General features: G+C 37.0%; 1 non-coding gene across 1 annotated transcript; it reads right to left on the bottom strand.

Moving 5' to 3' along the window:
• Positions 1-35322: 35322 nt before the first annotated feature.
• LOC141709715 (small nucleolar RNA R71) lies at positions 35323-35429 on the bottom strand. Its single transcript, XR_012570279.1, has one exon. It is a non-coding gene; the product is annotated as a small nucleolar RNA R71 (small nucleolar RNA).
• Between the last annotated feature and the right edge of the window lie 36660 nt (positions 35430-72089).

Here is a 72089-nt window from a genome sequence, read left to right as displayed (position 1 = left end):
CTATAAATCCTATCCGTCGAGTGCTACATAATTTCACTAAGTAAAATCTACCAAGGTGTTTTGTTGATGAAATCATCAAGTACATAACATATACACAACAATCTCCCCCAATTTATGTCTACTGCAATTATATCCATAAATTAAGAGATACTTGATGATAACAAAACACCCTAAAAATATAACTTTAAAAGAAAGTAGATATTACTGAAAAGTGCTTCAATTAACAAAATGTACAAAGTTTTTGCTCACAGTCATTTTTAAGATGCTCCTCTAGCCTGAGCAGATTTATCTAGTTCCTTGAAGGTCTGGATCTCTTTCCAAGCTTTCTGTTGTTTTCTTCAATCTGATTTTGGAGTTGCCTGTAGAATTCCAGTTCATCAGATTCTGAGAGATTTAGCTTTCCTTGCATTTCCAAAAGAGTCTCATTGCTGGAGATGCTCAATTGGTCTTCTAATCTGAAAAATCTTCTCACACCTTTATCATCCATGAACTCCATCAGCCAGTAGGGCCTTAGATGCACTTTTCTCCCTGTGTAAGGGATAATTAGAGTCTTTGGAAGTGCATCTTTAGCTCTAACACTCCTTAGTTCTTCAATCTTCTTCAGTACCAATCTTCTTGCAGTAATGTTGAACCCAAAGTTCTTCTTGAAGGATGAATAAACTTTAATCAGTACAGCTTGGCTTTCTTGAAGGATTCTGTGAAGTGGCCACTGAAATGAAGTCAAGTGCCAAATAGCTACTCGATGGATGATCAATAAAGCTACCTGATGGATGATCAACAAGGCAACCCGACGGATGATAATCATGTACCCGATAGATGATCAATTCAAACATCCATTGACAGTGACAACACAGTCACATGTGTCGAGTGTTTGCAAAAGGAATGTGTTGATGGAGGAATTTGGGAGCAACAAAGTTTGAGGTTTGTGGCCGGAAACAAGATCCGTGATGGCGGTTCTTTATCGGAAACGTGAACAGTAACCGGTGGATCTGATGAACAGTATTCGTCGGAAAAGATGAACAGTGTTTGGTGGTAGTGATTATTAAGGGCCAAGATTGATTAGGGTTAGTGGTGGCTCCTTTGCGCTCTCGCTTCTGACCCTCTACAATTTTCCTACGTACCCCTATTTATAGGGGATCAAGCCCATGTAGTTTTTGGAGAACAAGAAACCTAATGCGCTTAGATTTCTTATCTCGAGGCCCAGTAAGAAACCCACTGGAAACCATCTTCTACTAGTTTTAGGAATGTCCGCCGATGAGGCCCAACCACAAAGGCCGATGACTACCACGGATAAGTCATCTCCCTGGCCAAGGATAACCCTCGGCTACCAGCTATTTCTCTAGTCCGCGGATGCAGGTATATTCGTCATTCACCCCAAATATTGGACGCATCCTTGTCCCCTGATAAGGAGCCCCTACTAGATTGCAGGACAAGTGATCCCAAGCTTTTGGGTGCAAAGTGCAGGATACTCCAAAGTCTTCCAACGAGGATACCCGTTGACTACAGAGACAGAGCTCCCAAAGCAGACACCGGATTTCACCCCACATCCCCAATAAGGACACCCATTGGCTATAGGAGGAGGCCTTCAGTCCAGGCATACCCCTAAAGGTCTCTGACCACGGACACCGCCTTTCCTGTGGATGTGCTACAGGAAGGAATTCTTCAATAGAGTACCTGCATCAAATAGGTTAGTAATAATTATCTCCATCTTTCTTGAATCTTCCACATAGCCCATCCAAGTAATCATGTTGAAGTCTTCCTAAAACATTTTATCAACTCAGGGCACGCCCTAAGTTTTGCCTCTTGGAAGGACCCAGTCTAGGAATCCCCTACCATTTCTACAGTAATAGGGCGCGCCTTCTCTTCCTTTTAAGGGCACGCCTTCCCACACATGGACGACCTCAATTTTCCATCAACCACTTTCTCAATAAGGCACGTCTTCATCACATAGGGAGCGCCTTCCATCCTTTTATGGAAAGATAATCTTATATGTTCCTTAATTTTAGGCATTTCTTCCTTAATTATAACTATTTTTATCAATCTCAATCTGCATATTGTTTATACCAATTTTTGGGCATAACAGAATGCGGCAGCCTATTCAACTGGGTTTTTGAGAACAAAGAAGCATTGCCATTTTTATGCTATTATGAAGATATTCAAAGATGCTGGAATAAATTAATGAAGCAGCATAATATTAGACTTGATAGATCTTGTTTTATTATCTAGTCTTATTACTGTGTAATCTTGGTGATATATAAACCAAGAGTAGCAAGTAGAACAACAACAAGACTAAACAATACATTTCTCATAGAAACAATTGTAAGCTGTATCCCTTAGCATTTCTCTGTAAGTTTAGTTGTTCTTATTTATAAGCAGCTTTGAGCTATTCAAGCTTCACAGGGTTCTCACGATATATATATATATATCTGGCGAATACATTCAAATCCACCAGAAAGTTTTAAATACTTGTGTTTTTATTACTTTGTGTTTTGATTCATCTTAAGTTATCATTCCGCACTTTGCAAATCAAAACACTCACATATATATTTTGAGTTAGAACATTTTATAATTTAGAAAAAGTTTCAAGAATTCCATTCAACCCCCCTTCTGTAATTCTTGTTATATTGTTAGGGACTAACAGATTTCTCGACAAGTCTAATTGACTTCTCGACAAGGCATTTTGAGACTTCTCGATGAGTCTTTTTCCAGACTTCTCAAAGGGCTTCTCAACAAGCCTCATTATGACTTCTCGACAAGTCTTGTAGAGATCTCGACATATTTAATTCATAGAGTTCTCTACAAGTATCCACTTTTAGACTTCTCGATAACTTAGAACTAGAATAATTTAATTTTAATAAATTATTCTAAGTAAAATACTTTTGATATAAAATCATTCTAATTTTATTTTTATTTAATCAAATAAAAATTGGAAAATTCAGTCCATTCAGAATAAACTAGGTATTTATTTTTACATCTCGATGAGTCAATGTCTAGTTCTCGATAAGAGTCAGGAAAGTTATATATCGATATATATCTATTCTCTCACGAGACTTCTTAATAAGCAAATCTTAAATGTTTATTCCTACTTCTCGACAAGTCATTTACCTTTTTCTATTAATACCCAGACATCTCGACATAACCACTTTTTACGCTTTCGAGATCTCAATTGACCTAGTTTTTGCAAATCTTAACTGCTCTCTCTCATTTCGAACTCTTTCTCTTTCAAATTTCTTACCCACTCAAATTCAAACAATATCAGAGTAAGCCAACAGTGTTAGAGCTATTATCCACAAGGATGGCACAAACTACTTGGCTTTTACAGATGTTGACCAATCTCCTGACAGCTTCAAATGTTCTCAAGTTTCTAGCTGAATCCTATCTGGAAGAAGCTTTGACTGCCAATCCTATACTCTACCTGGATGTGCTTAATGACTTTTGAAACTCAGCCGTAATGGAGACATTTGTTCATGAGAACTAGGAAGCTTCTTTGGTGGTCAAGTGCCCAATTTAAGGCAAACAGGTGGAGTTTGATTGCTCAATTCAAGGGAAATAGGTGGACTTTGATGCAAGTGATGTCATCAAAGCACTGGGTATTCCTACAGAAGGCTTAGTGGATGCACCAACAGTACATGATTTAGCAAGTTCATGAACTTCATAAACTATAGTAAAACGATTAACCTGGCCAAACTGAACAAAAAGCACCTAAGGAGGGAATGTTCATTTCTTTTTTACTCCATTATGAAGGAATTCACATGCAGGAAGACATGATATGATAATATATCTAGTGTAGTACAGAAGCTGGTGTTCTTCATGGCATACAACAAGCCACTCAATGTTAGGGCATTGATCCTGGAAGAACTTAGCACCAGACTCACTATGCCATTGGTAAGTAGAGGTAAGGAAATCTTCTTTCCTAGATTTATTATGTCTACTTTAATTCACAAAGTAACAGACATACATATGCTTAAAGGTATTGACAGAATCAAAATAGGCAATTGTAAACAAGTGTCTAAAATATTATTTGGTTCACTAATTATAAAAAATAAGGTGGAGGTAGCACTAAATATTACTGACTTCATGTTAGAAAGATTTAGGACCTACCCCTACCCTATGCCTGACATGAGGTCAAGTGCAGTAACTAATATAATTATGGCTCCTGTGCCTGTGAAAGTACTGTAATAACCCCAAAATTTTGGACTTTTTGTAACCCTTATGAATAGTGATTTTGCTGATTATGCTGAATAAGAAAATTTTTCATGCCACACTTTGTAGAGGTTCTTTTATTGTTATTCTGAGATCTTATTAGTACTCTATATGGTATATAAGTGTATGTAAAGATCGTCAGAATCCAAATTCGAACATTTTGATTTTTCCCGAAAATCCACCAGATACCGAAAGAATTGAGTATAAGGTAACATGATTAAAAGGATTTAAATTCAAGGATTATAAGAGAGGATCATAAAAGGAATATAATATATTGAGAAAGGTTTAGGGGAACCCAAGTAATAAGATCCCGGATATGATCCCTCAAACGATTAGCAAGAACAAACGATAAACGAGTCGTAAAACAATTAAACGACAAGTAATGCAAGAGAGATTAGTTCAAGGATTATGGATGATAATCAAGCAATTAAGCAAGGATTAGCATAAGAAGATGCTTCCACCACCAAGTGATGACAAGTGGCAAAAGATGAAGTCACTAGGATGATGTCATGCTTAGTCATACTCCACTCACTTTAATCAACCAACAAATCATCCAAATATCCCATTCACTTCATTTTTCCACCACAAATACATTCAACAAATAACAAATCGTCCCAAGAACATTGTTCTCGGCTTCTTCACTATTTTCAAGAAGAAAAATTCGAAAAATCAAGATCCAAGCTTTGTTAATTTGCAAGGTTATTACCCAAGGTCCCTTATGATTAGATAAGCATATCCTAGGAGTTTAGACTTCTATTTCTTCATGAATTTCTTCCAATAAATCAAGGAAAAAGATGATGAATAGTGTTTTCAAGATTTCTAACTTTATTTTCTTTGATTTCCTTTAAGATCCAAGCATTCCTAAGCTATCTCAAGGCTTCTTGAGGCTTCCTAGCTACTCTATTCAATCCAAGGAACGTATAACCCCTCCAAACCCTAACTTTACTTTGAGTATTAGGTTTGGTTTTGTTTGTTATAGTTCATGAGAGCATGATTCTTGTATGTTTAGAGTTTGGTTGGAATTATAATGATTTTGGGTTATAAATCTTGGTTGTTGGTTGATGAATCTTAAGTATAGTTAGTAGCTCTTGTTTGAGATTGAATAAGTTGGAAAACTCATGAGGTTATGGACTGAGTTAGTAAGGTTTGGATGAATTTTGGTGGTATTGGTGGTTATGGGTTGATTTGTGGTTGATTTGTGGTTGATTTGAGTAGTTTAAACTTTGATAATCGCGTAAACATAGTCGTCGTAATGCCCAATTTACCTTAGACTGTTTTGTGCTTAACTTTTGCACCGGAAAACTCACTGACATGAACTGACCATTTCTATGATTAGATAGTTCATGTTACGAGCTTCATTTTGATATGTGGTTCGCTTGAATCCGATGTACGGTTTAGGAGAAACGACCGTTTTAAGTAACGGCATTTCGCGAATGGACCATTACCCCTCGCCTTACTTTGAAACCTTGGTTAAGGCCCCTAAAAGACTAATTGGATTACGAAACAATTATGTAATGTGGATTAGGAACTTGGTAAAGTACTCGCGAAGGAATCGCCTTAAAACTAGTAATGGTTAATTTATTAAAAATGGTGGAGCCGAGCGTACTCGAGCGACTTAAATGAATCGTTAAGCGCAAAAGCGAGCGTTAGAGTCTAGTTGGTTAAAGTGTAGATTCTTAAGTGACTTTGGTTTAATTCCAACTTATATGTTGTTTATAGGTTATCAGGCTCATCCCAGGCCTTTTACCACCCCCAGTCGCTCAGGCAAGTTTTCTACCCGTTATACTGTTATTGTGATGTATATATGTATATGCATTATCTTGTGATAAGTGCATGATTATTATTAGCAAAATCTTGCGATATATTGGAGCATGCTGATATGGTATATATGCATGCCTGTTTCGTAATCTTGATATCTAATTGTTGATTCAAATGCTTATAAGTTGCATAATACTTATTCTAGAGATAAGCAGTAGTTGCGTATACCCTTAGTATAGGGGACCCAAAGGTGAACATTTTCTAAACCGGGAGTCGATGTTCCCGAGTATATTATATATTTATATATATATATACAGATATAGTTTTCAAAACTATTAATCGAATAAGGTTATTGGATAGCTTTATTTTATTTAATGAATATTATTTTGAATATTCATTCGAGGACTTATGACTCCGCTTTATTTTATTTAATGAATATTATTTTGAATATTCATTCGAGGACTTATGACTCCGCTTATTTTACTTAATGAATATTATTTTGAATATTCATTCGAGGACTTATGACTCCGCTTCTTTTATTAAATAATATTCTTTATTTTATTAAAGAATAATGTTTCGATAATCAAACTTACTTTCGATTATTCAAATAAAGATCGTACGTATAAGTATATTTTTGGTTATGTATTATTCATTTCAAGTATGAGTTTTAAAACTTCTACTTCAATTATTTTCATAAAGATTATCCTTATGGGAATATTATTTAAATAATATTATTCAGATATTTTCATATATATCGGGACTGATTTATTTTATTAAATCAGCATTACTCCAAACATTCTTAAAAATGTTTTCGAGTCTTCAAAATGATTTTAAAAGTCAGAGCGGATCCCAAAACTCGTTTTCAAATTTAAGATCTTCCTTTCGAAAAGGATTTAAATACTCGCTTAAAAATCTGAGGGATCCGGCTCCGTGATGTATTTTTATATTCGCAACAAGGTTGCTATTTTGATAAAAAGGGTTTTTGATTACTTACCCAACACTCGGGAAGTAAAATTCTTGGAATGTGTTTAATCCATTAACAGGCATCGCCTGGGAAATATCGGTGAGCTTTCCTTTCCAACTAGATACGACTTCTTGGTGGAGCCGTATCAACAAGTTTCTACTTAGGGAAAGGGGGGACGAGCTTTACGTTTCAGAGTCATAGATTTCATCTGAACTAGGAGTGGCGTAAGTGGTCGAGTGGCGCCGGCCCAGCCTTATTATATTGGCCCAAATGGCCTGGAAGTTCCGCTAAGACGGTCCATTACTTAGGAGTCCAGATTTCGGTTAACAAGTAAATCCGACTGTTCTCCTCTACATGTAGAAAATGGTGGGGTTGCACTAATGCGACTGATCATCGTAAGTGGTCTTCCTGGCGCGGCAAACTCCCGTAATGAGTTCATCATCCAGTTTGGATATTTCTGCAACACTACCCGGAGCATTCGATCGAAAGGCTACGGATGGGTGATTGCTGAAGCATTGACAGGGTTAAACAGTTATGATGATGTTTCCCTCAAATGAAGTATCTCGTAACTTTATTTCTTTTAAACAACATTTCAAAGATTGAATCTATTCAAGTCTTATCTTGTAGTCTCATCTATGTGATGAACTTTTGAAACTAATTATAACTTGAACGGTGGTAGTTCAAGTAGTATTCGGAAAAGATATAAGTATATTGGAGTATCTTTTAACTTCATCTTTTAAACTTATATCTAGTAAATGATTATCTTATGCATGTCAAAGATTTTCAGAAAAACGTAGAGACAAGGTTAGATATATGAGATCACCTTGCAACGATATTTTTATACAGTTATAAACTGGAACTCTGTGTATATTATACATGTCAGAGGATTTCAAAGATTGTGAAAAGTATATATGTATATATATACTGAATATTTGGCGACTTGGTCGCGTTAAGATATCAACTTGGTTTATTTCTTCTTGACCAAGACTTTCATGAGTACTATGAGAATGCTCATATACTGTTAATTATTATACATATTATTTCGGTGGGCTTGTTGCTCACCCTTACTTTCTTCTTTCATCACACAACAACAGATAAAAAAGATGAACAGGACCAAGCTTCCAATTCGCAAGCGGTTAGGAAATGTTCCGCAGTTTTCTGGAAGCGTTGATGCCGCCGTAGCTGAGGTAGGAACTACCAATAGGCTAGGTTTTCAACTATTGATGAACCAGACTTATGTATATTATGAATTGTAATAATGGAAAAGAATATGTAAATTATTCAAAAACCCTTTTGAGGTGAAATGGTTTATAATTGTGGAGTAAAATGACTTGTGTTATTTTTGGTATTCATCTCTGAGACTATAACTTGTGGTGTGTGTGTGTGTATTGTGGGGTCATAGTACGCAGCAGTTGGTTGATTGTTAAGGTTAAGTATTATTAAGGGAAATGGAACTCGTGACAACCCGAATCCACGACCCCGGATTTGGGGGTGTTACAGAAATGGTATCAGAGCCAAGCGTTATAAACCTCAGAGATGATGCGTCTTTAAAATGATAAGTTCACTAAGATAATAAGAACTCTTTCCAAGTTCATAGTCGGACTACCTAGCGTAGTACTGACAATTAAAACCCTTATGGGAACCCTTATAAATATCATGATAGTAACATAGTTCGTTCTCGTATAGGTTAGCGGGGCACCGAACCCTGAGGTTCAGGAGCATCAGCATGAGGATGTTTTATTACCTGTTGAAGATCAAATTTTGAGTCCGATAGAGTACCCTAACGAGGGACCGGATGAGATTCATATTGAGAATGTTGCGGTTGAGGATGTTATCCCAGAAGGGATTGTTGTTGAGGAGGATCTCGTGGAGGATCCTGACGAGAATGAAGAGAGGACCGCTGAGGAATTGATGAACGTAGTCAGGGCGACTACCAGAGCTAGAATGGCCTCGAGGGTGGCACTAGAGGATGAAGAGTTACCAAGGGCACCGAGGATAGTGAGGGCAAAAGGAGTGGGACCTTCCACAACATCAATTATACCAGTAGCAGACCCTCTCCCAGAGGTTCTGGTAGACATTCATGAGGTTCCACCAATTCCTGTTCCCTCCCCTGTGCATAGCCCAGCACCTACTGAGGAAATGCCACCTTTATCTCCTGCACCATTGTCACCTGATACCGTGCTTGGTTATCCATTTGGATCTCCTGGGTCTGCACCACCTGCACCTCATGGACTGCTAGATGCTACACTCAGGCTTCTCTTATCGCCAATTATCATATGACTTTGGGTGGCCTTTCTGAGGCCCGTAATGTTAGGATTGATCTGTTGGATCGACTTACTGCACCAAGGATGGAAGACGGGGTACTTCCGGTAGGATTAACTTATAGCATGGACAGGATTGAGGCTACCACCCGAATTACAGCTAGAGGCCATCTTGAGGGCCAGATTGATCCAACTCTACTTGCGACTATCTTAGGCCTTATCACCGCCTTAATGGAGCAGGTTAGGGATGTTGTGCGTGCCCGCATTTCTTGATCCACAATAGTGTGCGGAGTCAGAGCGATCAAATAAGGATTTCATGTAGCACCGCTTTTGGAGGATTAACCTAAGTTATGAATGATTAGTTTTAATGACTAGATGATTATATGTGGTAGTACTTTTGGGATAGAATCGATCAGGCCAAATGATGTAATTCTCTTTCATGTGTTCAGTTGTTGTACCCTCGAACAAATGGTTATGTATATATTCGTTCCTTTCAGTTCAGATCAGTTTGTTTGTGATAAGTTCATATTATTAATTGCATTATTAACACTTAAAAGTGTCATGAAGTTTATAGAACTTGAGAATTCATAATTTACGATCATGTAAGGACTGAACGAGGGAAAGAATTAAGCAAAGTAAGTAAGACAAATATAAAGAGATTCTCAGAATTTTTCCAAGCATTATGCCCCCGCGAAGAATAAGATTTGGGGCAAACCCTGAATGCGATAATCAGGGAGGTCGCAATTAAGATATAAGGAACCCAGAACGTAATGAAGTGGAAATTAGGATTTTAAAATATAAGATGACCCCGATTATGGGGAGCAGGAAGAAATATTTAGACTGAGAAAACAGAATTCGAGCAAGGAAGGGAGCACCAAGACGGTACTCCTATGGGGCAATTCATGGACTTGCATAAACAAAACTAATACTTTTATTCCCAAACACCACCCTGAGGAAACAATGCGGTGGGAAATTCTTTCAGGACCTTTAAGTCGCTAAGCTCTCAGAGTTCCAAGGAACAAGCTGACCCAGTTGAGGCAAGATCCTGGCTAAAGGAAATAGAGGAATGATTTTATATTCTAAATGATTGATGAAGCGCAAAAGACTATTTTTGTCACTTACCTTCCTAAGAGAGAGACCACCCGTTGGTGAAAGTCCAAGAAAGGCACGGAGCCAGAGGTTATAATAAACTGATTAAAGTTCAGACAATTGTTTTCGGGAAAGTACTTCCCAAGGTTATGGAGGTAGCGTAAAAGTTTTAGAGCCAGAACAAAAGCGGACGAGTATGATGAATTATGAATCTAAGTTGTAAAAGTTGTCAAGGTTCATTCTGAGGACACGAATCCAGAATGACGGGATGTTTGAAATCAATGCTTATGTTGTGTTGGTTCATGTAATGGTTGTAATATAAACGAAAATAAAAGGCTAAAAAGGAAAGGAGTATAAAGGGATATAAAGGAAATAGAGTTGAAAAGTGATAAGGGAGTTAGGTATGGGATACCCTAAGAAACCCTTGCAATAAATATAGAGAAGTGTCTCATTATCAGCGCGATGGTGACTGATCATGAAGGCGTAAGCGATATGTATAGTTAATTCCCTTGAAGTTGACAGTATTCGATGAAACTTTGAGATAGATCGATTGATTAATAAGGAAACACGGATGGACTGAGGAGACAAGAAAGTAAGAAATTAGGAAAATTGGATGAAGGAAGTGACCTTCAAGAATGTGAAGTGTAAGACCGGGGGCATGATACCCAGAAAGGGAGACGCCAGGTATGAAAGATATCCCAACATTGAGATGACTGTTGAGATAAACAACAAAAGTAAATAAGGATTTATTAAGAAGAAGTTCACATTGAACACGACCAATATCTTCCAGGACATCCCTGTTGTTATTACCAAATTAGGAAAGAAAAGCGGGTAACCATTGTTATCTTTTGAAGGCCATATGTGCTGACCTCAGTTTGAATAAGGATGCTATTGTGAAATTGGTATAGACTATCTGGGTGGGAATGATTGAATAAGATAATCTATCAAGGATATATGACTTGATGTATCCATGGAAGGATGCAAGTACCTTTTTAAAGGTGGAATTAAGGATATAACTTCGATAACTTAAGATGAACCCTTGGGGAATGCATAAAGGTTGGCATTTCACCCTTAATAGGGACAGTATGAGTTTTGATAGTATGGAATGAAGGATTAAGGCAACAACAATCTTTAAAGATCAGTGGAGAAAGTTTTCAGAACTCTATAGACAATGATTCTAGTATTTGTAGATGGTATCTTGATATGCCCTATACCTAGGGTGTACATGATGAAGGATTTAAGGATAAGCTTAGAGGTTTTACAAGGATAAAGGTAATATTCAAAGTTCTCAAGAATAGAAATTTTGATAAAAAAAAATATGATGCAATAATAATAATGCCAAGTGGGGCACATGTTAAACCATGAGAAAGTATAGATTGAACCCAATGAAGGTCAAGGATGGTGAAAACAAGAAGGACCCAAGATAAGAGACGTCCTAAGTATGATCGAGAGTCAGTCATGACAATGTTAACCTCTAAAGACCGAGGCAATAACTTATGGAAAAATGGTGATATTTTTTTTTCTCACCAGAGCTTAAGGAAGAGCATTTTCACACAAGCAGTGGTTGGAAATGAGGTACAAAATTTAGTTGGAGATCGTTCAAAAGATATTGATTATAAGGAACTATTACTATCAGGAAAGTCCAATGAGGTGGCTGACACTTTAAAGGTAAGAGGATAATTATAGGCGCTCGTGCCAGAGGAATACAGTGATGATGGTTGAAGCCGTGAAGGTTGTATTATGGTTTGGAAGATTGACATTCCTTCTGATGACTGTGCAATACCCATCCATAATAGTAGTTTGGTAAAGATTTAATTGATGTAATCGTCGTGAGCAGGCTATCTATCTTAGAAGGTCCTATCTTGAGAATAATCCAGGACCATGTTTCAAAAAGGACTAAACGAACCTTTGAGTTCAGTCTTCTATTGAAGGCATATGATTAAGAATGGTATTAACCTGCTATCGTTGCTTTGATTGAAACTCTTCTGCAATTTTATCTGCTTCATGTCATGAAAGTACGTCAGGATCTGGAGTGTCCTTCATGAATTATGAAAGGTGATTATGTATAAGCTCGAGCAAGAGCATGGGTCCATAGAATGATAGACAGAATATCAAAAATATTTAGGCATGTGAAATACGATGCTATAATACCTGATGTTGATATATATATACGTATATGTTTTGTTCTCCTATGACAAACCTCTATAGTTCAGAGGTAGATTCCAAGCCAGATAATTTGTGGCAGTATATTTTATATATATACAATTCTCTTCAATTCATTCTTTTCTCTCCTTTTCATTTTGTATAAGCTGAGAAGAGCAAACCTTCCAGAAGGGGAGGTATTGCCGAATGACTATCTATCTGTGTGATAGAAGCCTAGTAGGATACCACATGTTGTTTAATTGCTTGTCAAGTACTAAAGGCTGGCCACCTTCTGTACTAACTATGCGATATAACAAGTGTTCTTGATCATAGTGATCTCTCAATAAATTCTTTTACTTCTATATGAAGGACCAAGCTTTTGAAGATAGAAGCAGCTAGAAAGGAGTAGTACCAGTGCGGTGGTATTCCGATTCTAACGCGTTCGTGATACTAAGGTTGACGCGATTATTAAAAGGTTGTAGAACGCTAACGAGCAAAAGTGTAATCAGTATAAAATTTGGTACGGAAGATAGTAACGATTACGAACAAGAAAAGAAGGAGTATTGAGAAGCAAAAGCTATAGTGCTAGAAGCTATGATGAGAGTCTGTGCAATAGACTTGAAAGAATTTGGAATGATCATTTATCGCGAATTGAATTTTCTTACGACAATAGATCATATGTCATTATCCAGATGCCACCTTATGAGATCCTTGAGGGAAGACAATGTCGATCTCCCTTATGTTAGGATGAAGTTGTAGAGCGCAAGATGCTTGGACCAGCAGTGGTCCAAAGGACCAAGGATATAATAGATCTAATCAGAGGACGGCTAGTAGTAGCCCAAGATGGACATAAGAAGTATGTTGATTTAACGCGAAAGGACAAAAGGACAAAGAATAGGAAGTAGGGGACCTAGTGTTGTTATAGGTACTCCCTTGGAAAGGATGGATGAGGTTCGGAAAGAAAGGAAAGCTAAGCCCACGAATCCACCAGATACCGAAAGAATTGAGTATAAGGTAACATGATTAAAAGGATTTAAATTCAAGGATTATAAGAGAGGATCATAAAAGGAATATAATATATTGAGAAAGGTTTAGGGGAACCCAAGTAATAAAATCCCGGATATGATCCCTCAAACGATTAGCAAGAACAAACGATAAACGAGTCGTAAAACAATTAAACGACAAGTAATGCAAGAGAGATTAGTTCAAGGATTATGGATGATAATCAAGCAATTAAGTAAGGATTAGCATAATAAGATGCTTCCACCACCAAGTGATGATAAGTGGCAAAAGATGAAGTCACTAGGATGATGTCATGCTTAGTCATACTCCACTCACTTTAATCAACCAACAAATCATCCAAATATCCCATTCACTTCATTTTTCCACCACAAATATATTCAACAAATAACAAATCCTACCAAGAACATTGCTCTCGGCTTCTTCACTATTTTCAAGAAGAAAAATTCCAAACATCAAGATCCAAGCTTTGTTAATTTGCAAGGTAATTACCCAAGGTCCCTTATGACTAGATAAGCATATCCTAGGAGTTTAGGCTTCTATTTCTTCATGAATCTCTTCCAATAAATCAAGGAAAAAGATGATGAATAGTGTTTTCAAGATTTCTAACTTTATTTTCTTTGATTTCCTTTGAGATCCGAGCATTCCTAAACTATCTCAAGGCTTCTTGAGGCTTCCTAGCTACTCTATTCAATCCAAGGAAGGTATAACCCCTCCAAACCCTAAATTTACTTTGAGTATTAGGTTTGGTTTTGTTTGTTATAGTTCATGAGAGCATGATTCTTGTATGTTTAGAGTTTGGATGGAATTATAATGATTTTGGATTATAAATCTTGGTTGTTGGTTGATGAACCTTAAGTATAGTTAGTAGCTCTTCTTTGAGATTGAATAAATTGGAAAAATCATGAGGTTATGGACTGAGTTAGTAAGGTTTGGATGAATTTTGGTGGTATTGGTGGTTATGGGTTGATTTTTGGTTGATTTGTGGTTGATTTGAGTAGTTTAAACTTTGGTAATCGCCTAAACATAGTCGTCGTAATGCCCAATTTACCTTAGACTGTTTTGTGCTTAACTTTTGCACCAGAAAACTCACTGCCATGAACAGACCATTTCCATGATTAGATAGTTCATGTTACGAGCTTCATTTTGATATGTGGTTCGCTTGAATCCGATGTACGGTTTAGGAGAAACGACCGTTTTAAGTAACGGCGTTTCGCGAACGGACCATTACCCCTCGCCTTACTTTGAAACCTTGGTTAAGGCCCCTAAAAGACTAATTGGATTACGAAACAATTATGTAATGTGAATTAGGAACTTGGTAAAGTACTAGCAAAAGAATCGCCTTAAAATTTGTAATGGTTAATTTATTAAAAATGGTGGAGTCGAGGGTACTCGAGTGAATTAAGTGAATCGTTAAGCGCAAAAGCGAGCGTTAGAGTCTAGTTGGTTAAAGTGTAGATTCTTAAGTGACTTTGGTTTAATTCCAACTTATATGTTGTTTATAGGTTACCAGGCTCGTCCCAGGCCTTTTACCACCCCCAGTCGCTCAGGCAAGTTTTCTACCCGTTATACTGTTGTTGTGATGTATATATGTATATGCATTATCTTGTGATAAGTGCATGATTATTATTAGCAAAATCTTGCGATATATTGGAGCATGCTGATATGTTATATATGCATGCCTGTTTCGTAATCTTGATATCCAATTGTTGATTCAAATGCTTATAAGTTTCATAATGCCTATGCTAGAGATAAGCAGTAGTTGCGCATACCCTTAGTATAGGGGACCCAAAGGTGAACATTTTCTAAACCGGGAGTCGATGTTCCCGAATATATATATATATATATATATATATATATATATATGAATAGTTTTCAAAACTATTAATCAAATAAGGTTTATTCGATAACTTTATTTTACTTGATGAATATTATTTTGAATATTCATTCGCGGACTTATGACTCCTCTTATTTTACTTAATGAATATTATTTTGAATATTCATTCGAGGACTTATGACTCCGCTTATTTTACTTAATGAATATTATTTTGAATATTCATTTGAGGACTTATGACTCCGCTTCTTTTGTTAAATAATATTCTTTATTTTATTAAAGAATAATGTTTCGATAATCAAACTTACTTTCGATTATTCAAATAAAGATCGTACTTTCGTATAAGTATATTTTTGGTTATTTATTATTCATTTCAAGTATGAGTTTTAAAACTTCTACTTCAATTATTTTCATAAAGATTATCCTTATGGGAATATTATTTAAATAATATTATTCAGATATTTTCATATATATCGGGACTGATTTATTTTATTAAATCTGCATTACTCCAAACATTCTTAAAAATGTTTTCGAGTGTTCAAAATGATTTTAAAAGTCAGAGCGGATCCCAAAACTCGTTTTCAAATTTAAGATCTTCCTTTCGAAAAGGATTTAAACACTCGCTTAAAAATCTGAGGGATCCGGCTCCGTGATGTATTTTTATATTCGCAACAAGGTTGCTGTTTTGAAAAAAAAGGTTTTTGATTACTTACCCAACACTCGGGAAGTAAAATTCTTGGAATGAGTTTAATCCATTAACAGGCATCGCCTGGGAAATATCGGTGAGCTTTCCTTTCCAACTAGATACGACTTCTTGGTGGAGCCGTATCAACAAGTTTCTACTTGGGGAAAGGGGGGACGAGCTTTACGTTTCAGAGTCATGGATTTCATCTGAACTAGGAGTGGCGTAAGTGGTCGAGTGGCGCCGGCCCAGCCTTATTATATTGGCCCAAATGGCCTGGAAGTTCCGGTAAGACGGTCCATTCCTTAGGAGTCCAGGGTTCGGTTGACAAGTAAATCCGACTGTTCTCCTCTACATGTAGAAAATGGTGGGGTTGCACTACTGCGACTGATCATCGTAAGTGGTCTTCCTGGCGCGGCAAACTCCCGTAATGAGTTCATCATCCAGTTTGGATATTTCTGCAACACTACCCAGAGCATTCGATCGAAAGGCTACGGATGGGTGATTGCTGAAGCATTGACAGGGTTAAACAGTTATGATGATGTTTCCCTCAAATGAAGTATCTCGTAACTTTATTTCTTTTAAACAACATTTCAAAGATTGAATCTATTCAAGTCTTATCTTGTAGTCTCATCTATGTGATGAACTTTTGAAACTAATTATAACTTGAACGGTGGTAGTTCAAGTAGTATTTGGAAAAGATATAAGTATATTGGATTATCTCTTAACTTCATCTTTTAAACTTATATCTAGTAAATGATTATCTTATGCATGTCAAAGATTTTCAGAAAAACGTAGAGACAAGGTTAGATATATGAGATCACCTTGCAACGATATTTTTATACAGTTATAAACTGGAACTCTGTGTATATTATACATGTCAGAGGATTTCAAAGATTGTGAAAAGTATATATGTATATATATACTGAATATTTGGCGATTTGGTCGCATTAAGATATCAACTTGGTTCATTTCTTCTTTACCAAGACTTTCATGAGTACTATGAGAATGCTCATATACTGTTAATTATTATACATATTATTTCGGTGGGCTTGTTGCTCACCCTTGCTTTCTTCTTTCATCACACAACAACAGATAGAAAAGATGAACAGGACCAAGCTTCCAATTCGCAAGCGGTTAGGAAACGTTCCGCAGTTTTCTGGAAGCGTTGATGTCGCCGTAGCTGAGGTAGGAACTACCAATAGGCTAGGTTTTCAACTATTGATGAACCAGACTTAGGTATATTATGAATTGTAATAATGGCAAAGAATATGTAAATTATTCAGAAACCCTTTTGAGTTGAAATGGTTTATAATTGTGGAGTAAAATGACTTGTGTTATTTTTGGTATTCATCTCTGAGACTATAACTTGTGGTGTGTGTGTGTGTGTATATTGTGGGGTCACAGTACGCAGCAGTTGGTTGATTGTTAAGGTTAAGTATTATTAAGGGAAATGGAACTCGTGACAACCCGAATCCCCGACCTCGGATTTGGGGGTGTTACAAGTACAAACACAAGAACACCAATAGGGGCCTTCCACAACTAAAACCCTTTCTTCTCTACCACTAGAAGCTAGAAAACCAACCACTTCATCCTCTCAATAGGGTGGAGTGAGTAAAAAGAAGAGAAAACAGGCACCCTGAACTGTTATAAATGAGAGTGGTGAGGATCAAATTCCAATAGAGTCTAACCTGGTCAAGAAACCAAAGAAGACTAAGAAAGCTAAGTTGGCCATTTAATTAGCTACCTCCGCGTCTTCTCAACAAGATGCAACTGTAATAGAGGGAATTAAATAGACTCTAGAGGCATGCTCTCAATAGGGTGTCTCTATTGAACAAAGCAGTCTCCCTAGTGCACTTTGTAAAGAGTCTGCACCACAACTTGAGCACACTCAAGTTTATGAAAGAAGAAATAAAGATGGCATACACGTTGAGAGCACATCATTTGAAGCTCTATCATCTATTCAGGGGGAGCTTCCAACACTCAATGCTCAAATGTCTAATCTCATATCTCAATTTTCTTCTACTTACAATGAAATACTTGAATATACTTCTTTAGTGTTTCCAACATCAAGTGACACAGTTCATGAAACTGTGCTCACCACCCAAGAACAACATTTAGTTGGTGAGAGGCTACATGATGGGGTATACCTTGATGACACCAACAAAAATACAGGGATTTCATCAGTTTTTACTGAAGACCCTGTGATGGTACCAAATGCACCTTCATGTACAAATAAATCTTCAAAGATTGAAAGGTTTTAGGGTAGTACTCCTGAGGGGGGGCTATCTAAATCCTCTCCAATTCAATTGGACGTTCCTCAGATAGGGACAACTCCCCTTAAAACCCTGGCTGAAATTACATTATCAATAGAACCTGGGAGTCAAATTGCCAATAATCCTACTATTGGGGAGGCAGGTATACCACATTCAAGTGTCAGTTTTTTACAAGAAGAACAAGGGTTTGAGGCCATAGTACCTGACAGTAACCTGGTCAAATACCCTCCAATTCAAATGGAGGTTCCCATCACTGGTGAACAACACACTATCAAAACTATAGTTCCTACTGTGAGTTCAACCCTGACTCCAATCACAGGGTTACCTACCACCTCAATACCCTCCACCTAAAACCAAACAGACATCCTTTCCACTTCAAAAACTACACAGTAACCTTCTCACCTTCTAGATCAATGGCTATAGGATGCTCAAGCCCAACCTACTACAGTAAATGAAATTTTGGTTGAGCAACTTGCAAGCTTAGCCAATATTAGCCAACACCTTCTTACTACAGATATGTCCAACCAAGACTATCAAGCCATACTGCTTTCATACAACGAGGATTTTAAGGAGCAACAGGAGAAAATTGTAGGTGAAGTAGATGGTAATGTGGATGCATGTCTCTCTAAGGACTTCACAACAACCATGGAGGAGGCCTTAGAAAAGTTCAGAGAGGAATATGTCACAATTTTGAGTAGAAATGCTAAGATTCTCACTCCTCAGGAGGTTTATGAGGTTATAAAAGATATGTATAAAGATCAATTTAAGGCATTTCACCATGTTGGAAGAGCCATGGAAAGCACTCTGGTCAAGCATCAGAATAAAGTAAAGAAGATGTTCAATGACAGGATTGATGAGATGATGCCAACCTTTCAGGAAATCAAGACCAAGTTCAATAAAATTCTCAGACAGACTACAAGCTCTCTCTCTCTCTCACTCACTCCTGTAAAAGAAAATATGGCCAAGCTAAGGGAATCTTTCAAAGTTCTGCATGAAGTGATCCAGAATTAAATTACTCAACACTATGACACCAAGGTCAAAGTGGATCAACTTTACAAGGCTAGATTTGAACTTTCAGCCTTTGTCATAGAGGAGGTGAAAAATGTTGTGCAGAATTCTGTTGGTTCTTTGGCAGCATCAAGTTCATTTCAATTCCTATTTTCATCAACACTCCTACGAATCCAAAATTTACAAGATCAAATCTCATCCCTCCAATCTTCAAATGCTTCTCTGACAGCTCAAGTTTCCCAGTTGACAGCTTTAGTGTAGAGTCAACAGAATGATATCAAGTCCCTAGTAGACTCCCACAAACATCTCCAAATGCAAAATTTTGTTTCCTTTGGAGCTATTATTGGTGCATTGAACATTCCTCTACCTGCCTTGCCAGAAGCTGTTAGGCCAGAAATTCCTAGTCCTCTACTCCTGCCTGCTACCAAGACTAAGTGGGAGATAGAAGCTAGAATACAACAATCAAAAGAAGCTGGACTACAAAAATCAACATCACATTCTGGCCAAAGCTCTACTCAAGTTAAAATTTCTCAAGATATCAGTAAAGATAAACTCCAAAAAGCTGTAGAAGGACCCTGTCAAGACAAGGAGTTCAATGAGCTACTAATTGTTCTAAGAGTCTCTCTTCATAATAACTACATCACCTACAAAAGAGCTTTGGTCAACAACATCAACTTTCGGAGAGGGGTGATTGTTAAGAATGGGAACTTCTTGGAAAGGAATAGTTTCCAATGTCAATTATTATGGTTTAGACAAGTGTCTACATGTGTCTCTCTCAAATCTTTAATTCAAGAGAGCATCTGAGCTGGATGTCATTATTGAAAGAGTCAATCCAGTTTTACAGAGGACACTCAATTGCTTAATGAACTCAAAAAGTCCCAGATAGCTGCTTTTCCTGAAGCCTATCTTCATCTAAGCAAGGGGTGGCCAACATCCGTCCTCAAACTAGAAAGTGCAAATACTTCATAATCCTCAAAACTGTGTTAGGGGTAATCTCATACTAATCATGACGTTGGAAACTGATCTAAAAACAAAGAAGAAGACGACAGAGGAAGATGAGGAAGTGATTAGAATTTTGGGAAGATATTTGCAGAATGCTGAAACCATGTTGCCAAGTACTCAATTTAACACCAAAGATGACTTGGATGATGATGAGCAGAAGACTGATGTAAAAAAACCTTATGGCTCAAATCCAAGTCAATCTACCAAGGCAACTGGCATTAAGGTAGATGACAAGAAGAAGGATGAGAAGAAGAAGGATGATAGAAAAAAGGGAGATGAAAGCAGGAGAAAGAAAAGGGGAGGAGAAGAAGGTACCAATAAAAATGTCCAACATATTCAAATCTCACAAACTCAAACCTCCAAGCCTAGACAAACACCATCTCAACCAATCCTATCTTAAAAGCCAAAATTCTTGTATAGATAAACTGCAAACACCCGACTCAAAATACCAATGAGATCCAGCCATGTCACACTAAAGAAAATCAGAAACCGACCTTCATTCAAGCCTTCAACCAAAACTCACTTCAAGACAGTTGGAAGAAAACCCAAGAAAATGCAAGCTGAGGCTGGTGTCATTTGGAATTGTTTCAATCAAGATGACTTTCTGCCTCTAAACATGAGCATAACATGAGCAAGCTAAGGTAATGGAAACATTTTCAACCATAGAATTTTAGAGGGTGATTAGCATAATGAAGGACAACGATACAAGTACAAGGATGTGGAAAGTTGTGATGTTTGAGAGGCTGAGAGAAAGGAATGAATGACATGCAAGAATTAAGGCTAAAAAGGAAGAAATGGATAGGAAATATGCAAGGGAGATAAAAATGTTTGAGCATAGATTAAATGAACTCAAGGAAAGAGGGTTGAGTAGAATATCAAAAGATGGACATTTCCTGAACATTCAAATTAGCAGATTTTCAAGATTCGGAGTAAATTACCTCAAAAGCTATAAATTGGATGATTGGCTCGGACTGGTAGAAGCCTTAAGAGGGAATGAAATAATTGAAGAACTACAAGTGCAAGTAAATCTCAAGGACCTCATTTGGAAAGACCAGGATATGAGAAATTTACCTAATGTTTTTAATGTTTGAACCGATGTACTTACTCAATATATAAATTTGTATTCGTTAATCTGTTAATCTTTTATGTAATTAGCTTTAACTTAGGATTAGTCTTGTTATCAGGCATGAACTTGTGATAAGCAATCTTCTCACAAATTGGGGGAGATTGTTGTGCAAGACATGCATGTATAATAACAAGACTAAGTCACACTGACAACCCTGAGATTTAGTTGTTTGATAATCAATTTTGTATTTTGCATTGTATTTTTTGAGTCTGTAAAAAGGTTAAAAGATTAGACTAATGGATTTTTCTGTGAACAGATTTAAGCTAAGGAATAAATTCTAGAAGAAGATCAAGCCATGATCATGCCTCAGAGAAAAGTATAGAAGCTTGGAATTGAATAAAACTGTTATGTTCTAGGAAAAATGTTCTAAATCAATAAATCTACAAGTCACGGATCAAGCAATATCGAAAAGTCATTCGAGAAGTCCAAAATGACTTGTCGAGAAGTCCAAAATGGCTTATACAAAGTCTCGGAGATACCGACATGTCAAATGAAGATGTGGAGAACTGGAGATATCGACAAGTCATTTCTGTATGTAGAGAACTCAGAGATATCGATAAGCCAAATGAAGATGTAGATAACTTGAGATATCGACAAATCAATTTATCGTATAGAGATCTCAGAGATATCGACAAGTCAAAATGTATATAGAGATCTCAGAGATATCGACAAGTCAATTCTACATGTAGAGATCTCAGACATATCGACAAGTCATTTCACATACAAAGATCAAGAGACCTCGACAAGTCAAATATAACTATAGAGAACTCTAATGACTTATCGAGATGTCACTTCTCTATAGAACAAACTGGAGATCTCGATATGCCTCTCAAATAGAGAATGCAGACATGTTCAAGATTCAAGATTATCAGTCAAAAAATGATCTATTCACTAGATTCAAAAGTCTACAAAGTAGCTAGAAGAATACAAGATTAAGGGTCAAAATTAACTGGACAAAGGATGGTCACAGACCTGCAAGATTCTGCACAGATTTGCTAAGCTAAAAATGGAAATAGATAAAGGTTTCTTTAGAAATTAGTTTAATACATTTTAATGCAAGTCTCGTAAACCTGTTGCTAGTGTATAAAGCATGCAGTAGTCCTTAGTTTTGGAAGTAAAGAAACATATCAAATTTTCTTGTATTCTCTCAAAAAAGAAGGTGAGTTCTTATATTGTTAAGAACACAGAATTTGTAGCAAGACAAATTTAATTCATACAAATTAAGTGAGTTTTAAAATACTATTTTTGTTGATTTATTTCTCTAACATAATATCTCTACAAATATTAAACTACTTTGTTCACACACAATATCCAAACAAGTTTAAAGAGGCTAAAAATCCAAGAAACACATTCACCCCCCTGTGTTGCATTCAATATCTAACAACTGGAGACTCAGCTCCGAGTTCTACATCCACATCCTTGCCAAATCATGTATGATTTTAATTTTTCTTCTCATCATTCTGATAATCTCCAATGGTTATATTAGTCATACTTTAATACTTCAAATATACACTTATCCTAACCTACACATTAGGGCTACATCTGGTAGTCCAATGATGAACTCTATATGAACTCTTACGCAATCTCGCATCTAGACAAAATCCTAACACTCTCATCTCTGAGTACTATAACTTATTGCTCTAATGCCATTTTTATGACTGTTGAGTGGCATTTATGACACTTTATAACGCTCCATTAAGCTTTGAATTGGTGTATTTATACTCAAGTTGTTGGTGTTTTAATGTGTTTTCTAGTGTTTTTGCATTTCAGGAATTGATTCGGGATTCAGGTGAATTAGCATTGATTTGATGCTAATATGGTGCTAGGATGGTGTTCAAGGAATAAAGCTCGGGAAACCAACTCATTGCAGCAAGAAAAGAAAGAAAGAAGAATTTTATCCAGGAGGCTAGTGTGCCCGCGTTGTCAAAGCACGTGGCCGCGCCCAAGGTTCAGAGACACAGCGCGCCCGCGTTGATCAAGCGCGCACTTGATCAACTTGATCAAGTGCGCGCCCGCGCCAGGTCGGGATGTTAAAATCCTGATTCTACTTGGCTTCTGATTGAAGGACTTCTACTTTGCATGGGTTGCTATATATACCTAAATAAAAGACATTTTTCACACAGAGAGGCGTGACGGAGCTTAAGGAGAAGACGACAAGAAGACATATAGAACAATTCAACGAAGGCGAAGAAGATCTACTTTATTCTTGTGAATCTTTGAGCTTGCAATGATCTTAACTCACTTTAATCGTAATCTCTGATATGTTCTCAGGTCGGATCTTAAGTTAATCCCCGAGATATAATATACTTCTTGAATTAGGTCTCGTAAATAATCAATTCTTTATAGGGTCTCACTTCTTCTTATTCGTTGTTTTGTTAAACTCCTGATAATCAGTACATACTCTTATACTTTCAGTCCTTTTTCTCCATTAACATCACTGGTACACTTCACGATTCGCTTCTTGTAAAACCACTTCATGGGTCTGCCTTATCTACCAGGCCTCCAATATTTCACCTTAATCCTTTGACATGTCCACACTTCCTAATTCATCTTGAAATTTCTTTCTTATACCTGGTTATCACTATTTTTCTTTAAATTTCCGTATATCTTGGCATTTCTTCAGTAAATTAAATACTTTATATTGTGAATTCCTTGTGGGATCTAATTTCTTAATCCTTCTACTTATAGCATCCAAGTGCTGGAAGAAAACCTGGGGATATCGTGATCGTTCTCCTGGGCGCATAAATTTCCTCTTACTAACTGCTAACATCGTGATCCATTATCTTCTCTTGAGATCTCCTTATCCTTCCCTTAATAACTTCGACTGACAAGTCATACTATCCATCCTTTCTCCTTTTGGATTATGAACTCTGACTTCTAATTCCAATTTCTAAAATTCCATAGATAATTCTTCTGGTGCAGTTTTTATTTTCGTTCTCTCTTCTTTTTTCTTATCGCTTGCCACTACATTTGCTTTTCCTCGTGAATACATACTTCAAACTCTTATGGTCCATATAGATCTTACACCTTTCTCCATACATATCATGTTTCCCAATCTTTCAAAGCGAATATTTTTATTGCTAGTCCTAAATTATGAGTAGGATACTTCTGCTCGTAAGGTTTTGGTTGTCTAGATGCATATACAATAACTTTATTATGTGGCATCAACACACATCCTATTTCCTTATGAGAAGTATCACTATAAACTACCAAATCTCCTTGATATCTTCGAAGTAATAAAGCAGGTGCTGTAACCATTCTTTACTTTAGCTCCGCAAAACTTTCTTTACCCTTCTCCATTTTATATAACTTCTTGCTTTTCCTGGTTAGCTTCGTCAAAGATATTGCGACTTTCAAGAAATCTTGCATAAATTTTCGATAATAACAAGCCCATGGTAACTCTTCTTACTTTTATTGGTGCCTTTGGCCTTCCTTTATTCATATTAACTTTAATTTCTACTAGATCTCCTTTGGTCTCCTTCTCACTAATTATTTATGCTTTCTCTCATCAAAACTTTCACCTTGTAAACTTTACATACAACTTCTTTCTTCTCCGACTCTCCAATTGTCATTAAATGCTTTGCATGGTCCTCCGTTGACTTTAAGTAACACGATTACAACTCATACAGATATTCCTTAAAGATTCTGTCCATCAAGTTTAAATATTATTGGTATATTGGTTAATTAAAATGACATCACTAGAACTTTATGGCAGCAGTACTTATTTCTGAAAATTATCCTTAATATGTCTATAAGTTCAATCTCTAATTGGTAACGCCCAAATCTTAAATCAATTTTAAGAAATACTTTGCTTCTTCTGTTTGATCAAACAAATCAGTAGTTCGAGGCAACAGATACTTACTTTTGATGGTAAACTTGTTGAGCTTTCTTTAGTCGACGCATAATCTCATACTTCCATTTTCTTATTAATAATTAGTATCGGTGCACCTCATGGGATACACCGGGTTTAATCACTTCTTCTTCTAGCATTTCTTGCATCTGCTTTGCTAACTTCCTCATTTTAACTGGTGCCATTTTGTGTAAGGCCTTGGTCACTGGCTTCGTCTCAGGTGTTAAGTCACTCGCGAGCTTCATTTCTCTATCTGGAGGAAATGTTAGTAACTCATCTGGAAACATATCTTGAAACTCCTTAATTGCTATAAAATCTTCAAATTTTGTTTGCTTCTGACTTTTATTTATCTCAGCTGCTCTCAATGTGGCTGCTGCTTCATTAATCAGATCAATGTTGTACATAGACCTTGTAGGCAGTTCTCTCCAATGAATATCCTAGAAAAATTACTTCAAAAACCTTTGAGTCAAATTTTCCCACATATTCAGAGTTGTCTTTTAAAATGTAACACTTGCTTCCAAACACATGAAGATTCTTTACGGTAGGCTTTCTCTTAGACATAATTGAGTAAGGTGATTTTCCATGAATCTTGTTAATGAGATATCTGTTTTGAGTGTAGCATGCAGTATTTACAGCTTCTTCCCAAAAACTAGTTGGCAGATTGGCATCTTGCAGCATTGTCCTTGCAGCTTCTACTAATGTTCTATTCTTTCTCTCAACTACCCCATTTTGTTGAGGTGTTCTATCAGCAGAGAATTCTTGAACAATGCCTTTGTTTTTGCAGAATTCACTCAATGTTGTATTTCTGAATTCTGTCCCATTATCACTTCTCAATCTCCTTACACAGTTTTGATTTTCAGCCTGTTTTTCTATCTTCTTTATGTGCTCAATTATGATGTGTGGAGTCTCATCTTTAGAATGTATAAATTATACCCATGTGTATCTTGAGTAGTCATCCACCATCACAAGTGCATATTTGTTTCTTGAAATTGATAAGACATTTACTGGCCCAAACAAGTCCATGTGAATAAGTTGCAATGGCGCACTTATGGAATTCACAGTTTTTGATTTGTGACTTAATCTTTTTATTTTTCCTTTTTGACAGGCTTCACAGACTTCAATTTGAGCAAACTTTAATTTTGGCATGTCTTTCACCAACTCTTTCTTGACCAGAGTGTTGATTGCCTTGTAGTTTAGATGTGAGAGTTTCTTATGCTATAACTTGCTTTGCTCTAGGGATGCCTTAGTGTAGAAGCAACAAATTTCATCCTCATTTGTTGAGTCCAAGTCTGCAATAAACAAGCTTCCTTTCCTTGCTCCTTTCAGAGCAACTTCATTGGTTTTCTTGCTGATGAAGATACATTCTTCTTTGTCAAATAAAACATTAAAACCTTTGTCTGCAAACTGGCTGACACTGAGAAGATTTACTTCAAGACCAGCTACTAATGCTACATCACCAATGACAACATTTCCAGAAATAATCTTGCCATATCCCATTGTGAATCCTTTTCTGTTGTCTCCAAATGTCACCAAAGGGCCAGCCTTCTCCTCAAATTGTGATAGCAGGGCCTTATCACATGTCATATGCCTGGTTCATCCACTGTCTATAATCCATATGACCTTCATTTTTTCCTGCACATAATAAATTTAAGTGTGTTTAACAACCCAAGCAGTGTTAGGTATTTTCTTCTTATTAACTAATTTAGCAGAAGTAGAGTTAGAAGTCTCAGAAAGAATAGCATTCATAGATGTTTGTGCATTTTCCCTTGTAGCTGTTGATCCAATATTGACATCTTTGAGATCTAATCTCAGCTTGTGACAGCTTTTCATTACTTTAAGTTCAGGGAATGTAGTCAAATTTATCACAAAATGAATATGGATCATTTGCCTTGGATTCATTATAATTGCAGGCTCCTTCAACTGGCTTACTAACAACCTTTTTACAAAGTTAAGTTAGGTGATTCACAGAGACACAGTTTTTACATTTCTTCCTTGGAGCATCTGCAACATGAGAAAAATTGTTGCTTTTGTTTATCCCAATTTTCCCATTTCTATTTTTCTTCTTCTTTCTTGCAACTACAGTTTTCACTTCCTTGACAGGTCTCTAGGAATCTTGGTTGACCATGGGCTTCTTTTCATCTTTGGAAGTTGGAGTTGTTTCTACATTCTTCTTCTCATTATCTTCATCATCAATTTCTTGCTTTCTGATCAACTCTTCTTCACTAAAATCCACTTCACATGCTTTGAACATAGGTGAAACAACCTTTTTAAGCATAACTGGAACATCTTCATTTTCATTTGTTTTTCCTTTTTCACCTACAACTTTATTCTTGTTGTTCAAAGCATCATAATCAAGACCAATAACAATATTTGCAAATGGCTTGTTCTTCTCATGGTATTGTCTAACCAACTCAGATACATTCCTAAAAAATTTCAATTTGACCTCATTCTTTTCTAGCTTCTTCCTTAACACAGCTTCAATCTCATTTGCACACTTGAACTTGTTCTTCAGGTATGCGTTTTCTTGTTTCACAGCTTCAAGCTCTACCAACAATAACTCAGTTTCTTGTTTCTCATTTTCAAGTTTCTCATTTGTCTTTGTCAGTCTGCTAACCTCTTCATTAGCAGTAACCATACTTGTATGAATGTGAAATATTTATGTGCTCATCTTTTCAACAGTTTGCTTATATTGACACACATTTATATCAATGGTGGTAAGAGTTGGTACCTGTGTTTTTGATGAGGATGACTCTCCTTGCTCCAAGGCCATAAGTATATAATTTCCAACTTCCTCATCTTTATCATTTTCAGAATCATCCCAACTCTTTCTCTCTGCAATATAGGCTTTGCTTTGCTGTTTCTTCAGAAGAGCTTCATACTTTGCTTCCAGTTCAAGATAAGCTTTGTCTTTCTTTGCTTTCTTGGGTTTCCTGTATTCTGTAGAAAAATGGCCTAGCTCATCACAGTTATAGCACCTTATCTTTGATCTGTCCACAGATCCAGTTTTGTAGCCATTTTTGCTATCAGTTATGTACTTCCCTTTTTCTTTCCAGCTGTTGTCTTTGTTGAATGATTGTCCTTTTCCCTTGAAGAATCTTGGCTTCTTTACTCTTATGTTAGAGAACTTTCTTACCAGATAGGCCATTGACTGATCTAGCTCATCAAGTTCATCCAGGGTGTAGAACTCATCTTCTTCCGATTCCAGTATGACTTATTCCTGTGAATCATTGTTTCTTTGCTCACTAGTTGAGACAACTTGAGTCTGAGATCTTGGCTCATCATTAAAAATATGGCTTTCATTGACAATTAGAGCACTTGAACCATCTACAACATTCCCTTGACCAGACCTTAATGACTTCCTTTGAATCTTTTCCAATTCATATGTTTTTAAGATTCCATATAAAACTTTCAGAGTTATTCTACTCAAGTCTCTCCCTTCTCTGATTCCTGAAATTTTCCGTTCCAAATGGTCAGGGAGTGTGAGCAAAAACTTCAAGTTCACTTCTTCATCTTCATAATATTTATCATGTAGCTACAAGTCATTAATTATCTTGTTAAACCTTTCAAACACATCAATAATACTTTCCTTTGGCTTAGCCATGAAACCCTCATACTATGAAATTAGTATCCTTCTTTGATTTGACCTAACTTCCTCTATTCCTGCACAAAGTATCTCTATCTTCTCCCATATCTGTTTAGCAGTGTCATAGTTGACAATGTTATTGTACATTACATTATCAAGTGACTCAATCAAGATTAACTGCAAGCCACTATCTAGAGAGACTTTTTCTTTCTCAGGCTTAGTGTATTCTGAAGGATCTTTAGGAGCATAATGAGCTGGAATGACCATATCTCCATCTGTAGATTCCTCAACTCTTACCATAGGAATGAAAGGCCCATTATTGAGAATCTGAGTGTATAATGGATTGGCCATCCTGATAAACAGCAATATTTTCTTCTTCTATAGAGTGTAGCTTTATCAAAAGTAGGGATTTTGATGCTAATGATTTTTTGTGTATTCATTCTTCCAAGATCTTGAATATGTTTACTTTCAGATTTTGCTGATACCACTTGTTAGATAATGAATCACACACAGGGGGGTGAATGTGTTTTTATATTTTTCTGCTTTTATTGAAGTGTTTATGGTGATGAATAAAGTAAACTAAAATCTTGTAGTTAAATGTGTTAGTACTGAATTTAGACAGATAAAATAGTGAACACAAATCTTTCAAAACTTACTTAATTTTATATTAAAATTAATAATGTTTTGTTACAAAATTTCTAGGCTCTTTGCTGATAAAGAGTTTAGCTTCTTCCTTGAGAGAATACAAGATTTTCTTATCTAAATGGTTACTACTAACAAAGCATCCGGTGTTTACTTTATAGAACAGTATACACTGATTATTACACAGTATGCATTAGCATGTACTAAACCTTATTTTTGGATAATCAAATCTTTCTATTTCGTCTTAGTGTATCTTTGCTAATCTTGCATGCCTGTGACTTTACTTTGCCAGTTAATCTTGGCCTTTGATCTTGTACTCTTCAAGCTACTTTTGTAGACTTGTCAATTCAACTGAGTAGATTATTTGTTGATTGATAATCTTGGATATTGAACTGGTCTACAGTTTGTACTTTGAGTTTTACCTCGAGATCTCCAGTTTGATTTATACAGAACTTGACATCTTGATAAGTATATTTGCTTATTGATATCTCTAATCACTATGTAGTTGTTTCGTCTTGTCGAGGTCTTTGAGTTTTTTACAAGAGAATTAAGCTTGTCGAGATCTTTTATCTTCATGTCTTCACTTTTCCTTATCGACAACTCTAAGTTCTCTAGTGATAAATTGACTTATCGATAACTCTGAGTTCTCTAATGTCAAATTAACTTATTAATATCTCAGAGTTCTCTAGTGATACTTTAACTTGTCGATATCTCAGAGTTCTCTAGTGAAGAAATGACTTGTCGATATCTCCAATCTTCATGTCTTCAATTTGGCTTGTCGATATCTCTGAGTTCTCTAGTAGCTTTCTTTACTTCTCGATAAGTCATTCTGGAGTTCTCGAATGACTTCTATATAACACTTAATCTGTGAATTGTAGAGATCTTGACTTAGAATATTTTTCCCAATACAGATTTATTCAACTCCAAGCTTCTTCATAACTCTTATGAGGCATGATCTTTTTGATCTTCTTTCAGATAGAATTCTTAGGCTTGATACTGTTTACAGAAAAGACTCCAGTCTGTTCTTGTACATTTTTACAGACTTAAATGTTACAATACAAAATGCAAAACATAGATTAAAATACAACTTACTTAGTGTTGTCAATTTGACTTAGTCTTGTTATTGTACAAGAATGTCTTGCACAACAATTTTATTTGACAAAGAACACTGCTCAATTATCAGCAGAAAGACTGGTGAAGTTGCTTTGAAAGGAGCAAGAAAAGGAAGCTTGTTTGTTATAGATTTATACTCAGTAAATAAGGATGGTTTATGTTGATTCTACACCAAGGCATCTATTGAGCAAAGCAAGCTATGGCACAAGAAACTCTCTCACCTGAACTACAAAGCAATTAATACCTTAGTGAAAAAGGAATTAGTGAGAGACGTGCCAAACTTGGAATTTGCTCAAGATAAAGTTTATGAGGCTTATCAAAAAGGAAAAATGAAAAGGTCTAGTCACAAAAGTAAAGCTGTGAATTCCATAAGTGCGCCTCTCCAACTTATTCACATGGACCTATTTCGACTAGTTAATGTCTTATCTATTTATAGAAAGAAATATGCACTTGTGATTGTGGATGACTAATAAAGATACACATGGGTAGAGTTTATGCATTAATAGAATGAAACTCCACACGTCATTATTGAACACATCAAGAAAATTGAGAAGCAGGTTGAAAATCAAAACTGTGTAAAGAGATTGAGGACTGACAATAGCACATAATTCAGAAATGCAACTTTAACTGAATTCTGCAAAGACAAGGGTATTGTTCAAGATTTTTTAGCTGCATGGACACCTCAGCAAAATGGGGTAGTTGAAAGGAAGAACATAATTTTAGTTAAGGTTGCTAAAACAATGCTGCAAGATGCCCATTTGCTAAAAAGTTTTTGGGAAGAAGCTGTCAATATTGCATGCTACACTCAAAATAGATATCTCATAAAAAAAATCTTGGCAAATTACCCTACTCAATTCTTTCAAAAAGGAAGCCTATTGTGAAGCATCTGCATGTGTTTGGAAGCAAGTGTTTTATTCTAAAAGACAACTCTGAATATGTGGGAAAATTTGACTCTAAAGTTTTTGAAGTAATTTTTCTAGAATATTCATTGGAAAGAACTGTCTACAGAATTTATAGGCTTGAACAAAAGAAAATTATGGAAAGCACAGATGTGACTTTTGATGATGACAAGTGTCCAGGATTGGAATGCCTTGATGAGAATGAAGCTGAAGCCCTTAAGTTTGAAATCTCAACATTGATAGTGATTCTGAAGATGAAGCTAATATCAACACATGCAACGGAATGAATGAAGAATCAACTGATAAAGTGAATCATGAGAAAAAAAACTCATCTCATACACCTAAATTTGATAGCATAAACTCAGGGGAAGAAATGGGAGAAAATTCTGCAAGTCATGCCAATGGTGAAGAAAATGCAGAAAATTTAAGTCAACAAATCACCCCAGGAAATAGGATAGGAGTCACACAAGAGATGCAATTATTGGTGATCCAAATGCTGGAGTGAGGACTAGAAGTGCAACTGTAAATGAATGTCTAAATGCATGCTTTCTATCACAAATTGAGCCCAAAAACTGAGGAAGCTCTGCTTGATCCTGACTGGATATCTGCTATGCAAGAAGAGCAAAAATATTTTGAAAGAAACAAATTTTGGAAGTTGGTTCCTGCACCAAAGAACAAAAGCATAATTGGAACAAAATGGGTGTATAGGAACAAAATGGATGGAAATGGAATTGTAACAAGGAACAAAGCAAGGTTGGTTGCAAAAGGCTACTCATAAAAGGAAGGAATTGATTATGATGAAACATTTATTCCAGTTGCAAGACTTGAAGCAATAAGGATCTTTCTTGCATTTGCTGCACACTTGAACTTTCAAGTGTATGAAATGGATGTAAAGAGTGCATTCCTTAATGGTGAGTTGGAAGAAGAAGTTTATGTGCAACAGCCACCTGGCCTTGAAGATCCGGAATTTCAAGATTTTGTTTATCAATTAATAAAGGCTCTATATGGACTAAAGCAAGCACCTAGAGTTTGGTATGACATATTGTCAGAATTTCTGCTAAAATATGAATTCACTAGAGGAACAATTGACAAGACTCTATTCTACAAGCAGCATGGTGGTGATATGATCCTAGTTCAAATCCATGTGGATGGTATCATTTTTGGTTCTACAAATGAAAAATTATGTCAAAGATTCTCAAGACTCATGCAAAGTGAATATGAGATGAGCATGATGGGAGAATTAAGTTACTTTCTTGGACTTCAAGTCAGTCAAAGAAGTGATGGAATATTCATCAGCTAAACCAAGTATGTTAAAGATTTATTGAAGAAGATTGGAATGGTTGATTGTTCACCTGCATCAACACTTGTGTCTACAGCTACAAAGTTGGATGAAGATAAGAAATGAAAAAGTGTAAACATTTCAGGTTATAGAGGAATGATTGGATCTTTGTCGTATTTGACTTCTAGTAGACTAGACATCATATTTGCAACATGTATGTGTGCAAGATTTCAAGCCAATCCAAAGGAATCACATTTGATGGCCGTGAAAAGAATTTTCAGATACTTAAAGGGAACACCAAACTTGGGATTTTGGTATCCTAAGGGAACTGGATTTGAAGTTGTTGGATACACAGATGGAGATTTTACTGGATGCATGGTTGACAGAAAGAGTACTAGTGGAAGCTGTCAATTTCTTGGACAAAGACTTGTGTCCTAGTACAGTAAGAAATAATAATCTGTGTCAACTTCCTGATAAGTGGCATTTTATACCACTTAGAACGTCTTAAAATGGCTTAAATTGGTGTCTTGAAATCAAGTATTTTGTGTATTTGATGCATTTTTCTAGTGTTTATGCATTTCAGGGTTTTAGTTGCATTTCGGGGGAGGAATCATCAAGAATAAGCCTTGGCATGTGTTCACCATTGCGAGAGGAAAGAAACGGGCAGATTACGGCGAAGAAATGGAGCGAAATCAGAATTTTTCCAGTAGAGGTCTGAGCGCCCGCTCAGCATTGCTGAGCGGCCGCGCAGCAAGCTGAGCGCCCGCTCAGCTATGCTGAGCGGCCGCGCAGGGTCGGGAAAAAAGATAAATTATTTTAGGACTTCTACTTCTGTTTGGTTTCCACTTCTATGTAATCTGAGTTTTATGGGACTATTATATAAGTAGATTTGAGACATTTTCACAAGTGTGGATTGAAGAAGATTGTGTTTTTACGCAAGGAGCGAAGGAGATAAGGAAGAAGACCGATTTAGCACACCGCAACGAAGAGGAAGCATATCTTCTTGTGATTCTTGTTTCGTTGTAATGTTGGATGCTAGTTTTCTTGCTTTGAACTTATTTACTCATGTGACGTACTCTGTTTTAATATAATAAGTTTAGTTATTATTTTCTTGTGTTTGTTTATCATGATTTCATATGAACCCATGATGACGATAAGTGCTATTATGGGCTAATCGTGATCATGGGGTTGCAACGGATTTATTATGCAATTCTTTAGTTAATTGTTTAATACTTTAGTGTGTGATGATTGCATGATATCTAGTATTAGTTATGCGTATTCGTCTTATGTGCGTCGCGAACATATAAGATAGGGTGTTAATCTCTTGTAAAGCGACGGTGGATCTTGAGATTTAGAACTTGCCATGCTAGCATAGGTTCATGTACGTTGTGCATGATTAGTGGGTAACTCTAACAGTTTTATTTGCCCTATGTAATCAAAAGGAATAACTTGTGCTTAAATCGTTGTGTTGTCAATTTCTGTAGACATATGGGAACTCAACATAATTGATGACTATTCAACTTCTATCTTAATTGTGGATGCTTGGTAGAATGGTATTAGTACAATGAAAGTTGGCTTTTATCAGTTTCGTGTTATTCGATTAATATCATCACTGTCACATGCTAAAGGTAATTACAATGGCTATAGAAGGAAGTAATAATGAAGTTGTGATCTCATGAGTGTTTTATTATTGATAAATTGAAGTGTTAGTTAAGTGATTAATTAAGTAGCTAATTATAGTTAATATTTAATCAACAATTTTAAGTGTTAGTATCTTAACATTGAGAAGTAATCATACATTGGTGATTGAGTTAATTAGACAATAATTTAGTCTGAGTCTTTGAGGGAACGAACTAGAAAGTATTCTATATTACTTGCGAACGCGTATACTTGCATGAATATTAGTGCGTGTTTTCGCCCTAACAAGTTTTTGGCGCCGCTGTCGGGGACTCGGCGTATTTGTTTAGTTTATGTACTTACCATCATTGGTCATTAGGACTCAGTGATTAGGACGTAGTAGTTACTTATTTTTTCCGGTTGTGTTTCAGGTACTTTAGCAAGCGTTTATGCAAACTCGTTCTCGTGCTCGCAAGAGGACTTTAGATACAGCTGAGGAGACAGACGAAGTTCTTGATATTCCGGAGAAGTTAGATTTTGAGGATTCGGATTCAAGAACTGAGCAGAAGGAACCAGTAAATATGGGAGATCGTATTGTTCAAGCTGATCCAGCTCTTATGGATTTTTCTCGGCCTAAAATTGATGATATTCAGTCAAGCATCCTTCATCCGGCTATTCAAGCTAACACCTTTGAAATCAAGCCGGGCACTATTCAGATGGTGCAAAATTCTGTTTCTTTTGGAGGAGCGGCAACTGAAGACCCCAACATGCACATAAGGAATTTTGTCGAGATCTGCAGCACTTTTAAGTATAATGGCGTGACTGATGAGGCTATCAAGTTGAGGCTTTTCCCATTCTCACTGAGGGACAAGGCTAAAGACTGGTTACATTCTGAACCAGCTGGGTCCATCACTACGTGGCAAGATCTTGCGCAAAAGTTTCTGGTGAAGTTTTATCCGATGGCAAAGACTGCTGCCATGAGGAGTGCTCTTACTCAGTTTGCGCAGCAACCTACAGAATCTATGTGCGAGGCTTGGGAACGCTACAAGGAAATGTTGAGAAAATGTCCACATCATGGAATGCCGGATTGGATGGTGATCACTGGTTTCTATAATGGTTTGGGGGCCCAATCTCGGCCCATGCTCGATGCAACAGCTGGAGGCGCCTTATGGGCTAAAAGCTATACTGAGGCGTATAATCTTATAGAGACGATGGCTGCAAATGAGCATCAAAACCCAACTCAGAGGATGACGTCAGGCAAGGTAGCAGGTATTCTGGAAGTTGATGCAGCCACCGCTATTGCAGCCCAGCTCCAAGCGCTATCAATGAAGGTTGATTCTCTGGCTACGTATGGAGTTAATCAAATAGCTATGGTTTGTGAGCTTTGTGCAGGTTCTCATGCTATGGATCGGTGTTCTCTTGTCAATGAATTTGTTCAGTATGTGAATAATTATCAGCGATAACAGCAGCCTGTGCCAGCGACCTATCATCCTAACAACAGAAATCATCCAAATTTCAGCTGGGGGAATAATCAGAATGCTATTCAGCCACCATATCAGCAAGGAGTGAGTAAACAGTTTAACCCACCTGGATTCCAGCAACCGCAACAGTATGCTACAAGGCAATCATATCCTCAATAGGGAAGTGCAGCTGCACCTACTAGTGCTGATTTTGAGGAACTTAAGCTGTTGTGCAAGAGTCAGGCGGTTTTTATCAAGACCTTGGAAAATCAAATCGGTCAATTAGCCAATGCAGTGCTCAATCGTTAACCTGGCACTCTTCCCAGTGACACGGAAGTACCAGGCAGGAAGGAAGCTAAAGAGCAAGTCAAGGCTATTACCTTAAGGTCTGGAAAAGTAGCTGATTCTGAAAAGGCAAAAGAAGTAGAAGCTGAAATTAGAGATGAAGAATCTAAGCAAAAGGAGAAAGCGGCGGAACCAAGGAAGACTATTGTTGAACACAGTCTGCCTGAGGCTAATACAGGGGAGAAACAGCTCTATCCTCCACCACCTTTTCCTAAGAGATTGCAGCAACAAAAGCTGGATAGACAGTTCGGGAAGTTTCTGGATGTGTTCAAGAAACTTCACATCAATATACCTTTCGCTGAGGCTCTTAAACAAATGCCTAGTTATGCGAAGTTTATGAAGACTATTCTTTCAAGGAAGGTGAAACTGGATGACCTTGAAACCGTTGCTCTCACGGAAGAATGCAGCGCTGTTCTGCAGCAAAAGTTACCACCAAAACTGAAAGATCCAGGAAGCTTCACCATTCCTTGCACCATTGGCAATCTGACTTTTGACAAGTGCCTTTGTGATTTGGGAGCAAGCATTAATCTGATGCCATTGTCGATCTTTAAAAAGCTGGATCTGCCTGATCCAAAACCCACATACATGTCGCTATAATTGGCTGACCGTTCCATTACTTACCCAAGGGGCATAGTTGAGGATGTGCTCGTCAAGATGGATAAGCTCTTCTTTCCTGCAGATTTTGTTATTCTGGATTTTGAGGAAGATAAGAAGATTCCCATAATCTTGGGAAGGCCTTTCTTGGCTACTGGCCGTACCTTGATAGATGTGCAAAAAGGTGAACTTACTATACGGGTCCAAGATCAGGATGTGACCTTCAACGTATTCAAGGCAATGAAATTCCCTACAGAAGATGAGGAGTGCTTAAAATTGGATGTGATTGATTCTGCGGTTACTTCGGAACTCGATCACATGCTAATGTCTGATGTATTGGAAAAGGCCTTAGTGGGGGATTTTGACAGCGATGATGAAGATAGCAACGAGCAATTACAATATCTGAACGCTTCTCCCTGGAAGCGAAAGCTGGACATACCATTTGAATCTCTTGGTACTTCTGACCTTAAGAACGCTGAAGGGAAGCTCAAACCATCAATAGAGGAAGCACCTACCTTGGAGCTCAAGCCATTACCTGAGCACTTGAGGTATGCTTTTTTAGGTGATTCATCTACGTTACCTGTTATTATTTCATCTGACCTTTCAGGTAGTGAGGAAGACAAGCTATTAAGGATTTTGAGAGAATTCAAATCGGCTATAGGATGGACCATAGCAGACATCAAGGGGATAAGTCCTTCATATTGCATGCATAAAATTCTGCTAGAGGAAGGTAGTAAGCCAACTGTGGAATAGCAGTGAAGACTGAATCCCATCATGAAGGAGATGGTGAAGAAAGAAATTCTAAAATGGCTAGATGCAGGCATCATTTATCCTATTTCTGACAGCTCGTGGGTGAGCCCCGTACAATGTGTACCTAAGAAGGGAGGTATCACTGTGGTCGCAAATGAAAAGAATGAGCTCATCCCTACTCGAACAGTTACAGGATGGAGAGTATGCATGGATTATAGAAAATTGAACAAAGCCACAAGGAAGGATCACTTCCTTCTTCCATTTATTGATCAGATGCTTGACAGATTGGCGGGTCATGAGTATTTTTGTCTTCTGGATGGTTATTCCGGGGATAATCAGATTTGTATTGCACCAGAGGATCAGGAGAAGACTACCTTCACTTGTCCATTTGGCACGTTTGCTTTTCGCAGAGTTTCGTTTGGGTTATGTGGCTCCCCGGCCACCTTTCAGAGATGTATGATGGCTATATTCTCTGACATGATTGGAAATAACGTCGAAGTGTTCATGGATGACTTCTCCGTCTTTGGACACTCATATGATGAATGTTTGAATAATCTGCGCGCCGTACTCAAAAGATGCGTGGAAACTAATTTGGTGCTCAATTGGGAGAAATGTCATTTTATGGTGCATGAAGGCATTATCCTTGGGCATAAGGTCTCTAGCAAGGGTCTGGAGGTGGACAAGGCCAAGGTGGGAGTCATTGAAAATCTTCCCCCACCTAATTCTGTGAAAGGAATCCGTAGTTTTCTTGGTCATGCGGGTTTTTATCGGCGATTCATCAAGGACTTTTCAAAGATATCTAAGCCGTTGTGCAATTTGCTTGAGAAAGATGTGCCTTTCAAATTTGATGATGAATGTTTGGCAGCATTCGAGACTCTCAAGAAGAGTTTGATCACTGCACCAGTTATTACAGCACCAGATTGGACAGAACCGTTTGAGATGATGTGTGATGCAAGTGATTATGCGGTAGGTGCAGTTCTGGGACAACGCAAGAAAAATCTCTTCCATGTGGTCTACTATGCGAGTAAGACTTTAAATGGTGCCCAATTGAACTACACCACTACTGAGAAGGAGCTTTTGGCTATAGTCTTTGGTTTTGAGAAATTTCGATCTTATCTGCTTGGTACGAAAGTAACAGTATTCACTGATCATTCAGCTATTCGCTATCTGGTTTCCAAGAAGGATTCGAAGCCGAGACTCATTCGTTTGGTGCTTTTACTTCAGGAATTTGAGTTAGAGATCAAAGATAGAAAAGGTACTGAGAATCAAGTAGCTGACCATCTCTCTAGGTTGGAGAATCCCGATTCTACTTCACAAGATAGGACGTTAATCAATGAATCTTTTCCGGATGAGCAGTTGTTTGCAATTCAGGAGGAAGAACCATGGTTTGCAGATATTGTAAACTATCTCGTCAGCAATATAATGCCTCCTAATTTGACATCCGCTCAAAAGAAGAAGTTTCTGCATGAGGTGAAGTGGTATATGTGGGATGAACCATATTTGTTTAGACAGGGAGCTGACCAGATCATCAGGAGATGTATCCCGTTCTGTGAGACGGAGGGGATATTACGAGACTGCCATTCCACGGTTTATGGTGGACACTATGGCGGTGAGAAGACGGCAGCTCGTATTCTGCAAGCATGCTTTTTATGGCCTACTTTGTTCAAGGATGCTCATCAGTTTGTTTTAAGGTGTGATCGTTGCCAAAGAGTGGGAAATTTGTCAAGGAAGGATGAGATGCCATTAAATGTGATGCTTGAAGTCGATGTAATAACCCCAAAATTTTCAACTTTTTGTAACCCTTGTGAATAGTGTTTTAGCTGAATGAGAAAACTTTTCACGCCACACTATGTAGGGGTTCTGTTATGGATATTCTGGGATATTATTAGTACTCTATGAAGTATATAAGTGTATGTAAAGATCGTCAGAATCCAATTCCGAACACTTTGGTTTTTCCCGGAAATCCACAAGATACGGAGAGAATTGAGTATAAGGTAACAGGATAAAAAGGATTTAAATTAAAGGATTATAATAGAGGATCATAAAAAGGAATATAATGTATTGAGAAAGGTTAAAGGAACCTAAGTAATAAGATCCCGGGTATGATCCTTCAAACGATAAACGAAAACGAAAGTTAAGCGAACCGTATAACAGATCAGCGGTCATTAGGCAAACGATTAGGAAGTTAATCAAAGGGATTAGTGGGAATGATGTCATCCAACCAATAGAAAGAGGACAAGGAAGGGAGGATGACATCATGAGGATAACTTAAGCATGACATGGGAAAGAAGGAGGTGTGGTGGCTTTGTAACCACACAAATTCAAGGGCAAGAAGGTAATTGACTAAATCAAACACAAAACTACAACCCACCAAGCCAAATAATTCATTCTTCATCAAAACAAAAAGAAACCAAGGCATTAGTTCTTCATTGCTCTCGGCTTTTTCACTTTTTAAAGGCAAGATTTTTCAAAATCCAAGATCCAAGCTTCCTAAATTGGTAAGATAATTCCCTAATCATCTTCATGCTTAGTTAGGACTATATCATGAGTTTAAGCCATTAATTCCTTCTCAATCTTCTTCATTTAATCAAAGAAGAAGACAATGAATAGTGTTTTCAAGTTTTTAACTTGAAATTTTTCTTGTTTTTCTTGAAGATCCAAGCATTCTTAAGACTTCTCAAAGCTTCTTAAGGCTTCCTAGCTCCTCCCACCACTTCAAGGAAGGTATACCATCTCCAAACCCTAGGTTCCTATATATTATAAGATGATGTTGATTAGTAGGATGATATTGTAGCTTGTTGTTGTGATTAGAGTTTGGGATTTGAAATGGTAGTGAAATGGAATGGTAAATGTTGTGGTTTTGATTTAAAAGAACTTAAGTATGATTAAAGTTAAGTTTAGGCATAAGAATGAATGATTAAATTGAATTGGTTGGGGTTGTTATGATGTGATAAGGATGGATGTTGGTTGTATGTTGGATTTGAGGTTGATTTGGAATGGTTTTGAATGGTTTAAAATATTGGGAATCGCGTAAACATAGCCGTCGTAACGTCCGATTTTCTTTGGACTGTTTTTGTGCATAGCATTAGGACCCGAGAACCCCCTGCTAGATTATGACCACTGCCATGTTTAGATAGCTCATGTTACGAGCTTCGTTTTGATATGTAGTTCGTTCGATTTCGATGCACGGTTTAGGAGAAACGACCGTTTCAAGTAACGGCGTTTCGCGAACGAAACTTTTTCCCTCGCCTTACTTTGAAACATAGGTTAAAGACCAAAAAGGGTTAATTAATGTATGAAACATTTATGGTAAGTGTGTTAGGCAGTTGGTAAGACACTCGCGAAGGAATCGCTTTAAAACTCGTAAAGGTTAAATTATTAAAAATGGTGGAGCCGAGGGTACCCGAGTGACTTAAGCAAATCAGTGAGCGCAAAACAAGCGTTAGAGTCTAAGTTAGTTAAAGTATAGATTTACAAGTGATTTTGGTTTAATTCCAACTTACTTGTTGTTTATAGGTTACCAGACTCGTCCCGAGCCTTTTATCATCCCAAGTCGCTCAGGCAAGTATTCTATCCGTTATACTGTTGTTGTGATGTATACATTTATATATGCATGATCTTGCGATAAATGCATATTGGTTATTTAGCAAATTCTTGCGATATATTGTAGCATGTGATATGGTATATATGCATGCCTGTTTCGTATTCTTTCCATATATATCTGTTGATTCAGTTGATAATACCTATGCTAGAGGATAGCGGTAACTTGCATATACCCTTAGTATAGGGACCCAAAGGTGAAAATATTTTCTAAAACCGGGAGTCGAGGATCCCGAGTAGATTTTGTATATATGGATATGGATATATATATATATATATATATTTATATATATATATGGTTATAGTTTTCTAAACTATTAATCGAATAAGGGTTATTCGATAACTTTATATTAATTACTGAATATTATTTCGAATATTATTCGAGGGCTTATGACTCCTTTATATTATTATTGAATATTACTTGGATATTCAATCGAGGATATATGACTCCTTTATTTTATGAATATTATTTATAATATTCATTCGAGGTATTATGACTCCGCTTATTACTAAAATATATTCTTTATTTTATTAAAGAATAAGGTGTCAATAATCAAACTTATTTTCGATTATTCAAATAAAGATAATACTTTCATATAAGTATATCTTTGGTTATTTAATACTCGTTTCAAGTATAAGTTTTAATACTTCTACTTCAATTATTTTTATAAAGATTATTCTTTATGGGAATATTATTTAAATAATAATATTCAGTCATTTTCTAAATATTCTGGGGACTGATTTACTTCATTAAATCAGCTTTACTCCAAACACTCTATAAAGTGTTTTCGAGTCTTCAAAATGATTTTTAAAGTCAGAGCGGATCCCAAAACTCATTTTTATATTTAAGATCTTCCTTTTTAAGGGGATTTAAATACTCGCTCAAAACCTGGGGAATCCGGCTCTGTGGTGTATTTTATATTCGCAACGAGGTTGCAGTTTTGGTAAATGAATTGATTACTTGCCCAATGTTCGGGAAGTAAGCCCATCTAATTGAGTCGGCATAAGCGACAGGCCGGGGTACGGTCTATGAAAGTGTAAGTGGCTGGGTGGCAGTCCATCAACGCGTAAGAGGCCGGGTGGCGGTCCAGCACAAGGTCCTTATGTGGCCAGGGTGATGACCGGTGGGGGATTCATCCATCTACTAGTAGAAAAGGTTACTTATTGGTATCTTTGCCTGATCAGCAAGATATCTGGTTTATGCCAAAAAAATTCTTTTCCTTTCCAAAATTTATTGGATGTTTCAAACTCTGTTCATACTTTACATAACAGAGGTTCCAGGAAATGTTTAAGAGATATATATGTGGATATATATATATATCGGGACTAAATAAAGTATCTCGTAACTTTTTTCATTCAATAATATTTCAAAGATTGAATCTATTCAAGTCTTAACTTGTGGTCTCATCTATGGGATGTTTTTCTTAAAACTTATAATACTTTGAACGGTGGTAGTTCAAGTAGCTTTATAAATGATATAAGTGTAGTGAAGTATTGGTAACTTCATTCCTTGTTTTTACTTATATCTAGTAAGTAATTATCTTACACATGATAGAGATTCTAGTAAGTATCCATTTAGATACTTATATTATTGTTATCACTATGTATTATCTTGCGAGCTGTAAGGCTCACTCTTGCTTTATTTCTTCATCACACAACAACAGTTAGGAGAGATGGCCAGACTCCAGCAGACCCAGCGCAAGCGCGTGGGAAGCGTCCCGCGTCTTCCCGATGATGTTGTAGCTGCTATAGCTGCAGAGGTAGATCCATTGTAGTTCAGACCATCTACTTTTGAGAATCAAATTATGTATAATTATAACTTGTGGCAGATAATGGCAATTAACTGTAAATTTATCAAGTAATCATTTTGGGTTGTAATAACTTTTAAATGGTGGATTCAAAGACTTGTACTTATTTCAATTTCATCTCTGAGACTATAACGGGTTGTGGTGTGTGTTAGTATGGGGTCACGGCATGAGGTTATTTATTATTAATTAAGTGAAGTGATATTGTGGAAAGAAAGACCGTGACAACCCGGATCCCCGACCCCGGATCTGGGGGTGTTACAGTCGAGGTCTTTGATGTGTGGGGAATCGATTTCATGGGGCCTTTTATCTCATCTTGCAATAATCAGTACATCTTGCTGGCAGTCGATTATGTGTCAAAATGGGTCGAAGTTAAAGCTTTACCGACAAATGATGCAAAGGCAGTGCTAAATTTTCTTCATAAGCAAATTTTCACAAGGTTTGGCACACCTCGGGTAATCATAAGTGATGAAGGATCGTATTTTTGCAACCGTAAGTTCACTTCTATGATGCAGCGTTATAGTGTGAATCATCGAGTAGCTACTGCCTATCATCCGCAAACAAATGGTCAAGCGGAAGTGTCTAACAGAGAGATAAAGCGCATTCTAGAGAAGGTTGTTTGTCCGTCAAGGAAGGATTGGTCTTTAAAGCTCGATGAAGCTGTTTGGGCTTACAGAACAGCATACAAAACTCCACTTGGGATGTCACCGTTTCAGTTGGTGTACGGTAAGGGATGTCATCTACCTGCGGAGCTTGAGCATAAGGCCTACTGGGCATTGAAGAAGTTGAACCTGGATTTAGATGCAGCTGGTAAGAAAAGAATGCTTCAGCTTAATGAACTTGATGAATTTCGACTTCAAGCGTACGAAAATAACAAAATGTATAAGGAAAAGGTGAAGAGGTGGCACGATAGGAAGCTACATCCAAAGTTATTTGTGCCAGGGCAACAAGTTCTCTTATTCAACTCTCGGCTCTGACTTTTTCCTGGGAAGTTGAAATCAAGGTGGTCTGGACCTTTTATTGTCAAAACTGTGTTTTCACATGGAGCGGTGGAAATTTTTGAGAATGATCCGGACCAAGCATTCAAGGTTAACGGTCAGCGGTTGAAGCACTAATATGGGGACATGGCAAACCGAGAAGTGGTTAGTGCCATTTTGTTGACTACTTGAGAAGGGTACGAAACGTCAAGCTAATGACGAAAAAGAAGCGCTGCGTGGGAGGCAACCCATGAATTGTTGTTACAGGAACCCTTAGAAGTTAATAACCTATCCAAAAACACAAAAAAATCAGAAAACAGGGGCTGAAAAAAAAAATTCCAGTGACCCCCTGAGCGCCCGCTCAGCTTTGCTGAGCGACCGCGCAGCAAGCTGAGCGCCCGCTCAGTTTTGCTGAGCGACCGCTCAGGGGTCGAGTACCAGAAATTTTTTTACAGTTCAGAAAAAAAAAACACACAAAAACAGTTTTAGCCCATAAACCCACGATTTGTTCCCACTACCCCATCATGTTACCCCTTAATTTCCAAACCCTAATCTAATCCACACCCTATATATACATACACCTATCCTACATATCTCCCACAAAACTTCCTACACTTAACCCCTCTCACAAACATCAAAAATCAGTTCTTACACACTTTTATTCACGAATTAATGGCACCCAAGAGAGCACGCACTATTGACAGCAGCAGCACAGTTCCTACTGCTGATTCATCGAGGGGTACTGCTGCAAGGCCTCGGTTAACTGACAGAGCCGCTGAGGAGGAGTACACTAGGCTGTTGGGGAAGCCGATTCTGAAGGAGAGGGGGTTTTTACCATCGGGGAGGGATGGTGAGTTGCTGCCCATGATTGCAGAAAAGGGGTGGATAGCTTTTTGTGAGTCACCCAAAGCGGTACCGATGAGCGTTGTTCGCGAGTTCTACGCGAACGCGAAGGCCGAAAAGAATGGGTTTTCTGTGGTCCGAGGGCTGACGGTTGATTATCATCCTGCGGCGATTCGCCGTGTGATTGGACAGCGAGAGAGGAAGTCCGAGGAGGAGGACTGGAATGAAAAGACTGCTGAGGATTTTGACTTGGATTTGATTTGTGCGACTCTCTGTCGACCGGGCACAGTTTGGACCGATACTAATGAGTATCGTCACTTTCCGGCGATCGCCATGAACAGGTATGCCCGTGCATGGAATGCATTTATTTGTGCTAATATTTTGCCTTCTTCGCATGCACACGAGGTCACAGTTGAGAGAGCACAGTTGTTGTGGGGAATTCTGAATGAGGAATACTATGTGGACCTTGGTGAGTTTATCTACCAAGGAATTCTAAAGTTTTTGAGGGGAGCGAAACATATGAACATCCCTTATGCATCTACGGTTACGAAGCTATGCCGAGCAGTGGGAGTGAACTGGCCGGCTCATGAGCAGTTGCAGTTGCCAGCAGCTCCGATTGATTCTGGCACTCTAAATGGGATGCAGGAGTGGACCGGTGGTGAGCCTGAGGAGCATGGGCTGGGTTATCGTCTTCCAGGAGGGCGTCCAGCATGAGGTGCTACTATGGCTAGGCCAGGGCGTGATGAGGCTGGTTCTTCGAGAGCTCAGGAGGGTGCTGGGATGGTTGATGCCCAGTATAGGAGGCTTTCACGGCGGATGGATGCCATGTATGAGACGCAGAGCAGGTTTGCTCAGGAGCTCACCCTTGCGTTAGGGACTGCTTTTCGAGGCCTTGGAGCTGATATCCAGTGGCCAGTTTTTGGTGAGGACTCTGCATACCCGCCGCCTGATACTCCACCCACTGAGGGTGATGATGATGATGACTTCGAGTAGGTATACCCTGTGTTCCTTTCTACTACTTTCACTGAGGATAGTGAAGATTTTTAGTTTGGGGGTGGTAGTTAAGGAATATTGTGTGTGTGTCATTTAGTTGCATATTCATGATAGTTTAGTTCATATAGTTGCATAATTTATGCCATATAGTTTTTTATTTTTTTGTTTGTTATGAATGTCATGTAGCTCATGCATGTACCATGATCCTTTTTGCAATGATTTATCGACTGAATTGTGATATTGATGCGAGTGTAGTGATAGCATTAAAGTGATATGAAGTTGTGTAGGTTGATATGCATGCTAGAAACAATTGTAAGTCCACTAAGTCTTAGAGAATGCGTAAGGGCTAGATTGTTGTTATGATTTGGTTGTTTTCAAGGTCAATCTGCTTATTATGCTTAGAATTCGATTATAGGTTCTTAGTGATAAAGGCATGAAAAAGAAAAAATTTTGGAGAAAAAATATGGAAGTTGTTGCTAGTTGTGGCTAGGCGTCAAATGGCTAGTAGCCGGCTCACATATGGTGCGAGTAGTCTAGGGTTGAGCAAGATGGAGCGAAACGCACTTGCTCAGAAGTTATAAAAAAAAAAATTGCATAATTGATCAAGAGTGGGCTCTTTGGTATTCGAGTTATTAAGTTCTTAGGGGACTTTGTGCCTAGTGACCTAAGGCTTTTAGAGTCTGGGATCCGCTAACCTAACGCTCGTTACATGGATACCATTGTATAAGTCTTTTGTGGACCTCACTCATTGCACGGTCAAATAAGCATTTGAGTTGTAAATAAAAAGCACGATTCCGTAGTAAGCTCCAGAGTTCTTGTAGTGTTGTATATCACTTTGTGCCTAGAATTTTTTTTCTTTGTATAATCGTAGGATTGCCTTGAGGATAGTCTAGTCATAGTAATTGGTCTAGTTCCGAAGCATATCTGTTAAGCATTTGCACACACCACGTTTCTGGCTGTATGTCCGTTTGCATGAGTTTATTGATCTTTAGTTGTCTAACTGCATTCGTTGAGATGTGACAATTTGGTTGGTTAATTGTAGTAAGGGGGATCGCTGTATTTTCGTATAGATTGCATTCATGCATGTTTTTATTTGTTTTTGAGTCTGTGACGCTTGAAGACAAGCATCGATTTAAGTTTGGGGGTGTGATAAGTGGCATTTTATACCACTTCGAACGTCTTAAAATGGCTTAAATTGGTGTCTTGAAATCAAGTATTTTGTGTATTTGATGCGTTTTTCTAGTATTTATGCATTTCAGGGTTTTAGTTGCATTTCGGGGGAGGAATCATCAAGAATAAGCCTTGGCATGTGTTCACCATTGCGAGAGGAAAGAAACGGGCAGATTACGGTGAAGAAATGGAGCGAAATCAGAATTTTTCCAGTAGAGGTCTGAGCGCCCGCTCAGCATTGCTGAGCGGCCGCGCAGCAAGCTGAGCGCCCGCTCAGCATTGCTGAGCGGCCGCGCAGCAAGCTGAGCGCCCGCTCAGCTATGCTGAGCGGCCGCGCAGGGTCGGGAAAAAAGACAAATTATTTTAGGACTTCTACTTCTGTTTGGTTTCCACTTCTATGTAATCTGAGTTTTATGGGACTATTATATAAGTAGATTTGAGACGTTTTCATAAGTGTGGATTGAAGAAGATTGTGTTTTTACGCAAGGAGCGAAGGAGATAAGGAAGAAGACCAATTTAGCACACCGCAACGAAGAGGAAGCATATCTTCTTGTGATTCTTGTTTCGTTGTAACGTTGGATGCTAGTTTTCTTGCTTTGAACTTATTTACTCTTGTGACGTACTCTGTTTTAATATAATAAGTTTAGTTATTATTTTCTTGTGTTTGTTTATCATGATTTCATATGAACCCATGATGACGATAAGTGCTATTATGGGCTAATCGTGATCATGGGGTTGCAACGGATTTATTATGCAATTCTTTAGTTAATTGTTTAATACTTTAGTGTGTGATGATTGCATGATATCTAGTATTTGTTGTGCGTATTCGTCTTATGTGCGTCGCGAACATATAAGATAGGGTGTTAATCTCTTGTGAAGCGACGGTGGATCTTGAGATTTAGAACTTGCCATGCTAGCATAGGTTCATGTACGTTGTGCATGATTAGTGGATAACTCTAACAGTTTTATTTGCCCTATGTAATCAAAAGGAATAACTTGTGCTTAAATCGTTGTGTTGTCAATTTCTGTAGACATATGGGAACTCAACATAATTGATGACTATTCAACTTCTATCTTAATTGTGGATGCTTGGTAGAATGGTATTAGTACAATGAAAGTTGGCTTTTATCAGTTTCGTGTTATTCGATTAATATCATCACTGTCACATGCTAAAGGTAATAACAATGGCTATAGAAGGAAGTAATAATGAAGTTGTGATCTCATGAGTATTTTATTATTGATAAATTGAAGTGTTAGTTAAGTGATTAATTAAGTAGTTAATTATAGTTAATATTTAATCAACAATTTTAAGTGTTAGTATCTTAACATTGAGAAGTAATCATACATTGGTGAGTGAGTTAATTAGACAATAATTTAGTCTGAGTCTCTGAGGGAACGAACTAGAAAGTATTCTATATTACTTGCGAACGCGTATACTTGCGTGAATATTAGTGCGTGTTTTCGCCCTAACACTTCCACAGCTGAGGCTGAATACATAGCTACTGGAAGTTGTTGTGCTCAAGTGCTTTGGATTAGAAATCAACTAATAATGGCCTAGTGTTGCACAAAATTTCAATTATGTGTGAAATACTAGTGCTATTTCTATTGTTACTAATCCAGTTAATCATTCTAAAACTAAACACATTGATGTATGGTACTATTTTATTAGAGAACATGTTGTAAATGGTACCATTGAGCTCGTTTTTGTTTCAACAGAAAAATGATTAGCTGACATTTTTACTAAACCTTTGGATGAAGCAACTTTTACTAGACTTGTTGGTGAAATTGGAATGTTAAATTCTTCATCCTAAAGGCAAGAACTCAGCTAATATATTGCAGCAGATTAATTTCTAATAAATTAAAATTAATTTGATTTAATTGGAAATTAACTAGAATGTGATTTATAAATATTTCAGAACTCTTTGTATATTTATTTTTCAAAATTCAAAATTCAGCTTGAAAATTTTTAAATTCTAAGAAGAACGGTCTACACGTTAACTTACATTTTCAATATGTGAACTTAATATAAGATAGAATCAAAAAGAACAAAAGTATATACATAACTGATTTTGTTCGAAATATGTTGTGAACTTGATGATTTCATAAACAAAACACCTTAGTAGATTTAACTTGGTGAACAATGTAGCACTTAACAGATTATCAGATATAGTCCCGACGGAAGATGATTTGACATCCATCGAGTGTGTAGCTTATGTAACAATATGTCATGTAGCACATTTCCATAAACACCTTTGTATAGATTCTGTAGTAGCATATAAGTCATGTTGACTTTAATTAGATATGCAGAATAGGTTGATTAATTGTAAATATAAGATGCCTTATAATTCTGCATAAATGAAATGAAGTCAAGTGCCTAATAGCTACCAGACGGATGATCAACAAGGCAACCCGACTGTTAGGTCTCAATATGTTTGTAGAAGGGGGGTTGAATATAAACAATACCGTTTAATCGAATAAAATACGGAATAAAAAAGGTGAAACAAAATTCAAGTTAAATAAAATTATTATTAAACTTGAAAGGTGTTACAACAACGGTATCGTTTACAAGGGATTAATCTCAAATCAATTATCACAAATCTAGAATAAATTCGACATGAACTTTTTCTATTTTTGCAATAAAAAGATAAAATGCTAAAAGCGATTTGAGATTAAGTTCTAGGAATTTCGATCCGCTAGATAGTTACACAAGAACAAGAAAAGTATTTCTAGTGGATTGGATTTAACAATAAATACTAGAAATAAATAATCTGTAAATTTGCAATAATTTCTCTGCAGGTTTCTTTTGTTTTGTGTTCTGCTGAATGATATATTCAATGCTCTGCTCCTCTTGAAAAAAACAGCTGCTGTGTTTTATATTGAATCCTGTGATTTTAATTGGCAAGACAATCCATTTAGCTCAGCATGACAATCCTTTGAACTGGTAAGACTTTCGGTAGGACTATCAATTGAACTGATAGGACTTTCGGCAAGACAATCTAAATGAACTGGCAAGACAATCAAATGAACTGGCATGACTTTCGATATGACTATTGATTGTCGTACTGATTGTCTTGCTAATACAAAAGAAAGTCTTGCTGAATTAATATAGAATAATAATTCAAAATCAATTCTGAAAATACATAATATTAATTCAGAATTAATTAATCAATTAATTCAATTAATCAATAAATTAATCTTTGCAGATATAATTTATTCTCTTAATTAAATTATACGACTTAATTAATTAATAGAGAATTAATACTACTCTTGAGAAGCAACCATTCTTCTGAAAATCACTGTCAATTATGAATCAATTCCACCACTTCAATGTTGACACTCGATGTACTGTCTGGTTCATGAGTGACTAACTTCCGTGACGTTTCTTCATGCCTTGACCTTGATACTCTTGATTTTCTTCAGACTAAATCCTTGTAATTAATTGATACCCTGACGAGATCTCTGTCACTTGATTAAATCCACAATCTTGATTTATATCACTGAGACTTGATCAATTTCTTGAGCTTCTTCCAGTGAATTAAGTCATCAAGTCTGTAGACGAACAATGTTACTTAATCCTTTGACATATGTTACTCTGAGAGATCTCTCTGACGATAGAACCACTTTTTACTTGTTACATCCTTATTTGAGTTGAGTTAAATCCTCGAATAAACAAATAGGCTATGACATATGCCTTTCAATCTCCCCCTATTTGTTTGTTAGACAATAACAACAAATACCTAGAGGATAACTCAATTAACAAATAAGAAAAAGATATAAACAGTAATGCAAAGTAAATAGCAGAAAAGTTCTGGATTATATTTAACATTTTCCAGATTCCAAACAAAATTTACAAGTGAATACAAGATAGATGTTCCTCTAGCCTGAACATATAAGTACATTAGTCTATCTTGATTCATAAAGCTCTAATCATATTACATTGAGTTTTGAGCTAATTGAATTCAGTTGTCTTCTCTTCCGACTTCACCTTCTTCCAAATCTTGAAGCAACTCCTTGTCAAAGACACGATCCTTTTCTGAAGTGAAGCTGTCAGGTCTAACTGGTTGAACTCCAACTGTCTTTAGCTTATTCTTGAGTTGATTGTACCTTTTAATATTCTTTTCACAATAAGCTTGAATCAGATCAGCTGCTTGAGTTTTCAACATGGATGAATATCCAGCAGTTCTTAAGTGATGTTCCATCCAGACCAGATACTTAGCTGAGTAGTCTTTAAGAGATTATGAATCGAGCTGGCAGATTTGAAGACAGTCAGACTTAAAGAATCTTACCTGATGAGGATTGTTGACCACTTGAGGACTAGCCCTGCTGGCAAACTCTTTGAGCCTTTCTCGAAGAACTTCATTCAATTCTGAGCTTCTTTTGACTTTGTTGAGAAGAACCCAAGTCTCTGACAAAAAACGATTCTCAAACAGATGAAGTGACACCTTGAAAGATCCTTCGCTCTGACAATATACAAATATGCTCATCTCATTTAGGGATCTGTCAAAGGCAGCTGTGATCCTTGAGACTTCAGTCTTTATAGCATTCATGTACATGTCATTGTTTGGATTAGAGATCTCCAGCTTGTCCAGAAGATGTAGAAACTGCCTATCATTGTTTGTGCTCAGCTGAGGCATATCAAGTACTCTCCTAGCTTCATCCCATTTTTCACCAATCTTCAGTCTGACATCTCTTCTCCTTTCTTGAGCTTTAATGTCATGAAGACGTTGCTTTTGAAGAGTTTCTGTTCTTTGTATGTCTTTCCTCATGTCAATGATCTGGGATACCTTTTTGAGTTTAGCTTCTTTTCTTTTCATCTCTGACTGCTGCTGCTGAAACTCTTTCTCAAACAGAGGATCCACTGGAGCTTCCTCTTCCCATTCTCCAAAATCACTTTCCTCCTCAGCTTCAAAGAAACCATCTTTATCTTCCAAGACTGGTTCAGTGGGAACGTCACAAATATCAAAGTCATCCTGTTCTCCACTATAGTAGATATCATCAGGCTTCCCTGTGCCTCCAGTAGACGAATCTTTTTCTTTTCCCTTTTCACTTCTCCCTTTATTCTCCCCCTTAGTTGAGGAATCCTCTACAGACTTTCCCTTAGATCCTCCATGACCTCCATCACCTCCCGAGCCTGAGCCTCCACCAGACGGCCCTTCAAAGAAAGTCCTTTGTTCTTGATTGGGACAGTGCAAATTTTTTATCATGAAGTACAAGTGCTTCATCCCTTCATTCAGATATTCCATACCCGTCTCTATCTTCAGAAATCTGGAGGAATCCAGTGAATGATTCATTTCAACCAAGTCTTCAAGAGAAGTCATTCTTGTATGTAGAGAGCAGAAGTTTGAAATGTTGTCAGCTGATAACGTTGGAGATGCCTGGATTGAGTTTAGCTTTGGTACAACAGATGTCTTCAAATCTGATATTTCAGTCCTGATGAGAGCCAGCTGATTATTGACAGAGGTGGAAGAAGAAGACCGTTCAACCACTTGTGCTTTGAATGATTTAGCTTCAGCCTGACTTTTTGCAAGTTGTTCCTTGAGATCAGCAATTTGAGCTAACAGATTTTCAGTGTTTGTGTCTGTGTGTGCGCTCACCTGAATATCTCTCCTGTTTGATTCACTCAACTCACGTGCATATGTATCTCTCAATATAATTGCTCGTGAGGAGTCTTCCTGATGCTGATCTTCTGTACCTGCATTTAAAATCACCCTAGCCTCTTCAAGAGAGGTCAGTGGTGGTGCAATGGGAATTCGAGAGTCCCGATCCTCAGTCAAACCTATCATTTCATGTGAAATAGATGTCTAAATTGCTTCAGGGATAGATTGACCGAGTTGCCCTCCACTTTCTCCAGATAAATCTGCGAGTGGAGAATCCCGTGAGGGAGCCAGAAGTGTTGGATCTGGGAGGGGAGAAAATGACTCTATTAAAGGTGGCTGAGAGTCAGATTTTCCCTCAGAAGCATGTGACTGCTCTTCTGCCATAACTATGGCAGGCACTGTAACCGAATCTATGTGCACTCCTCGCTCCGTGTCCAGAGTATCATCTACTGGTCTGTATGCTTCCATTGTGAGTAATGGAATTATGCTTGACTCAGTACAGGATGCCATGGCCCTATGGCGAATTTCAATAGATTCATCCTGTTGAGAGAATGTTTCTAGTAACTGTTCAGTGGCCATTTGAAAGTCCATGTCCTGTTGGGAGGACAAGGATGGGCTTTCAGATGCCTCAGTAAATGTTCTCCTTTTCTTGGGTGGAGGCAGAGCTGAGGGTTCATTCACATATACTAACAAACTACTTCCTACTAACCTTCTAGGCAACATTTTAGACAGTGGGGGAGAGGTTGAGATAGGTTGTGACTCTGTGTTTGGCTCTATGACCTGGGATTGAAGCTGTGGTTCTACAACTTCATGGCCAGTCCTATCAACCACTGGGGGTCTTTCAACAGAAGTAGGAATAGGTTGAGTTTGAGGAACTATTACCTGTAGAGGAAGAGCATCTGATGTTTGAGCCTGGGTGGTTTGAACCACTGGAGGTTGAGCTTACTGTTCATGACCGGGAAGATTGAAGATAGGTAAAGGAATATAAGTGGCCATGAAAGCAGATACAAATACTGGAACTTGCATGAATTTGAAAGTTGTGTCTTGGCGGGTGTAAATCTTTTTGCTTACAGGAGGGGGTTCGGTTACTGAGGAGTTAGCAAAAAGGGCTTTATGCTCAAGTGAGAGAATATGTTCTGCTATGAGCATGAGAAAATGAGCATAGTAGCACGAGACCCTACGATTTGTAGAATGATCACGTAAAGCAGTAGTGAGACGTCTCAAAAGAATGGGTAAAAGTAGTTTGCCAAAATTGATCATTTGATTGAAAATAACCGCAAGACCAATATACTGCAGAGTGGAAGTCATGTTGTGAAAGTTGGATTTAGTGCAGTTGGCAAACACTTTAGGAAGAGTATCGAAGAAAATGTCCCATTCAGAAATCAAATTGGATTTTGATAACTTGGTTAAATTAATCACCCCCTGATAGTGAATAGCATGGAAAAAGTTTGAAATATCATTTTCAGAGGGCAACTTACAGAAATTGTCCATAGGAAAATTTAACGCTCGATTGACGACTGTTTCATCAACTACATACTGTGTGTTTGCCACGGTGAATGAAAAAGATTTAAAATCATCGGCCACAGTAGAGGTTGTGCAAATCAGTCTGAGCAGATCAACATTTAAAATCACATTTGATTTAATAGCAGAGCTAACAATCGAATGGTCATTTAAAAATCTAATCCACGGCTTAAATTTTCTACATCACATTTATCTGGATTAAAATAACCAACAAGATTATACGAAACAATTTGGAAATTGAGAGCCATTTTAAAAATAATAATAAGACACACACTTTCAGAATTTTAAGAGTAATATTAAGAAAATTCGAATTAATTAAATTAATTTAATAATTTGAATTAAATCAATTATATTCGAAAAATTTAGAAAGAAATGTATCTCGTTAAAGTTCTTAACTCACAAAAGCAGATTTGAAAAAACGCACAAGACACCAAACAAAATTCAATAGAATTATCCAAAATCAAACAAACACAAATTGATTTTTTTTTAACAAAAAAAATTCGACAGCACTTCTGTATGTATATATCACAGGAGTGATAATTTTGTATGCTGAGTAAAAACTCGAGCAAGGAAGACAAAGGAGGCAGTTTTGATCTTTTCGAATAGAGAGAGAGAGAGAGAGAGAAAAAATGAGAGAAAAAAAAACTGATGGAATTTGAAAAAAAAAACAAGAACTGAATGAATTAACAAGACAAAGAGACACTGAATAGACAACTGGTATGACAATTCGGGATAGTCTTACCGATTGTCATACCGATAGTCATACCGATTATCTGATATTAATTTTATTACTGGCATGACAATCAATAGTCATACCGATTGTCTTTCCAGTTATAAAATTAAACTGAATTAAAAATAAACATGTATTTGTACTTGAATGACTTTCAGCAAGACAATTTCAATTGTCTTACCGATTGTCATTCTAGTATAAAACAAATTAAGTATTTATATAAATATACTGAATAATTAAAATAAAAACTGTTAAACTGGAATGACTTTTAGCAAGATAATTGAAATAGTCTTGCCGATTGTCATTTCAGTTAAAAATACATAAAAACACAGAATATAGAAAATATTACAATTACAGAAAACTGAAATGAATATGGCAGAAAATATTTATATAATTAAAATATTTCAGAGATAATTATATTTTCAGTCAAAAAATAGATTTCTTTTGAATTTTAGCAAATAAAATTCATAGAAAAATATTTTTAGAGAAAATAAAATATTCTGAGACATTAAAATTAACAAGTTGAGTAAATAAATAAGATAAGATAATAAAAATTATATAGAAATAAGCAAGAAATTTTGGAAAATGATAAAATAAATTTGTAAATGAATTTTTCATTTATGAAAAAATCATTTGTAAATTCACTCAAGAACAGATTTCATATATTCACACGTTTAATCACTAAAGCTATTCAACATACCCAATTTACCAACTAATTTGGTAAATGTGGATTCATCAAGAGGTTTAGTGAAAATATCTGCTATTTGTTCTTCTGTTGGAACAAAAAATAGTTCAACAGTACCATTCATGACGTGCTCTCTAATAAAATGATACCTGATGTCAATGTGCTTGGTCCTTGTATGTTGCACAGGGTTGTTGGTGATGGCTATTTCACTTGTATTGTCACATAGAATAGGTATTTTGTTCAATACAGAGCCATAGTCCCGTAGCTGATTCCTAATCCACAAGATCTGAGCACAGCAGCTTCCAGCAGCAATATATTCAGCCTCGGCCGTTGAATTTGAAACTGTTTGCTGTTTCTTGCTGTACCATGAGACTAGTCTGCTACCTAGGAATTGACAACTCCCTGAGGTGCTTTTCCTATCAACAACACTTCCTGCGTAATCTGAATCTGTATATCCAACAAGGTTAAAACCAGATTCTTTAGGGTACCAAATACCTAGATTTGGTGTTCCCTTAAGATATCTTAAGATTCGTTTAACAGCAACGAGATGAATATCTCTAGGATCCGCTTGGAACCTTGCACATAAGCATGTAGCATATATAATATCTGGTCTACTTGCAGTAAGATAGAGTAACGAGCCAATCATACCTCTGTAGCTTGTGACATCTACCTTAATGGAGTTTTCACATGGTCCAAGCTTGACAGCTGTAGTTGACGGAGTCCTTGCTGATGCAGAATCCTCTAGATTGTACTTTTTGAGGAGTTCCTTGAGATACTTGGATTGACAAATAAAAGTTCCATCTAACCTTGAATTTACTTGTAATCCAAGAAAGAACTTCAGCTCTCCCATCATGCTCATTTCAAATTTGCTGTGCATTAACTTAGAAAATCTCTTACAGAGATAATCATTAGTAGACCCAAATATTATATCATCCACATAGACTTGGACTAATATCGTATCATTCTTATGCTTTTTAGAAAAAAGAGTTTTGTCTATGACACCTCTAATAAAGCTATTTTCAATAAGAAATTCAGAGAGAGTGTCATACCATTTTCTCAGAGACTGTTTGAGTCCATAGATAGCCTTGAACAGAAAGTAGACAAAATCCAAATGATCTGGATCTTCAAAACCAGGAGGTTGCTCTACATATACCTCTTCATCCAGCTTTCCATTCAGAAAGGCACTCTTGACATCCATTTGATAAACTTTAAAGTTAGAGAATGCTGCAAATGCCAGAAATATCCTGATGGCCTCTAGTCTAGCCACTGGAGCATAGGTTTTATCATAATCAATACCTTCAGCTTGAGAATACCCTTTAGCTACCAGTCTTGCTTTGTTTCTTGTAACCACACCATCTTCATCTAGTTTATTCCTAAATACCCATTGAGTACCAACAGCTTTCTTGTGAGTAGGTCTAGGTACCAGTTTCCAGACTTGTTGATGTTCAAACTGATTGAGTTCATCTTGTATAGCAATCATCCAATCTGGATCAGTCAGTGCTTCCTCAATCTTCTTAGGTTCCATCTCAGAAAGAAATCCTGAGAACAGACACTCATTTTGAGTAGCACGTCTAGTTCTGACTCCAACATCTGGATCACCAATAATCAACTCAAAAGGATGAGCTTTATTCCAGACAGTCTGTCTTGGAAGATTTGATCTTGATGATTCGCCTTGAAATTCATTGGGATGTTGTGTCCTACTAGTTGATCCTTCAGCATCTCCCCCTGAATTATTGCCATGTTGACTTAAAGATTCTCCGTCAGTAGCAGTGGTATCTCCATTATTGCCAAAGTTTCCATCACCATTACCTTGGGTATCATCATGATTAACAGGTTCTTCACCAGCAATAACCTCAGGTTTTTGACCATGTTCTGATTCTGAATCTGACATATCATCAAACTTCAGTTTCTCAGACGGATCTTCAGTTTGGATACTAGGGAGTTTAGTGTCATCAAATGTAACATTGACACTTTCAGTTACTTTGTGTTGATCAATGATATACACTCTGTATGATCTTATTCCATATCCAACAAAAATACCCTCATATGCCTTTGCCTCGAATTTACCACGACGATCATCTCCATCCTTGAGCACGAAGCATCTGGCACCAAATACATGAAAGTATTTTATAGAAGGTTTATGTTCATTCAAAATCTCGTAAGGAGTTTTCATGAAGTCTTTGTTGATTAGAGTTCGATTCTGAGTATAACATGCAGTATTGACAGCTTCAGCCCAAAAGTACATTAGAAGACCTGATTCACTTAACATCGTTCTTGCAGCTTCAATCAATGTACGATTCTTCCTTTCTACCACTCCATTTTGCTGAGGGGTTCTAGGAGCTGAAAATTGTCTGGTAATCCCTTTGTCTGTACAGAATCCATTGAGAAGTGAATTCTTGAATTCTGTTCCATTATCTGACCTTATTGCTCTAACAGGGACATTAGAATCTAACTCGATCAACTTGATATGATCAATCACAACTTGTGGTGTTTCATCCTTAGAGTGAAGGAATAAAACCCACGTATACTTGGAATAGTCATCAACTATCACAAGACAGTAACACTTCTTTGACATCGAAAGGACATTAACCGGTCCAAATAAATCCATGTGCAATAATTACAGAACACCAGTTATGGAGGATGTGTCAGTGCCTCTGTGACTTGCTTTCTTTGACTTTCCATTCTGGCAAGCCTCACATAGTCCTTCTGGGGAGAATTCCAGCTGAGGCAGACCTCTGACCAATTCTCTCTTGACAAGAGAATTCATTGTTTTGAAATTGAGATGAGAAAGTCTCTTGTGCCATAGCCAACTCTCATCTGACGATGCCTTTGCATAGAAACAATTGACTTCAGGATTGCTTCCAGAGTTCATGTCAGCTACGAACAGATTTCCTTTCAGGATTCCCATCAAGGAGGGTTTTTCATTTTTCTTGTACAGAATCTGACACTTCAGCTTGTCGAATAAAACATTGTAGCCGTTGTCACAGAACTGACTAATGCTAAGCAGATTGTGTTCAAGTCCTTGCACAACATACACATTTTCAATGATAACATTTCCAGCTAGCAAACAGCCATATCCCTCCGTTAAACCTTTGCTGTTATTTCCAAAGGTAACCACTGGGCCAGCTTTCTCAACCACATTTGATAGCAGGGCTCTATCTCCGGTCATATGTCTTGACGATCCGCTGTCAAGAATCCACACTACCGGTTGTACCTGTTTAATGCCCTGCAATACAAATGGATTAGACCTTCTTCGGAACCCAAGCTTGGCTGGGTCTGACATACTTGTAAAATTGGCCTTTATCAGGCAAAACAACATTCTTAATTTTAATGTTCTCAACTTTCTCAATGACTGGACATTTAACCTTGTGAACAGCCTTGACAAATTTCTGTTTAGACTTAGGCACAAATGTCTCCTTTCTAGCTTTAGGAGGACTAGCAGTTTTAGACCTATCATGTTTCCTATTATTCACATGCTGACGAGGAGTAGTCTTATCATTAGAAACATGCTTACCATTAAAATAAGCATACATCAAATTAAAAGCACAAGACATACAATCAGGAACACCACATGCTTTATAAGAGGGATTAACAATAGGCAACTTATGCATGGTAGACATGGCATTTGTGTTATCCAACTCATATGTGTCTGAGTTAGTCTCAGTTGATTTCACAACTTTGACTGGAACCTTTGACACACTTGACTTTGAGACAGCTTTCTCATTAGCATGATCTTCAGCACGGATTTCTTCTTGAATAATAAATGAGGTCTCATCAAATGGTTCAGCAATTGATTCTTTATAGAGGGGTTCATCAACACCCTTAAGCACATGTGGTACTTCCCTGCCTTTAGCACATACATGAGGAGGGGAGTTTATGCCTAATTTTCCAATAGAAATATTATAATCATAACCTATTCCAGATGTTTGATTAACAGCTTGCTTATTAAAACTCTTTGGACTTCGAACAAGAATTAAAGTAAGCTTTAACCTTAGCCTCAAGACCGGTGATCTTGTCTTTGCGAATAGTTTTGAGTTGTCTATAACAGTCAACTCTATTCTCTAGAAAAGATATTTGATCTTTTAATTTATCTTAATTAATGTGCACAAGTCTTAATTCATTGACCTCTTTCTCAAGGTCTTTGATTTGTTGATTTAACAATTCATTATCACGACGAGCACAATATAAGGAACCTCCTAGATGATAAACTAATTCAGCATCAGTAAATTTTACCTCTTTTCTTGACGATGAGGTGTTTGCATCACTAGCCATGAGAGCAAGATTCCCAACTTCTTCATCTTCACTGTCAGTATCATCCCAGCTTCTTCCCTTTGCCAGGTAAGCCCTTTCAGATTTACTCTTCTGATTAGAATCGTAAGAGTTCTTCCTAACTTGTTTTGGCTTCCTGCATTCTGTGGCAAAGTGTCCCAACTCATTGCAGTTGAAGCATCGAATGGTGCTTCGATCAACCATCCCTGTTTTGTACCCACCACTGCTGGTGTTAGAGGATGAAGATCCACCTTTCTAGAATCCGTTGTAGTTGGACTTGTACTTGAACTTGGGATTCCTTTTGAATCTGACATTTGAGAATCTCTTGACAATCAGGGCCATTGACTCATCCTCCAATTGCTCCAATTCTTCCAAGGAATAAAAATCATCTCCGGATTGATTTGTAGTAGGAGGATCAAATTCTGCTACTATCACATTTTCTTCAACCTGGGAAGACTGTACCATTCTTTCTGACTGTTGAGATTGTTGTTGATATTGTGGTTGTTGTTGTTGTTCATCAGCTACTAGAGCAGTAGACGTGCTGACCACTCTTCCTTTCCCGTAAACTTCCTTCTGCTGAATCTGCTCCAACTCATAAGTCTTTAACACACCATAGAGCCTTTCCAAAGAAATCTCACTCAGATCTCTTGCTTCTCTTATGGCAGTGATTCTATGTTCGAGATGAGTTGGCAGTGTTAAAAGGAACTTTTTGTTGACCTCCCTGATGCAATAGTATTTACCATTAATGTTCAGGTTGTTGATCAATGCATTGTACCTCTCAAACACTTCAGTGATTCCTTCTCCTGGATTGGATTTAAAGTATTCATACTCAGAGGTTAGGATTTCTAACTTGTTCTCCCTAACTTCCTCTGTGCCTTCATTAATAACCTCAATAGTTTCCCAGATATGTTTGGAATCTTTACAGTTCATCACATGTCTATTCATCAAGGGATCAAGGGAATCTACTGAAATTAATTGAAGGCTAGCATCCAGGGAGGCTTCTTCTTTTTCAGCAGGAGAAAAATCCTCAGGATCTTTCACATAAGTTCTTGTTTTGGTAATCACCACATCATTTTCTATTACCTCTGGTTCAATAACCATCAGAATTTTAGGACCCTTCTTTAACACTTCCAGATATTTGGAATTTGCGACTTGTAAAAACAATAGCATCTTCTTCTTCCACATAACATAATTTTCTTTATCGAATAGTGGAATTTTAACGGTTCCAACTTTTTGTGTAGTCATTATGAATTTTTGAGTAAATAAAAATTCAAGGAGTGAAAGAAACACAAAAATCTAGGATCTTGATTTGTTCGTTAATCAGAAGGCTCTGATACCAATTGTTAGGTCTCAATATGTTTGTAGAAGGGGGGTTAAATACAAACAATACCGTTTAATTGAATAAAATGCGGAATAAAAAAGGTGAAACAAAATTCAAGTTAAATAAAATTATTATTAAACTTGAAAGGTGTTACAACAACGGTATCGTTTACAAGGGATTAATCTCAAATCAATTATCACAAATCTAGAATAAATTCGACATGAACTTTTTCTATTTTTGCAATAAAAAGATCAAATGCTAAAAGCGATTTGAGATTAAGTTCTAGGGATTTCGATCCGCTAGATAGTTACACAAGAACTAGAAAAGTATTTCTAGTGGATTGGATTTAACAATAAATACTAGAAATAAATGATCTGTGAATTTGCAATAATTTCTCTGCAGGTTTCTTTTGTTCTGTGTTCTGCTGAATGATATATTCAATGCTCTGCTCCTCTTGAAAAAAATAGTTGCTGTGTTTTATATTGAATCCTGTGATTTTAATTGGCAAGACAATCCATTTAGCTCAGCATGACAATCCTTTGAACTGGTAAGACTTTCGGTAGGACTATCTATTGAACTGATAGGACTTTCGGCAAGACAATCTAAATGAACTGGCAAGACAATCAAATGAACTGGCATGACTTTCGGTATGACTATTGATTGTCATACCGATTGTCTTGCTAATACAAAAGAAAGTCTTGCTGAATTAATATAGAATATTAATTCAAAATCAATTCTGAAAATACATAATATTAATTCAGAATTAATTAATCAATTAATTTAATTAATCAATAAATTAATCTTTGCAGATATAATTTATTCTCTTAATTAAATTATATGACTTAATTAATTAATAGAGAATTAATACTACTCTTGAGCAGCAACCATTCTTCTGAAAATCACTGTCAATTATGAATCAATTCCACCACTTCAATGTTGACACTCGATGTACTGTCTGGTTCATGAGTGACTAACTTCCGTGACGTTTCTTCATGCCTTGACCTTGATACTCTTGATTTTCTTCAGACTAAATCCTTGTAATTAATTGATACCCTGACGAGATCTCTGTCACTTGATTAAATCCATAATCTTGATTTATATCACTGAGACTTGATCAATTTCTTGAGCTTCTTCCAGTGAATTAAGTCATCAAGTCTGTAGACGAACAATGTTACTTAATCCTTTGACATATGTTACTCTGAGAGATCTCTCTGACGATAGAACCACTTTTTACTTGTTACATCCTTATTTGAGTTGAGTTAAATCATTTACCCGATGGATGATCAATTCAAACATCCGTTGACAGTGACAACACAGTCACAAGCATCGAGTGTTTGCAAAAGGAATGTGGCAGCCTATTCAACTGGGTTTTTGAGAACAAAGAAGCATTTCCATTTCCATGCTATTATGAAGATATTCAAAGATGCTGGAATAGAGTAATGAAGCAACATAGTATTAGACTTGATAGGTTTTGTTTTATTATCTAGTCTTATTACTGTGTAATCTTGGTGATATATAAACCAAGAGTAGCAAGTAGAACAACAACAAGACTAAGCAATATATTTCTCAGAGAAACAATTGTAAGCTGTATCACTTAGCATTTCTCTGTAAGTTTAGTTGTTCTTATTTGTAAGCAGCTGTGAGCTATTCAAGCTTCACATGATTCTCTCGATATATATATCTCTGGTGGATACATTCAAATCCACCAGAAAGTTTTAAAGGCTTGTGTTTTTATTACTTTGTGTTTTGATTCATTTTAACTTATCATTCTGCACTTTGCAAATTAAAACACTCACATATATATTTTGAGTTAGAACATTTTATAATTCAGAAAAAGTTTCAAGAATTTCATTCAACCCCCTTCTGTAATTCTTGTTGCATTGTTAGGGACTGACAATTGGTATCAGAGCAAGCTCTTGAAGCACAAAGAGTTTAAAGATCACAACAAACATCAAGATGAACAAGAAGGATGTTAGATTCAAGATTCCTTTTCTGGACAAAGATAATTACCATCACTGGAAGGTAAAGATGCATCTTCATTTACTTTCTTAAGATGAGGCCTATGTGGATTGCATAGAGAGAGGCCCTCATGTAACAATGAGAGTTGCAACTGGAAATGAGCCATCAGTTCCCAAGCCAAGGCATGAATGGTCAGATCCTGATATTGAACAAATCAGGAAAGACAAGAAGGCCATGAATATTCTGTTCAATGGAGTTGATGGTGACATGTTTGACAACATCATCAATTGCAAAATTGCCAAGGAAGTTTGGGATACAATTCAGATTATCTGTGATGGCACTGAACAAGTTAGAGAAAACAAGATGCAGTTACTAATTCAGCAATATGAGCATTTCCACTTTGAAGAAGGTGAAACTCTCACTGATATCTTTAGTAGATTTCAAAAGCTACTAAATGCTCTAAAGCTGCACGGAAGAGTCTACCAAACCAAAGATTCTAACCTCAAATTTCTGAGATCCCTACCAAAAGAATGGAAACCAATGACCGTCTCCTTGAAAAATTCACAAGAATACAAGGAGTTTACACTAGAGAGACTGTATGGCATTCTAAAGACTTATGAGCTTGAAATAGAGCAAGATGAAAGAATGGAGAAAGGGAGAAAAAAAGGAGGGTCCATTGCATTGGTCGCTGAGTTAGAGAAAGAGAAGGAGATGAAGATAGAAGTTGTTGAGTCTACTTCAAAGGTCTGTGAAAACAAGGGCAAGGGGCTGGTAGCAGAAAATGAAGATTCTTTGAGCCAAGATGACATGGATGACATTGATGAACATCTAGCATTTCTTTCCAGAAGATTTTCCAAGCTCATGTTCAAAAAGAACTTTGGAGCAGCTAAGCCAAATAGAAACATGGTGGATAAATCAAAATTCAAATGTTTCAAATGTGGCTTGGCAGGGCACTTTGCCAGTGAGTGTAGAAAGTCAGATTCCAGCAAGAAGAAGTTTGAGCCTGTGGATTATAAACAGAAATATTTTGAGTTGCTCAAACAAAAGGAAAGGGCTTTCATTATACAAGAAAATGACTGGGCAACAGATGGTGTGGATGAGGATGAGGATGTCAGCTATGTCAATCTAGCCCTAATGGCCAAGTCTGATGAAACAGAGACAAGTTCTTCAAGTAATCAGGTAATCACCACTAACCTAGCACATTTATCTAAAGCTGAGTGTAATGATGTTATCAATGACATGTCTACATAATTATATCACTTGCGAGTTACACTTAAGTCTCTCACCAAGGAAAATGCTAAAATTAAAAAAAAACAATTTGTTTTTAAGTGAGAGGAATAATGTGCTAGAGTCTCGGTTTATTAAATTTGAAAAATTGAGAATTGAGTGTAAGATTGCTAAGGATGAATTAACTGAGTCCTTAAAGAAAGAAGAGGTTTTGAAGAAGCAGCTTGAACGAGAACAGGAGGTGATTAAGGCATGGAAAACATCTAGAGATGTTCATGCTCAAATCACCAAAGTTCAAGGTATTGAGTCCTTTTGTAATGCAGCCTGGAAGAAGAATAAGGAGAAGCTGGAATCCAATTTGGTTGAAGGATTGCTAACAGATGTGGACTCGACGGATGATGAGAGCCATCCGTCGGATAACCAAAAGGATTATCCGTCGAGTGACATAAATCCTCATCCGTCGGCTGTGAGCAAACTTGTGAGTAAAGCCAAACTTGCCAAGTTAAATGAAAAATATGGATCAGTTTCCAAAAACTTCATTTCAAGAGAATCTAGTCAAGTGAAAAAGGAGAAGAAAGTGAATGTTGGTCATCTGTCTATCAAGCAATTGAATGACAAACTAGAAAAGATTGAGGTTAAAACAGAGGCTAAAAGGAAAAACAATAGAAATGGAAAAGTAGGGATTAACAAACATAACAACTACACACCTGATAAATATGCTCCTAGAAAAATCTGTGTTAAGTGTGGTGGTGCTAATCATTTGTCTGTTAATTGTAAACTTGTCATGCCTACTCCTATGTCCGTACCCTCCTTTTTTCCCAACATGAATGCCATGCCTTCTATGCCTATGAATGCTATGTCTACACAGAATATGAATGCACAATTTGCTAATATGCCATTTGCACCTAATCCTTATTATGCTGCATTTAGTATGCCTCAAATGTCATTTAGCATGCCCTACTGGAATAACATGTTTGCTAATAGCATGCCATTTCCTGTTAATCAAAATGTGCATGATAATTCAGTTTTAATGAATGGTTTCAAAGGTCCAACTCAAATGACTAAGGATAAATATGATATCCCCAAGTCAAATGAGATCAAACCTAAGAAACAGAAGAAAAAGCTAACAAGGCAAGACCCAAGGAAACTTGGGTACCAAAATTAACTTGATTTGATTTTTAATGTGTACAGGGAAACAGAAAGAATCTGTGGTACTTGGATAGTGGTTGTTCAAGACACATGACTGGTGATTTTACCCTGCTCACAGAGTTCAAGGAGAGAGCTGGCCCAAGTATTACTTTTAGAGATGACAGCAAAGGTTATACTGTGGGATATGGCTTGATTTCAAAAGACAATGTCATCATTGAGGAGGTTGCCTTAGTGGATGGTCTCAAGCATAATTTGTTGAGTATCAGCCAGCTTTGTGATAAAGAAAATTCAGTAACCTTCAACTCAGAAGCCTGTATTGTGACAAACAAAATGAGCAACAAAGTGGTTCTCACTGGAGTGAGAAATGGAAATGTGTACCTAGCTGACTTCAACTCATCAAATACAGAATATGTAACTTGTCTTCTCAGTAAAGCAAGTCAAGATGAAAGTTGCCTATGGCATAAGAAGCTATCTCATCTAAACTTCAAAACCATGAATGAGCTTGTAAAGAAAGAACTGGTTAGAGGTATTCCTCAAGTGGAGTTTTCTAAGGATGGACTGTGTGATGCTTGCCAAAAGGGTAAACAAATCAAAGCATCATTCAGAAAGAAGCTTGATTCAACAATTGAAGAACCTTTGCAACTGCTGCACATGGATTTGTTTGGACCAGTCAATGTGTTGTCCATCTCTAGAAAAAGATTTTGCCTAGTAATTGTAGATGACTTCTCAAAGTTCTCTTGGACATATATCCTTAAGTCTAAAGATGAGGCTAGTGAAATCATCATCAAACACATAAGGAAAGTCAACAATCATCCTGATTTGAAAGTTTAAAGAATAAGGAGTGACAATGGAACTGAGTTCAATAATTCTGTCATCAGAGCATTTTGTGAAGAAAATGGGATTTTGCATGAGTTTTTAGCAGCAAGAACTACACAACAAAATGGAGTAGTAGAAAGAAAGAACAGATCACTTATTGAAGCTACAAGGACAATGCTTGAAGAATCTAAGTTACCAACATATTTTTGGGCTGAAGCTGTAAATACTGCATGCTACACTCAGAATATTTCTCTGGTTAATCAAGCAAAATGCATGACTCCCTATCAATTGTTCAAGAACAAGAAGCCAACTCTAAATTTTCTTCATGTTTTTGGCTGCAAATGTTATATCTTGAAAAATCAAACTGATCAGAATGGGAAGTTTGATGCTAAACCAGATGAAGGAATTTTTGTTGGATATGCTGTTGGTAAAGCATACAGAGTCTACAATCTGAGAACCAACATTGTTGTGGAATCAATACATGTTGTGTTTGATGATAAAAAGATTGAAGGATTACAAGATGGAGATTACCATGAGAGCCTCAAATTTGACAATGTGGAGTTAGTTAGTGATGACAGTGATGATGAAAGTGATCAAGAAACAGTAACAAAGGATAATGCAGAAAAATCTACTACAAATGAAGCACAAAATTCAACATCTGTCGAGTTGCAAAATGCTTCATCCGTCGGGAGACAATCTGCTTTATCCGTCGGGAGACAACCAGCTTCATCCATCAGTACTCAAAATTCACCATCCATCGGGTCATCAAAAGCAGCTGAAAGTCAGAATGGATCATTTGTAGAAATTTCCCCTCTCTCAAATCATAGATTCACTAACTCAGGGGGAGTTTCCAATAATCAACACTCAATCACACATCAAGGCAACAATGAGGCCTCTTCATCTAGAGCTAATCTACCTCAACAAAGGAAATGGATAAAGGATCACCCATTTGAGCTCATCATTGGTGATGTATCTTTTAGAGTTCAAACAAGGAGAGCAACTCAAGAAGAATGTCTATATAGTAGCTTCCTCTCTCAGGAAGAACCAAAGAAGGTAGAAGAAGCTAAACCAATTTGAAAGGAACAATGTTTGGAAGCTGGTACCCAAGCCTAAAGGGAAGAATCCTATAAACACTAAATGGGTATTCAGAAACAAGATGGATGAAAATGGCATAGTAGTCAGGAACAAAGCTAGATTGGTTGCTAAGGGCTATTGTCAATAAGAAGGAATAGATTTTGATGAAACCTTTGCTCTTATTGCAAGACTTGAAGCCATCAGAATCTTCTTAGCCTATGCAGCCCATGCCAATTTCAAGGTCTATCAAATGGATGTCAAAAGTGCCTTTCTGAATGGAGATTTGGAGGAGGAAGTCTATGTCAGTCAGCCTCCTGGTTTTGAAGGTCCAAATTTTCCAGAATATGTCTACTATCTTTTGAAAGCACTTTATGGACTGAAGCAAGCACCTCGAGCCTGGTATGATACTTTGTCAAAGTTTCTTTTAGAGAATCACTTCACAAGAGGTAATGTTGACAAAACTTTATTCTTTAGAAATGTTAATGGCTCTAGTATACTTGTTCAAATTTATGTAGATGACATTATTTTTGGCTCTACTGATGAAAAACTTTGCAAAAAGTTTGTCAAATTGATGCAAAGTATGAAATGAGCATGATGGGAGAACTAACTTACTTTCTTGGTTTGCAAGTTAAACAAGTTAGTGATGGAATATTCATTAGTCAAACTAAATACATTTATGATCTTTTAAAGAAGTTTGATCTAATGGATTGCACACCTGCAAAAACTCTTATGGCCACTGCAACTAAACTTGAATTAAACACTACTGAAAAGTCTGTGGATATTTCAAGTTATAGGGGTATGGTTGGCTCACTTCTGTACTTAACAGCTAGTAGGCCAGATATAATGTTTGCTACATGTCTTTGTGCTAGATTTCAGGCTGATCCTAGAGAATCTCACTTAGTAGCTATTAAGAGAATTTTTAGATATCTCAAGGGAACACCAAAACTTGGCATTTGCTACCCTAGAGATTCTGGTTTTGATCTAACTGGTTATTCAGATGCAGATTATGCAGGTTGCAGAATTGATAGAAAGAGTACAACAGGAACCTGTCAATTTCTAGGGAACAAGCTTGTGTCTTGGTTTAGTAAAAAGTAAAATTCAGTTTCTACTTCTACAGCTGAAGCTTAATATATTGCTGCTGGCAGTTGCTGTGCACAGATTTTGTGGATGAACAACCAATTGCTAGACTATGGTCTGCAAGTGGAAAGGATTCCTATTTTCTGTGATAACACAAGTGCAATTGCCATCACTGAAAATCTAGTATAGCACTCAAGAACAAAGCACATAGACATCAGGTACCACTTCGTAAGGGAACATGTGATGAATGGTATTGTGGAACTACATATTGTTCCAAGTGAAAAGCAGCTTGCAGATATATTTACCAAGCCACTGGATGAATCCACCTTTTCAAGGTTGGTAAGTGAGTTAGGTATGCTTAATTAATCTTGAATCTTTTCAAATATTTTGCAAGTTGTAAAGCAGCCAGAAATTTAATTGATTTTTGAGTGTTGGATGAAATTTTGGCGAAGTCAAAATTTACATCCCGACGGATGATCATTATCCATCGAGATTGATCATCCGTCGGAATACAATTTGTTAATAAAATTAATTATTTTTTTGGAACATTTTATAACTCGACGGATAACTGTTTATTCTTATTCGTCGAATTGTCTTAATACTAGCTGTTAATTCTCTGAACATTATCCATCCAGTATAGTTACTGTTTGTAAGCATCACACGACGGATAAGTGATGGAATTTTTACAGTTTATTTTTGAATGATTATTTTGGGCAATTTTTATTGGTCACTTTACTTTACTTTATTATTTTTGACAGTTATTTTTGAGATAGTATAAAAGCATAATTTATTTTTATTTCTTTTCTTTTATCATTCTCAATTCATCTGCTCTAACTTTTTTCTTTCTCAAAAGCAATTATCATCTCTCTCTCTCTCTGCAATTTTCACTCTCTAACAGTGGCACTAGTCGTCAAAATCATGTCTCAATCTGGATTCATCTATGAGAAGAACAATTTCACGGCTTTAGTGAACAAGGGGATTCAGCAGTCTGGCGACTACCACAAAATGATGGATTTTGTGAAGAACTGCAAACATAACTATGCCATGCTGGAATCACCCACCATTTACTGCGAGGTTGTTGAAGAAATGTGGACGACTGCATTGTACAACTCAACTGATAAGACTATCACTTTCACTATTAAAGGTAAGGAATTCTGTGTTAATAGTGATATTGTTAAAGCATGTTTCAAGCTTCCTGATAATACAGTCACTACTCCACACACAGACACTGATATTGGTAATATGCTTAATTCTATGGGTTATGCACTCTCTACTTCTAAATTAAGTGAAATTAGGAGGTTGGGTCTTAGGAAGGAATGGAGTTATCTGTGTGATGTAGTTACTAAGGTATTTTCTGGTAAAATTAGCAATTTTGATTCAATTAATATCTCTATGCTCAACATGCTTTACATGCTAGTAACTGATAAATTTTTCAACTTTAGTGATCTAGTCATATTTGAGTTGGGATTTAAGTTAGGTGAGCTAAATAAGAGGGGCAAAAATGTTTACTATGCTAGATTTTTAATGATGCTTGCTAACCACCTCTCTGAGGATATTGTGTTTGAGAACCCAATCAACAAATTAGATTGTTGGGTTCAAGAAAGGAGAATCATTGCAGATTTGAACAGGGCAAACCATCACAAAGAGGTGCCACTCTTCTACTTCCCAATAATGGAAGCACCTCAGGTAAGTGAGGTAATTTCCATTGTCTTTACTCTTCCAACCTCACAAACTTCTTTGCATTCTAGTGTAGCTATGGCAACTGTGTCATTGACCCAACAGTTGTCTACCCAAGCTACCAAATCCAAAATTTCAAAAATAAAGACAAAGAAAGCCCCCTCTGGTGTCTCTCAAAAGATGCCAGTTGTAAAATCCACCAAACCTGAAGAGGGGAGTGTGAAGGTGGGTAAGAAAGGTGAGCGACAGGGTGAACATCAAAGAAACCCTAAGGACAAGGTTGGAGAGGTGAGTGTTTCCCAGCCTAGCCACACTGCAGTTTCCCAACAAACTGCAGTGCTTAATAAGGATATCAGGTCATTACTGGTTTCATCCTCCCAAAAGAATGTTACCATTGAAACAAGCTCTCAGCCAAGAGCACAGGTCAAGAGGGTAAGGGACACAAGCTCACCCCAAACTTACACTAGAAAGAAGAAATCAAAGACCCTTGGGGATGCACAGGGTTCACACACTGTGCAAACTGGTGCTAAAAACACAGTCACTGCACCTTCTCAAAGTCAGGTTGATGTGGCTCCAATAAATGTGGAGTCACAACCAAAATATCTAATAATTGAAGCACCTAAAACACCAAATTCTCCCACACACTCTTTGGATGTTGACATGATAAACACATCACTTCCAAATTCTCCATCTTTAACTCTCATGGATAAGCCAAAAATCTAAGCAAGTGAGCATCATCTTCTATATGATTTGTTGGCTCACTTGCCATTTGATAAGTGACATTTTATACCACTTAGAACGTCTTATAATGGCTTGAATTGATGTCCTGAAATCAGGTATTTTATGTATTTGATGTGTTTTTCTAGTATTTTTGCATTTCAGGGTATAACTTGCGTATGTAGGAAGAATTCATCAGAAATAAGCCTAGGGAAGTGTGTTGCATTGGTTGTGGAAAGTTGGGGGCAGAACGTAGTAAAATCAGGAGCAGAATTAAGAATTTTCGAGAAGCGGCTTGGGCGCCCGCTCAGGATGCTTTGGCGGCCGCCTGGGAGCTTGAGCGCCCGCTCAGGAATCTGGGGCGGCCGCTCAGGGATGAAAATTTTAATACTGAATTTTATAATCCTTATTCTGATGGACTTCTGAGACGGCTAGTTCTTGTGGGCTTCTATAGAAGTAGTTCTCAGAGACATTTCACAGAGGTGTGGTATCAAGCAAGGAGCAAGGAGAGAAGGAAGAAGACCGTTTTAGCACATCGCAACAAAGAAGAGGAAGCATACGTTTTTTTATGATTCTTTTATTCGTTGTATCAGTGGATGCTAGTTTTCTTTACTTTGAACCTTACTACTCTTGTGACGTACTCTGGTTTTAATAAGTATTTTTGTTAGTTTATATTGTGTGTATTATCATGTTTTCATATGAACCCATGGTGATGATGAGTTCTATCATGGGCTAATCGTGATCATGGGGTCATAACGGATTTACTATGGATTTTTTTAGTTAGTTGTTTAATACCTTAGTGTGTGATGATTGTATGATATCTAGCATAGGTTGTGCTTATTCGTCTTATGTGCATCGCGAACATATAAGATACTCTGTTAATCTCCTGTGAAGTGACGGTGGATCTTGATGTTTAGAACTTGCCATGCTAGAATAGGTTCATGTATGTGTATGCATGATTAGTGGGTAACTCTAACCGTTTTACTTGCCCTGTGTAATCATAAAGAACAACTTGTGCTTAAATCATTATGTTGTCAAATTCTGTAGATATATAGGGTCTCAACATAGTTGATGCCTATTCAACTTTTATCTTGATTGTGGATATTTGGTAGAATGGTATTAGTACAACGAAAGTTGGCTTTTATCAGTTTCGTGTTGTTCGATTAATATCATCACCGTTACATGCTAAGGGTAATAAGGATAACTATTGAATGAAGTACTAATGAAGTTATGATCTCATATGTGTTTAATATTGTTAATTCAAGTGTCAATTAAGTGTTTAATTCTCGTAGTTAATTGTAGTTAATAATTAGTTAATTAAATTTAAGTGTTATTGTCTTGACATTGAGAAGTAATCATACATTGGTGAGTAAGTGTTAATTGAA

The sequence above is a fragment of the Apium graveolens genome, chromosome 2, assembly GCF_009905375.1.
Source record: "Apium graveolens cultivar Ventura chromosome 2, ASM990537v1, whole genome shotgun sequence".
NCBI classification, from domain to species: domain Eukaryota; kingdom Viridiplantae; phylum Streptophyta; class Magnoliopsida; order Apiales; family Apiaceae; genus Apium; species Apium graveolens.
The sequence above is the reverse complement of the archived record's forward strand: the minus strand, read 5'-3'. Positions and strand labels throughout refer to the sequence as shown.